Genomic DNA, 72,089 nt, shown 5'->3' with positions numbered 1-72,089 from the left:
TATCTGTCTCTCCCTCTCTCTCTCTGTCTCTCACTCTATCTGTCTCTCTCTCTCTCTCTCACTCTATCTGTCTCTCACTCTATCTGTCTCCCTCTCTCTCTGTCTCTCTTTCTCTCTCTCAATCTCATTTTCTGTTACTTTGTCTGTTTCTTCATATTCATCATTCTAGTATACGTCCATGGATCTATTGCAGAGGTATGTACTACTAATCAATACTAATAAATCATTGAACGATTTTTTCAATTTTTTTGCCCATTTTACATGTTTTCCTGATATTCAGGAATCATATTTGTTTCAACTCACCTGATGGAAACGCACCTAATTTGTATATCAATTTGAAAATTTTGTGTAAATATTTGCTTGACAATTAGATGGAAAATTAGGGTGTGTTTGCCTCTGACTGACTGTTATAATGTGACTGTATGGTTGATTGTTTATATGTCATCCTGTATCTTATAATATATATTTTTCTGGCCATATAAAGGAATTATCCAACCACACACTGTAAGACTTTGTTGTTAACTTACATCTTCCTCAGGTTCGCTCATCGATTGCACAATCACAGGTGTTTAAGAAGACTCAAATTACATGACTTGGATCCCCGTCACATGATCACACTGTCACTCACATAAGCCACAATTTAAACATTTTAACCATATAATAATTTTAACCATATCATATGTTTAAAATGTTCAAATCAATGCCGAACCTCAAGAAGCAACTGGCCAAACGCGTAGGATGATGATCTATCTGGTTTTGAATTATCACTTGCCTTTTGAAAATTGCGTCTGTTATTGAATTACCACAAAAGTAAACAAGGATACATGTTTAGGTTTGTTTATTTATAGGCTACTTAATTTATTTAGGCCTATATGTCATTATTTAAAGAGGTAGAGAGAGAGGGAGGGAGAGAGAGAGAAAGAGATAGAGGGAGAGGGGGGGGAGAGAGGTCCCCTAGGCTTTCCTAATTATTGCCCGATCACAAGTCACGACTCTTGCTGAGAAAACAAACAAATAAACGTGACCGCTTTGATATGAGGGAGTTTGTGAAGAAAGGGAGAAAGTGAAGAAGACGGAAGATATAAAGTTCATCCCTGATGTGGAAAAGTCCAGTGAGCTGTCAGCAGTGAAGAGATGAAGCTTCGGTGGCTGTTGGAGCTCCATGTCAGCAGCTTACAGCCTGTTTCCACGGGGGTTTCCTCCTCCTGTAGAGCAGGAGAGCAGCTGGCCGGCACAGAGAAATGCTCTTCCTGTGTGAACAACCCAACTGAGACTTGTGCACGAAATCGCGGTGAACAAGGCGTCATAAGTGGCGGTGCACGGGCGTCTTGACAACTAATTTCAATTGATATATTTTTCTGTGTCTCTCTCTATCCATCTCTCTCTTATACTATTATTCCCTCCGTCCCTCTTCCTTCTTCCCTTCCTCCCCTCCTGTCAGATAAAGTACAAATGACTCTCTCTCCCCCTCTCTCTCTCTCTCTCTCATGTTTATCCAGCTGTAAAATGCAGGCCGACTGGCTGGCTGGGCTTCGGATCAAATGCGAGCCGTGCAGCGTTAACCTGAATGTGTCAGGGCGTCTTCATCCTTGAACCATGAAGAAAACTGTAAACAGCGGAGAGACGTTAAAACACCGAGGAGCCGTGGGCTGGCTGTGAACCTTTCACACTCCGGAGAGAGAGAGGTGGAGGTCAAACCCTCCTACACTCCTGTTTACCCACCGGTTCATTTCAAAGTTTCATTCCTAAACTCTACACTTCTGTTTTGGAAAGATTCTGCCACCTGAAATCAGGCGATATGAGAAAGACTAGATTGTATTGTTTCAGTTAGCAGCAGAGCGCTAGGCTTCATAATATTAGCTTCCTCCTCTCTTACCTCTTGTCTTTTTCACTGGGCTTCAGTCTGATGTTACTAAGCCAGAAAAACTGTGCTTCTTTGGCTCCGCCCACTGAGGTTTAACTCAACTCACTGCAAAGTCTTGTTTAAATCAGTGGTTCTCAACCTTTTTGTTTTGTGACCTCTTAAAACGAAGCGATGCCTGCTCCCCCCCCCCCCGTCACAGGCTGCATGCAGAGCGGTGAACAGTTCAACCTAAGAATGATTTTTCCCTTTTCAGGTTGTTTCATTTAATTAATTAAAAGAGCATGCTAGAGGAAGAAACCTATACAGTATTTCACAACAAAAAAGCAAAAATTTGAGAAAAATCTGTTTTTTTTCTTATCCCATGAAGCATTTTGCAACCAAAAATTATCCCGCGACCCCCTGCAGGGTCCTGACCCCCACGTTGAGAACCACTGGTTTAAATGAACAACTGATTTGTGAATCACCCCATCACTAAATGACTCAGACTGAAGTCCAGCAGGAAATACAATAGGTAAGAGAGGAGGAGGCTCACATTATGAAGCCTGATGCTCTGCTGATCATCATAAGGATTTTCTCGATATCATCACAATATGGTTCATGTATGCAAAATCACGTTAAATAAACAAATTAATGTTCATCTCATTGAACTGAATGGTAATGTTAGGTGTGATGTCAAACAAATTAGAAATATTCAAATAATATTCCTACCATACCTCATTTTATCCGAGTTTTTAAGTAAAATTTGCTTGTCATCATCAATTTAGACAACAGAAATGTGTCACCATATTAAAATATCTTCATATCATCACGATATGATTCCACTGAAAGACGATAAACGATAATATTGAATTATCGCCCAGCCCTAACTTGTTCTACGAAAAAAAACTGTGGTTCTTTGGCTCCGCCCACTGAGGATCAACCAATGAGATTATTTCTGCCTCCAGAGCGGCTCTGCCTCTGAGAAATGTTTGTATAACTAAATCTCTGATGTGCTGACATTTGATTCTCTCAAGAAAGGAAGTACAAGCATGCGCGCGCACACACACACACACACACACACACACACACACACCATATTGGACTTGGAGAAGAGTGTTACTGCAGCCAAGCCCTTGGTATCAGGTGGGAATCTTATCTATGCATTAATCATCTTAGGAAGGCTGAATCCTGCTGTTTCTGGTCAATACACTACAGGTGGTTAGGAGAGGGAGAGAGAGGGAGAAAGAGAGAGAAAGAGAGAGAGAGGGAGAAAGAGAGAGAGAGAGAGAGAGAGAGAGAGAGAGGAGAGAAAAGGGCATACTGGTTAGGGAGGCCGTCCCGTCACTGAAAGGTCACGGGTTTGATCCCCGGAACAGCCTCATGTGTTTCCAAAGTGTCTTTTAATCAGAACGCTGAAGCACTGTTCTCACTGACTGTAATTCCCTCTGGATAAGTCAGCTAAACGCCTAAAAATGTATGACTGAATTTCCGAATATTACCATGGAAACTGTGCTAATGCACCCTGTGAAAACTAAATGTGAACGGGATACGAGGTGAACATGCCTGAGAATCTAGAATGATATCACTATAACCCAAGAACATCAGTGTCTCATTCAGATTTCTACTCTAAAAGTAAAGGTGCGGATTGGAATAGTTATAGAGAAGAAGGAGAATAGTTAAAAGAAGAAGGACATTTGAGATAGTTAAAAGAAGAAAGTTTGGAATAGCTAAAAGAAGAAAAAGAATTGGAATTGTTCAAAGAAGAATTAAAATAGTTGCAAGAAGATGTTTTGGAAGAAGAAGAAGGAGAATTGGAATAGTTAAACGAGGAAGGACTGTAATAAAGGAGTGTAAGAATTGGAATAGCTATAAAAGAAGAAGAAAAGAATAGATAAAAGAACTGGAATAGCTAAAAGAAGAAGAAGAAAATAAATTGTTAAAAGAAAATTGGAATAGTTTAAATAATAAGGAGAATTGGAATAGTTAAAAGAAACAGAAGGTTTAGTTAAAGTAAGGAGGAGGATGAGAACAGACAGAGCGCCGGTCTTGACAGCGGACCGCAGCAGTCGGAAAGTTCAAAAAGCTGAAAACATGAAAAACAGAATCAAAAAGTCCACATCTTGAACTGGATCCCAGTCCAACTAAACTGGTTGACAAACTGGGGCCAGGAGCCAAATATGGAACTAGAGACCTGCGCAAAATGCAGAGTGGAACAAACTCTTAGCGCTGCAGGCAGGAACGGGTCCAGGTCTGAGTCCGGGTCCGGGTCCGAGAACCAGCTGTGGGACGTCGAATCCTTCTTGAAAGTTTCAGCACCACGGACAGCCAGAGGTAGGAGTGAGTCACACATGTGCAAGTCACAAGCAAGTCTCAAGTCTTAACCTTCAAGTCCCAAGTTACTGTGGTGAGAATCAAACAACTCAAGTCGAGTCCCTGCTATAAGTCAAGTAAGACAAGTCAAGTCATTGCTCAGGTCAAGCAAGTCACAAGTCACAAGTACGTATTACCAAGTGCCGAGGAGAAGTGAAGGAGGGCCGGTTAAATGACTAATGAAACGCAGCTTTAACCTCTTCCTCCCTGCCGCCCCGCCACTGGGTCCATCGTTACAAACACAGGTCGCACGGCCAAGCTTTGTTCAAACCCACAGAACTTTTCTATCTGTTCTATCTGTTTAGACAGAGCTAGAACACGTCCAAAAACGCGCCTGCCGGATCCTTATTGGCAGGGCATCTTCCAGTTATCAGGACGCACTCCAAACCCTTTCACTACAGGACTTTAATTTTAATTATTTTCTATTCTTAGTCTTATTTACTTATTTTGTTTTTGTATTTTATGTCTAAAAACTGTCTTGAAAGTGTGTCTCTTACTGTGTCAGTATCTGCACTATGTTTTTATGTTGCACCAGAGAGACTGGCGAACAAGACTTTTTGTTATACTAGACTGGTATAATGACAATAAATTGAATTGAATTGAACTGAATTGAATTGAATTGAATACCCACTCTCCAACAGAAGAACTACACTGGGTAGGGACTTTGCACAGAGCATTCTGGACTCCTCCTTCAGGAACTGGCTCCGCCCACCAGAGCCCAAATATCCAACCGACAAACCAGACAAAGCACACAACTACTGATTCCCAAGACGCCCATCCCCTTTTTTAATAAGACTCTTAAATGAAAAACTATAAAATAAGGTTCAATTACCATGCTTTTATTTTGACGTCCTGCATTTCAGTTTTCTGGATGTAAAACTGCCATATGAGTGTTAAATAAAAACTTGAACTTGAACTTTATTTAAAATTCTAGTCTAACAACTTTTCCAACGACACCAAATATGTCATGCTGAATTACAGGCAAAATGTGTTTATAATGATGCACAAACATCTAGATTTTTTCCATTTGATGTGATGGTGCAGCCATAAAAACATGGCGTCTTGTATTTGAATATTTCATTGAATGTAAGCAGCTAGAGCTTCAAGAAAGAGTTGGAACGAGCCGATACAGAATATGGATGTGATGTTGTTGATGCAGTTTGAGTTTCTTTTTCTTTGTCTGTTCAGCCATCACCGCTCATGCCAACTACCCAGTTCTTCTTCTTCTGTTTATTCCAAACAAACCGGAAACATAAAACGCATCACTTCCTGTGCGGCAGAGGAAAGAGCTACCAGACACCGGCTGTTCAGAACAGACAGTGGAGGAGATTTCATCAACTGGATACAGGCTGGATCACTGTTGGGTTATATCAATCTGTGACACAGAGCAGCAGCATTTATTTATATGGAAATGTCAAGGATTATTGCATTAAAGGAAGGAACCGCGGGAGCAGTAGGAGGGAGAGGAAATGGATTTGTTGATGAGGTTCAGAGAGAGGAGGAGGAGAGAGAGGAGAAGAGACTCTAGAAAAGAAAGAGAGGTGAAGAGAGCAGGAGAGAGGGATGAGAGAGGATTGGAGGTGGGGAGGAGGAGAGACGAGCAGAGGGAAGGGAGGGAGAAGAGAGAGGAGGAGGAGGGGAAATTAGGTGAGATAGAGAGAGCGTGATAAAATACACAGAAGAAGAGAAGGACAGAAGGTCCAGCGTGTTTCACTTGTTGCAACGCCCTCATCCAAGATGGCGATCCTGAGCTCTACTGTTGTGGCTGTAAATAACCCAATTTATGTTTTAGCTCTAGAGAAGCGATAGCCCTGTTGAACAGTCATTTCTGTTGCTTTTATTACGTTTTTTTTTTAACCTGTTTTAAGCTTATAGTGTCTTTTAATATTTCCTGTTTTGATTATTTAATTGAGTTAGCATTAGCTTAATGTGAGCTAGTGTTAGGCTATGGTAGTGCTCTGAAACTGTACGGTAAGGTAGCTAATATATTTGTTGTTTTTGTGTTTTGGAACCAGCTCTTACGTTGATTTTGGGATTTCCAATAAATCTAAAATCATCAGTTCAAGTGTCAGACCATCTTTCGGTGGGATATGCTACAGTGGCTCTCCCCCCGCTTGTTATCATCAGGTATTCGATAGGGTCGGGTATTGAGAACCGCTTCCAATTTTAGTCCCGGTTCCAACTTTTCCAAATCCACCAGAATCGATAAGCGGCCGCACTAACGATTCCTCTGATCGGTCATGAAGCAGTTCAGACAGCTGGACGCCTCTACAGTAGCTGCCACAACAACCTTTTTGACCCTTTCGGCGTGCCGTCATTCGCAAACAATGACATAACCGGACGTGGCGAGTCACGTACACACATCATGTCTTTCGAAAACCAGCGTCGAAAAAACACCAGTGAAGTTTGTGAGTCCATTTAAGGGAATCGATAAAGAGTCGGATCGATGGGGAGAATCGCAAATGGCACCGGCATCGGTAAAATCCCAACGATACCCAACCAAATCCTTGAAACATTTTGGTTTCTTTTTGTCCCCCAAAAATCAGGCACGGGGCCAGGATTTTTTCTCTCCCGGTGCGAAGGGGGAGCTTGACCAAAACGTGAAAAAAGAAAATAGTCGATTTTCATGACTTCAGAGTTACTTTATAAGGAAGTTCTCGTTTTTTCAATAAAAGCAGATATGGCACACAGCACATTCGATATAAATGTAGTTTTTAATTGAATTTGGCCAAAGATAGAGAAACAAAATAGCAAAAAAGCCAAATACAAGTGACCACAAGGCAAAGACAAAAACGTCTTTCACGTGAAAAGGTGAAAGACTTCAGCACCGGACAGCGCCCATTGGGAACAGAAAGGCTGGTTATTAACTTTTACATATTTCTTGATTTAAAAATAAAAAAAATACTAAAATGCGTGAGGGGGCTTAACTGGGGCTACGCAGATTTGTGACGTGGCTGTAGCTCCCCCTCGCCCCGGTGTAGCGCCGTGCCTGCCCAAAATAAGGTAAGAATCGAAACCGGGATTCGATGAGAACCGGGATTCGATAAGCGGAATCGGAATCAATAAAATCCAAACGATACCCAACCCTAATATTCCATCAGCTGATATTATCACCTTCTTCTTAAAAGACCTTGAGGAGTGGTAGATTCACTGCGGTGCTTTCCACTTGTGTTGCTGCGCTTCCGAAATTTGTGAAGGCAAGCGAGAGATCCCATCGGATCCCACAAAACAAAATCCCACATGTCCTTTCTTGTTTTGGTGGAACATTTGCACGTGGGGAGGCGAGCCCTGGCATTAAAATGGCTAAATCCCTGCAAAAGAAAACGCCACATAAAACAGTAAAAGACGCATGCTGACTATGTGATATGACTTTTACTGATAAAAAAGACAAACATAACTTGATCATCGGTGCCCTATCTCGGTATTTTTAGGCTGAATGGCGATACACGATATATATCTCGGTATTTTCTACGAAGTGGGCTAAATGTTCAGTTGTAAGTAGGGCTGGGCGATATGGACAAAATCAAATATCACAATATTTTTGACCAAATACCTCGATATCGATATTGCGACAATATTGTAGGGATGACTATTGGTGCTTTGACAAAATATTTACACAATGAGATTTTTGATAAATAATCATCAGTAATGTGGATATAATGACTAAGTGGGTAAAGACAAATAATAGAACAGCTAGAACAGTCTGGTAAGTTCAGAAAATGACATCACTTTACTGTAATGCAGCCTTTAAAACCAGGAAAAGACACTTATGCCATATCACCATATTACGATATCCAAAATCTAAGACGATATCTAGTCTCATATCACGATATCGATATAATATCGATCAATATATTGCCCAGCCCTACCCTAGAGGTGAAGCCTGTCTATACTTTAGCAGCCTTATGGCCCGATCCAAATCTTCGTCAAAACTCGCCATTTTCAGCGTGTAGGTTGCTAGCTCGGAGGTTGTTGTTGTTGTTGTTGTTGTTGTTGTTGTTTCACGCAGCGACGGGGACTTTGAAAATGGGAACACGCCGATAGCGGAAGCGGAAGGGGAGGAGAATTGACAGGCTGATACCCACAGACTACTTCCGTTGAGTCAGACTACAGTGAGTCTGACAGCACATGAACGCGGCATGAGGTAGAGCTTTGTCTGGTGGGATGGAAGAGGGAGAGAAGAGTGATGGAAGAGGGAAGACGAGTAAAACATAAAAACAAAACAAGTGTCAGTCAATATGAGATCGGCTGCAGCCACGACTCACTTTGCTGTGAGTCTGTGTGTTTGATAGATTCATCTGCTGAATGAATAGTGAATGTCAGGAAGTCCAAAAATAATAATTACAATAATAACAACGATGCAAGCCAAGTTTAATCTTCCAATTTCCATATGAGTCCATCGCAGAGGATTGAAACTGGATAGATGCTGAAGACCTGAAGCAATAAAACCCGCAGCAGCTCGTGGGACCGGAACCGCATCGCCAAACCAATAAAGGCTGCTTCCACTAATTACCTGCGCTCCCCAGATCTTTGTTTACAAAGTGATTTATGAGTCAACAAATACCTTGAGTCCGCCTATGGGAGGGAGGGAGATGCTCATTATTGTCATGATGACACAGGAGCTTCTCACCTGTGTGTGTGTGTGTGTGTGTGTGTGTGTGTGTGTGCGTGTGTGCGTGTGTGTGTGTGTGTGTGAAATAATATTCATTTCGACATTGTAACTTAGCTTGGTTGCATTTTTTTCAGTGATATGCAAACAAGTGCAGACAAGTCGTGGTATTTCGTTTGCAACAACAGCACTTCACAGATACTGTACACACACACACACACACACACACACACACACACACTTCTTTCTATCAGCCATTAATACATATATACACAAACATACATGTATACACAGGCTACATACATACCCAAACTCAAGATGCATAACAGATCATGTCGCGCGCACACACGCACATGCAGAAACACACCCACCACACACACACACACACACACACACACACACACACACACACACACACTTCATTCAATCATTCACTCATACACACGTCATACCCAAACTCTGGCAAGATGCAAAATGGATCATTTCAATCCATCCACACACACACACACACACACACACACACACAAACACGCACGCACGCACGCGCCCACATACGGACACGCACACACACACACACACAATAATTTGCCTAAAAACAGAAAGGAGCCTCAAACGCGCTGTTTTGCATGCGCGGCAGCAGATAAAAGAAACGGGTTTTGGAGGCTGCAGATACTTTTCCACAGCAGATCCTCCACCGGCTCTGCGCCCTATGACTCATACCGCTGCCTGACTGACTGATGCCGGAGACGACAGATAACACGGAACCGCACCACGACTGCAAAAAAAAAAAAACAACAACAACCAAACAACCCACTGTTCCGCCACGACGCGAAAAGAAGAGTACATTTGATTCGCACTTACCTTAACGCTACGGAAACAAACTCAGATCTTCCTCTCAGGTGTCTGCTGCTGCCTGGCCAGTTCGTCTCCTCCTCCTCCTCCTCCGAGGCGTCGCATCTTCCTCTTGGTCTTTGATCGGGAGAAAAATCCGCACGGAGATGATGGAACCTGTCCGAGCAAAGGCTGCGGGTCACGGGAGTCGGTTCACTCGGTTCAAAGTGTTTCGAGGGTCACACGGCGAGAAAGGCTATAGTAATACCTCTGAGGATCTAATGAATCTGATGGATGTGGCTCTGCTTCCTTGAGGGGTGGAGGGTTGACAATCCTGATGCCTTCACGGGCTCCTCCTAAACTCGGATTTTCCCCACAAACCTGGTTTCTGACACTTGTCGGTGCATCCTGGTGCTTCTGGTTGGAAAGTGACCCTGTAACTGAAATAGTGTTTTTAGTCTTATTGTCTTATTTTACAGATCAAGCAGGATGGAGCTACACTGTGCCGCAACGGCGAAACGAAATGGAGAAAAATGTGCATCAGGCATGTAAATAGTTTTAATTACATATTGTTATATTGCACCTTTAGAAGGGCCCATTTAATCTTAAATTTATTCCCTCAGAGTGTCAGACTGAGTCAGTAGACTGGCTCTTGGACTTATTTCACCTCTGTCAGCAGTTTTATAACCTCATAATTTATAATTTAAATTTTAAACAGTGCAATACTGATTCGAATAATAATTTTGTGCAATAATTCAACTGTGCAATAATTATTTAATTATGATATTATTTACGCTGTTGTATATATTGTAGTATGATGCACATAATGCATATTTGACATATTTCTTATTTTCTTATTTATATTTTTCTTATAATTTCTCTATGCTTATATATATTTCTCTTCTAGAATGTGAGCAACTGCAGCGTAACCCAATTTCCCCTCGGGGATCAATAAAGTATTTCTGATTCTGATTCTGATTAATGTATAGGCTACAGCACCATTCATACATAGAATGTAACTCAAACTGCTTTACATAAAATGCATTGATTAAAGCAATAAATTAATTGAAAACAGTGAATAGGTTAAAACCATGACCTTGCATTAAAATAACATGAAAAAGACAACAGGAAAAAAAAAACAGAAAATGGTTCTCATTTCTAATTTAGGTGGAAGGCTGTAGCGGACATCTTTATACAGAGCAACTTACAGTGAGTGCAAGAGTAGACTAACCTTCACTTCCTATTTCACTAAAATTACAGGCAAACAAACAAAAACAACTTTCCTTAAGAGCCAAAGGGGAGAAATAGATGGATCTGAGTGAGGAAAGGTCTGATCCAACTTAGGCTAACTTATTAGAAGTTATTACAAGTGAATCAAAGAGTGGGAATAGAAACACACAATAATACCAATCACTTGCACAAAATGCTACACAATAGCATACAATAATAAAATACACATAAATCAGAACATTTCCACTATACTTTACTACTGTTGCTTCAACCTCTCCTTTTTGACATAGGCTATTGTTTCCTGTACCTTATTGTTTATTTGTTTATTTATTCTTGTATTCTTAATTAACCTTAATGATCTAGCATTATTTTTGTTGTTTTATCATTCTTTTATATTGTTATTATTCTTTATGTATTTGAGCCTAAATGTTCAGTGTTATGCTCTGTTCTCTGTATCTTCTATGGCAGCTGACGAAATGCAGCCCACTCTCTATACTTCAATATAATAAGTTAAAAAGGAGAAAGGGAGAGAGAGAGAGAGAGAGAGAGAGAGAGAGAGAGAGAGAGAGAATTCCCTCGTTCCCAGTATTCATCACTTTGTTCGGTCTTCAGTGTTGAATCGAAACACTCAGCCGTGATATTTCCTGCAGCCCCTGAAGGCAGCATCGTACGTGTATGGCTACACATTTATCCAACCGTGAATGCCGTGAATGGATGGAAGCCTTCTGGGTCCTAACGCCGACGTGTTCCTTCTTCTTTCACCGTCGCTTGGACATTCAACAGGTGGGAACCACAGACTGGGAACACACACGATGAAGCTGCGCTGCGCTGCGCCTGCGCACTGTTTTCACAATTAAAACGATTGGTTTTCTCAGAGTTTAATACTAGTAGAAAGTAAATATCTGGAATAAAAGAGAGAACAGAACAGAACAAAACAACGTTTCATAAGCAAGACAAGACTGATTCTGGCCAAGTCATGTGTGTGTATGTATGTGTGTGTGTGTGTGTGTGTGTGTGTGTGTGTGTGTGTGTGTGTGTGTGTGTGTGTGTGGGATGGAGGGATTTTTGACTTTGCAGCTTGGATACAAAGTGAAAACCCAGCAGAGTCCTAAACCTAAAAACATCTTATCTGAATACATTCTGCATTAGAACATGTTGTAATCTGAATACATTCTGTATTTCCACATGTGTAATCTGAATACATCATTCATGCATTACAACATGTTATTTTGGCTCCAACATGTATGTCCCAGTGTTGCTATTCAGCTCATGTCACTAATAGTAATATAATTCAGAGTGCTGGGGCTGTGGAGGAGGCCAGAGGAGGAGGTGGATGTGGACCAGTTCAGAGTCTAGACCAGTTGCATAAAGATAGACCTGGTCTTAGACTTAAATGTGACCTTTAGTCACTTATATTTACCTGTTCCTACTACTTCTTGGTTGTTGTAGATCTCTAATGGTTTGTTTCTGTCTCTAAAGACTCTCTCTCTTCTTCATTTACCAAAGATTTACCATCCTTTATAAACTAGCTACAGTATATAAACTTCCCACTCTGACAGTTAGGCCGACTGGGTCCTGTTGCCATAACAACAAAATTCTTAACTCAAGATTAGCCGGGGCGAAGGTGGCTAACTTTCCTACCTCAAAATAAGTCAGTCATAATATTTAAGTAACAGACAGTCTTAATTAGCCTAGTCCAACCTGAGAATCTAAGACCAGTCTACAACATAAACATAAAACAACCTTCATTCCTTCATTCCAACCTTCAGATTTGACTCCAATAATCAAGCCAAGTGCTGCTGTTCAAATATGTCCAATATCACGACTGACAATGCCCAAGATAGGAGGTCTGGTTTGAAAATGTATAGGCAATTACTTTCAAATAATAATAATAATAATAATAATAATATCTGGGAAAACAAAAATGTAACCTGAACCAATGTCCAGTATATTTTTGCATCTATATTTTAGATTTTTAGCTTTTCCAAGACATTAAAACAATGTGTATAAAAACTGAGCTTTATGGCCAATTCATTCTCTTTGGAATATTTGGAAAGATTTACATACAGGTTTGTTTTTTCTTCCTTCATCGAAAGCATTTTGTGTTTCTCCTCCAGCTGCTGCTTCTGCCTCCACAGTGAACTCCTGCTCAGCAGCTCTGAGGTGCGGACTGGATTCTGGATTTGGACAGCGGTGATTGTTCTTATGTATATTTTCACCGCGTCTTGTCTTATTATCTCATTTTGCGTTTTGTGTTTCTATGTTTCTCTGTTGTCTCACCACATTGAATTTCCCTGTGTGGGATAATAAAGTTTAATCTAATCTAATATAATAAAGCAGCCTCATGTGGACTATAATTTCTTACTTTTTTTTTTTGCACTGGCCCAACATTTCACTTCCTCTATATCTATTTGTCTATAACTGTGTCTGTGTTGTGTCCTGTTGTTATGCCCAAAATCAAATTGGCCTTCAGGGATTAATAAAGTTGTATTGTATTGTATTGGATGAAAATGTCAATCAAATTGAGGCTTATATGGGAACTCATCTGGCTCAGGCTCATATTCTGTCAAGATGAAAACACAGCGATAAAAAAAAAAAAAAGACAACAATAAAAATACAGAGAGCTCAAAACAAACAAAAGGAAGGAACAAATAAATGAACAAACACACAGCAACACTACATGTTGATAATGTCACATGTATACATTTTTTTTTAGCTTTATTATAGTGTTTTGTCATTTGTCATTTATTAGGTTTTGAGTGTGCTGCTGCTGTAACAATTGAACTTTCCTCTGAGATAAACATCTATCTATCTATCTATCTATCTATCTATCTATCTATCTATCTAACTATCTATCTATCTATCTATCTATCTATCTATCTATCTAACTATCTATCTATCTATCTATCTATCTATCTAACTAGCTATCTATTCTATCTATCTACACTGTCTAATTTAGCAGAAAAGTCTCCACTAAATCAAATAGCATATAACTATCATGATACCATTTTCTGTCATGAATGTAAAACACTTTCTAATTTTTAAACCAAACCTAGTTACTGGCTTCCAATTAAGCTTCCAATCAAATGTTATTGGCTGCGTCTTAGTTGTCATGGATACCAAGCGCCTCTGCAAACACGTGAGTAGCCAAAGCAAACGCTCTGCTCTGAATACACACACACACACACACACACACACACACTCACAGACATATACGCACTGCACATGCACATTCACACACAAGCACACATGTATGTAGTCGCTCTATACATAGACACACACACACACACACACACACACACACACACACAGGCTCACTCACTCACACACACACATACACCTTCTTTAGCAAGCTTATAATTACTAGTTGTGTGTGTCTGCACGTACAGTATGTGTGTGTGTGTGTGTGTGTGTGTGTGTGTGTGTGTGTGTGATCATGCATGCGTTGATGTCAGTTGTCAAGCAGTGTTCGGGATCAAAGTTTTACCGCCACAAGCTGTTGCCATGGAGACATGAGAATGGATTCAGCGTGGCCCCGTCATGTTTCTCTGGTCTAATTAGTCAGAAAACACAGAGGCTCTCATATCACGGCCTCACATGGAATATTTTAATGAAATCAGGAGCAGAATTACTTTAATTTCCAACTACACAAAACGTACAGGAATTAGACAGATAGATAGATAGACAGATAGATAGATAGATAGATAGATAGATAGATAGATAGATAGATAGATAAAGAAACAAAATGAATGCATGGATATAAAAATAAATAAATAAATCAGTCAATTAACAACTCAGGCAGCATAAGATTATTATATGACATTTTCTATAATTGTTTTTAAGTCTGTTAGGTTGTTTACATTTGCAAAGTAAACAGACCTGTGTTTTCGAAAAAATGTTTGATGTTAAAGTCAAACTCTTTCTCTCTTTTTAACAATCTTCAAGGCCAAATACCTTCTGAATCAGGGCCTGGATCAAGGTTTAAATCAGGTAATAATACAGACTCTTATCATGTGAGGTCCCACCAGAAACAAGCTGTGACACAGTTTGGGTTTAAGAAACACTGCTCAACATCATTTTTGTCTTTTAATTGAATAAATAAAGATATTCTATTTCTGAATCATTCATAAACAACAATATGATCTCAGTCAAAGGTACTATTATGCTAATACTACTACTGCTACTACTACTACTACTGCTATACTACTACTACTATTACTACTACTTCTACTATACTGCTACTACTATTACTACTACTACTATACTGCTACTACTACTACTACTACTACTACTACTACTGCTGCTGCTGCTGCTACTACTACGACTACTTCTACTGCTACTATACTGCTACTACTACTACTACTGCTACTACTACTAGTACTACTACTACTACTACTTCTACTACTACTATAACTACTATACTGCTGCTACTACTACTACTACTGCTACTACTACTACTACTATACTGCTACTACTACTACTACTACTACTACTGCTACTATACTGCTAATACTATTACTACTACTACTACTACTACTGTTACCACAGACACAATTTATAGACACAAGGATTTAACATCTATTTATTAATATTTATAACATTCAACCTTTGTAAATTTGTAAATGTGTAAATTTAATTGAACTAGTGCCTTTTATTTTTAAAGTCTTTCGTAACATTATGCTGCTATTACTGCTTTTACTACTGCTTTTATTTATTTGTTTTATTTTTAACTACACCGAGAGAAGCCAGGCGAAATTTCATTGTACCTGAGTATAATGACAATAAAGATCATTCTATTCTATTCTATTCTATTCTATACTACTACTGCTACAGCTGCTCCAGGGCCTACATCTTCAGTCTGCATCAGTTTGACGAGGCGTTCAGGGTCCCTGAAGCTCCTGTGTTTCTCCCTGCAGCAGCTGGTTGACATTATGGAGGAGGATGATCAATGTGAAGAGGAAAGGAGTGAGGAAAAAAAAATCCATTCTACCTCTCCTCCTCTCCTCAGCTTGTATTTTCTGTCACTTTTCTATATACATCTTCATTCTAGTCTATTGGATAGTCCACTCAGCTGAGGACCAAAAATCAAAACACAACTACATTTCTGTGCTGAAGGTAAAAGGGGAGAGCCTCATAGATCTATAGCATTACTTAAAGTTAAAGTCCACCCTCAGATGGTCTTATACTATTAGGTATCTTCACTTTATGATGCATTCCAGGAGTTATTTTATGATGAAGTGTAATTTACATTTTTGGTGAACCCACTTTCCCTCAACCTGCCTCATCTACTACACCACTTCATTTAAGTGATTTCCTACATTTCCCAGAATGCCTTTCAACAGCCCCCCGGGACAGGCTGGGTTCTCTGTGCTGAGCACTTGCAGCAACAGCAATAACGTGGTAAGTTTTTCCAGGCAAGAAAAAAGTGAGAGTGGAGAGGAGGAGAGGAGGAGATGAAAGGAGAGGAGAGGAGGAGAGGAGACAAGGAGGGGAGAGGAAAGGAGGAGAGGAGAGAGGAGAGGACAAGAGACAAGGAGAGGAGATGAGGAGAGGAGAGGAGAGGAGAGGACGAAAGGAGAGGAGAGGAGGAGAGGAGACAAGGAGAGGAAATGAGGAGAGGAGGAGAGGAGAGCAGGAGAGGAGACAAGGAGAGGAGAGGAGAAAGGAGACAAGAAGAGGAGAGGAGACAAGGAGAGGAGAAGAGGAGAGGAGAAGAGGAGAGGAAAGGAGAGGAGAGGAGGAGAGGAAAGGGGAGGAGAGGAGGAGAGGAAAGGATGAGAGGAAAGGGGAGGAGAGGAGGAGAAGATGAGAGGAGAGGAGAGGAGAGGAGGAGGAGAGGAGGAGGTTATAAATTCTAGTTTGTAGAAAGGAACCAAACCCCTAACCCTGGCAGTGTTAGTGACATGCAGGACCACCAAGACCACCAAGACAGGTTCTGGTTCACTGCTGTACTTGGTGACTTGTGTTTCTTTATTCCCTCTTACCAGCATGTTCCCCTCTGGTCTGCATGGGTCTGTTTGAACCAGCGAACCTCCAGTCACATGTCACATGTCAATTCTTTCTGCAATCAACACATTTTTCCTCCGGAAAGTAGCGGAAAGTATTTTGGCTTCTTCTGGACATGTTGTTGTTGTTGTTGTTGTGAATTTTCTCTGTTGCCATCAGGGCGTCGTTATGTTTTACCTGCTTGTAGAACGAACCACCATTCAAAATCGTTTATCCCCTCTGCAATGCGACTTTTAAATGCTCCGCAGGTTTTTTTTTGTGTGTGTTTTTTTTTATTTATCAACATTATTTATAGATTTTATTCCACATTTTTAGCCCCTTGGTGTATTGTTTGTTTATATGTTGTTGGATGTTACTGTGTTTTTCTGTGTACAACGAGCTGCTTGTAACTAATTGCCCCTAGTGGGATTAATAAAGTTGTTTTGAATTTGAATTTAATCCAGTGTCTGCAGGTCAGGGAGGATCCGCAGCCGGCTCAGCCAGGACCAGACTCACCTCCAGTGAAAGGTTCGTACATTCTGTCATATCACCAGTCATCGTTTACAGTAGTAGGCCTAATTCTATTGTGAAAGGCTGGTTGACTAAAATAGTGAAAGTGTCTGGTAGGTTGATCTTCTCTACAGGTTACCAAGCATCATGTGGAGGCTATTTACATTCTAAATATCTAATTGGCTGCTAACATAGAGAAAGTAGCAGGTGAAGTTTGGGCTACATTAGCCACTGGATCCTATGGACAAAACAGTCACTATATGAAATAACTTAACGTATAGCCTGTATAAACACACTAATGTAATAAAATCTGTCGAAACATACAGTAGTAGAAATTCAAACTGCAATATCACATTATTACCACCCATACAAACACTGTATCAATAATCCTATAGAGGCATTGCTGATAAATCCTATGAATACAATACAAACATTTCTCTAATACAATACTTTATGCCATCTGGTGGACACTTTTATGCAAAGCAACTTACATTATCAACAGAACATCTTTAGCACAAAATCCCCATAACCCTGGCAGTGTTAGTGTCTTGCTCAAGGGAATTGAACCGTCTAAAGTTTATGTATTTGGGGTCCATGACATAAAAAGCGTGGGAAACCCTGTTCTATATGATTTATGCTGATATGTTGTCTTGCCCCTATAACCTATGCTATAATCACACTATAGATGAAGATTGTCCTTCACAGCAACAAGTATTAGAATATGTGAGATGACAGGGGTTTAAAATGTCAAGTCCTATCAGGTCAGTACATTTTCCTCATGCTTTTCAAAACATTTTTTGCGCAATTTCCAACCTTATCAAGACCTGGGAATCATTTAATTAATTTCCATACATTTCCAGAGCAGTGCATTAATGCTGTATTAAGGGAACGGCCACATTCACCAGTCTGAAGCCTGTTGGGGCCGAAACCTTCAGCAGTGAGTAAAGCTGCATTACCCAAGAAAGCCACAAGAGGTCCCAGTTTCATAAAAAAATCTACCATCCATAGTAACTCTAACATAAGATAATGTGAATCTGGAGAAGTTGGGTGTTGTACTAACTCACTTCATGCGGCGTCCCAGGCTCTGCTCATGCCGGTGGAAGCTGTGTTCGTTGGTGACCGGGTTCAGCTCCGGTGTGCGGTGCCGTGACTGTATGGAGAACGGTTGCCAGTGGTTACGGACGACAGACCACCATGTTGGAAGAGTGACATCACCTCTCTTCCTCCCTGACAAAAACCTGACGGCTCACGATGCCTCGGCACTGATCGTGATCTTAAATGATCTTTAATTAGACTCTTACAGGACAATCTGAACGCCCGACAACTACACAAAAAAAGTCTTGTTGTCCTGAATGTTGCAGTTTTTAAATCATACCGTCAGCTCTTCAAAACATTTCATGGCGGGCTTTTATTTTTAAGAAAAAAAAAACAGCTATGAATAAAATATTTGGCTCCCAGTGTAACAAATTACCTCCATGTGAAGATGACACACATTAAATTTGCACATACAAGGAATTCGATTTGTCGATTTGCTCCCATAGGTCAGTGGTTCTCAACGTGGGGGTCCGGGGACCACCAGGGGTCCTTCAGGGGGTTCCAGGGGGTCCCCAGCAAATTGACGAATTGTTAAACTTCAGCATTATTTAATTTACAAGAAGTTAACACAATTAGAGAATGTAAAGGAATGACTATTTTGATCATAGTTTCTCTGTTATCTCTCTACCTACAATACAGACAGGCATGGGATTCTGGACAAAATCATACCGAACAATAAAAATATTCTCAGATTTGGGTCCGAGAGACAAAATCTCATCAAATGGGGGTCCGTGGCTCTAATGTGGACTAAATTAGGGGTCCTTGATATCAAAAAGGTTGAGAATCACTGCCATAGATGACAGTCAGATATAAAAAATTTAAAGTAGAAATTAGGGAATAGCTCTCTTTCTGAGGTACTACTGTATATAAAGAAAGTAATATTCAAGTAAAGGTAGTGTATAAAAAGAATAAGTAGTTTACATTTCAGAAACAGGTCTCTCATCGACATACGGCTCTGATGGAAAACAATGGAAGTCAGTAATGGAAAATGAGTGTAACAAGACTGTGATGCTCTTTTTAATTTTTAATGTTGCACATTCAAAGTTCCATTCAAACACTCAGCAGCAGAGTCATGACATCACTGCAGTGAATAAGAGTGACGACAATAAACTGCAGACTGAGCTTCAAGTGAGTCGGGCTGCCATGCCTCCTGCTGCCAATGAGAGAGGCTAACGGTGCTTTAAGGGATTTAATGGCACTGTAATTTCAATAAGGGGTGTGTGTGTGTGTGTGTGTGTGTGTGTGTGTGTGTGTGTGTGTGTGACTCCAAGTTGTACAACAAAACAGAGGGAACCAACAATTCTCCCCTCTGATGAAAATAAATGAAGAGAGCCACTGTGGGACTCTCTCCTAATCTTTCCTGTCCCATTTCTCTCTACAAACCAGTAATCCCTTAAAATACCCACATTACATTTACATTAATTCACCCCTTAGTTTATGCAAAAATCTCTTAAAATGAGTTAAGGGAGTTATTAAATGGAGGAGACCCCATCAAAACCTCCTTAAACACCCCTTAATGTTTGACTCCTTACTTTCTAATTTAATGTAAAATTCAGGGAGACAGGAACTTCCCATTAATAACTCATTAATAACCTGTAAACCTGCACAAAAAACATAAAGAAATCCCTTAATTTCTAGTGTCTCCATGAACCAACCCATGAATAAATCCCTTATAAACCCATGATACTATAACCTTACTTTTTCAAAGCTGTTATTTTTAATGGATAATTAATAGTTTATGCAATGGGAAAGTACAGACATTTCAGAGATACAATTAAGGGATTTTTCATGCCTTTTGTGCAGGTTTACAGGTTATTAATGTAAAGTTCCTCCTCAGTCTCCCCTGAACTTTACACTACATTAGAAAGTAGGGAGTCAAACATTAAGGGGAGTTTAAGGAGGTTTTGACAAGGTCTCCTCCATTAATAACTCTTATAAGGGGTGAATTACTGTAGAGCTGCAATGATTAATCGATTAGTTGTCAACTATTAAATTAATCGCCAACTATTTTGACAATCGATTAATCGGTTTGAGTAATTTTTTAAGAAAAATAAGTCAAAATTATCAGATTCCAGCTTCTTAAATGTGAATATTTCCTGGTTTCTTTACTCCTCTATGACAGTAAACTGAATATCTTTGGGTTGTGGACAAAACAAGACATTTGAGGACGTCATCTTGGGCTTTGGGAAACACTGATCCACATTTTTCACCATTTTCTGACATTTTATAGACCAAACAACTAATCGATTAATCGAGAATGAAAATAATCATTAGTTGCAGCCCTAGTTTACAGGTTATTCCTGTCTCCCTGAATTTTCACATTAAATTAGAAAGTAGATAGTCAAACATTAAGGGGAGTTTAAGGAGGTTTTGACGGGGTCTCCTCCATTAATAACTCTTTTAAGGGGTGAATTACTGGATTATTGGTGGGAAAAAAGCTCCAAAATAATAACAATCTTCTAAAAAATATATATATATATATAATCTCAAAAAAATGAAAGTCAGCCTCAGCCAGTGTCCCTCCTCTCCCCGGCCTCACATGGCGGCCAGCTCCCGCACCAGCCGCTCCTTCTCCCGCTGCAGCTCCGCCACGCTCTGCTTGTTCTGCTCCAGCCGGTCCTCCAGCCACTGCAGCAGCGGCCCGCTCACCGCCGACATCTGGCTGCACAGGTTCTTGGTGAACACCGAGCCGTTGTGGATCTTGGTGACCGGGTCCAGGTGGGTCAGGTTGTGGATCTTGCGGTAGGTGTCCTGCTCCTCCTGGCAGAGGATGCGCGGCAGCTCCACGGCCGACTCCAGGCACACCTTGCCGATGGCGTCGCGCGGCACGACGTGCACGGGGATCTCGACCCGCTCGTACTCGGAGCCTTTCTGCGCCTGCGTGGACTGGAAGCAGGTGTACAGCACCCGGCCCGTCTTGGTGTTCTTGTCCTCGATGAAGCAGGAGAAGATGAGGCCGACGAAGCCCTGGTCCAGCATCTGGTACATGGCCTGGGTGCGCACGTCGACGTGGGACGGCCACACGGTGATGTGCGGGTGGGAGTGGTACCAGCCGACGACCCGCATCGGCCGCCCGGTCATGTCGGCGAGCCGCTCCGCCTCGGTGGACGCCGCCGAAAGCTGCTCCGGGGAGATCTCGACCCGGTCCTTCCTCTTGTCCGAGCGGCGGAGGATGATGACGGAGTGGATGTGGACGATCCGGCTGGTTTCCACCTCGCCGATGCAGAGACCCATCACCTCCTCCTTCTCCGTGCTCAGAGCGTGATTCATGCACACCAGGAAGGCGTCCGACTCGAGGTGGACCGCGCTTACTGCCATGTTTCACAATGCGGTTTCGACGATGAGCAGTTCGGCCACAGACGGAAAGTAAAAACAAAATAAACAGCAGCAGCAGCGGTTCACTTCCGTGTTCCGCCGGGCTTGTGTTGCACCAAAAACATCCCGTGTTGCTGCAGCACCTCTCTTATATCCCCGAAGGTTCCGCTAACTTTTCACTTTTTTTTTTTTTTTTATTATTATCAGCATCAGCTATTACGGAAGAGGATTAGGGCCACCAAAAAAAAAAGTTGTCAGGTGAAAAAAAAAAAAAAAAAAAAGTTTTGTCAGGTGAAAAAAAAAAAAAAAAAAAAAAAAAAAGTTTTGTGGTGAAAAAAAAAGAAAAAAAAAAAGTCAGGTGAAAAAGAATTCTGAGTTTAAAGTCAGAATTTTGTTATTTTCATAGGATTTGTTGACGGTAAGCAATGCATTAAAAAACACCAGCCTTATCCTTTAAGTGGTCAGCTAGTTGCTTTAGTATAGATATGACAAATAACTCACTTGTAGATTAGAGTTTTAATGATTTATTAATTTATTTTTCATTTTTTTCATATCCAAAAATTAGAAAATTATCAATTATTATCAATCATCATTAGCAAGATATCAAGAAACCTGTTGTCCCTCCCTCACTCCCTGGAACAAAGTCTCAAAGCTTGTTATAAACATTTTGATAAGTGGCAGCTAAAGCTCATCCTCACAAGATGGAAGCGCACTGTCTTGTAATCTGTACTTTTTTCTGAACAATCTGTTTATTTTCATAGGATAGAGAAAAAACAGTTACAGCTGATATAATTGACAGATTCTATATGAGGAAAGAACACACCCAAACAATAAAGATAAAAAAACCCAAAAACAAACCATGGGAGACAGGGTCAGGCAGTGATATAAATACAGAAACACAGCATGTGTATTGTATGAGGAAGCACAACCCTAAAAATATGCCTGCTCTGTCCTGAGCCCTGCCGAGTGACCCCCCATGTTACTGCAAGGAGTGAATGAAGAATTTTGACAAAATCTGTTCATCTTAGGGCTGGACGATATGGTTGAAATCAATATCACGATAATCATAAGGATTTTTTTCGATATCGATATATATGATGATATGGCTCACGTAAGCAAAATCACGTTAAATAATCAAATTAATGTTCATCACATTGAACCGAATGATAATGTTTGGTGTGATGTCAAACTAAACTGAAATTTTCAGATAATATTCCTACCATACTTCATTTTGTCTGAGTTTCTAAATAAAATTAGCTTGTTCTCATCAGTTCAGACAGCAGAATTGTGCATCTCGATATCCCAAAATCACCATATCATCACAATATAACTCCACTGAAAGACGATAAACGATAATATTGAATTATCGTCCAGCCCTAGTTCATCTATTGATGTAATTAATCAAATTGTTAGCAGACCGTTATCGTCAATAGCCGGCATAGTCGCCAAGGCAGAATACACTGAACAAAACTTTCCTTTCCGAACCCAAACCATACCCGACTGATATCAGCTTTCTATGAGCTCAAATGCAATTCAAATAAAAATCCACCTTAAAAGCCATTTATCTAATAACAGCTATTAGTGATGTACGTTGCATTCCTGGGTCCATGTGGCTGTTTGGTGTATTTTACTTATTCCAGTGGGCAAGTGTCCAAATGCAGACGTGACGTCACACAGAAGAACTGGGTATGGGGCAGAAATATGTGTCACTAGAAACTGAAATTGAATTATTTATATTTGAGTTGCACAACTTGAATAACTGCATTAAGAGAAAAGAGAAACTCAAACTGCATCAACAGAAAATCCAAGCTCCGCCCACACTGTTTGATTGACAGGTGATTTGTGGGAAGTGCAGTGCAGAAACACCACAGAAATGAGCGTTTAAAACAGTGATTCCCAACCTTTTTCATATCAAGGACCCTTTTTTTAGTTCACATTAGAGCCACGGACCCCCATTTGATGAGATTTTGTCTCTCAGACCCAAATCTGAACGTCTATCTATTGTCAGATATGATTTTGTCTAGAATTCCATGACTATCTGTATTTTAGGTAGAGAGATGACAGTGAAACTATGATCAAAATAATCATTCTTCTACATTCTCAAATTGTGTTAAATAATGGTGAAGTTTAACAATTTATCAATTTGCTGGGGACCCCCTGGAACCCCCTCAAGGACCCCTGGTGGTCCCCGGACCCCACGTTGAGAACCACTGGTTTAGAACAAAGACAAAAAAAAAAACACAAGAACCTCACAGATTGCCACTTGAACAGAACCCAGATTATGAGTGATGAATAAACATGTTAGCAAAACAAATGGATGAAGTTTATTTTTTTTTAAAGTTCTTTCCTAACATCTGAGAATAGTGTATGGTGTGAATAGTGTGTGTGTGTGTGTGTGTGTGTGTGTGTGTGTGTGTGTTCCTGGCCTTAGCCCCCGTGTTATTTAGCTCCCTGGCTGCTGGCAGAGGGCTGCGCTTCACCCCGCTTCGAGAGACGCCTCAGCTTGTTGGCGTGTGTGCGGTGGGTGGCGGGGGTGGGCAGGGGGGGCAGGGGGGGCAGCGGGGCCTGACTGGGGGGCTCAACATGGCCGCTCTTACGGGACAGGACACCGATCTCTTTGTTGAGGGCGTCTGCTTGCTGAACTTGGGTTTTCACCAACTCCTGGAGCCTCTGGATCTCCTCCTCCTCCACCCGCCTCCTGTGACTCTGGAACTGGCTGCCCTGGAACCACAGCGGCGGAAGAAGTACTCAGAGCTTTTACTTAAGTAAAAGTAGAAATACCACAGTATAAAAATACTCTGTTACAAGTAAAAGTCCTGCATTCAAAATGGTACTTAAGTAAAAGTACAAAAGTATTAGTATCAAAATGTACTTACAGCAACAAAAGTACTCATTATGCAGAATGGCCCATTTCAGAATAATACAGTATATATTTTATTATTGAATTATAATTATTGATGCATTAATGTGTAAGCATCACTTTAATGTTGCAGCTGGAAAAGGTGGGGCTGATTTCCACTACTTTATATACTGCTGGGTAGCTTACAGTAATCTATAATAATACATCACAATTTATTAGTTGATTATATTTTGTATTAATAATCTGAATCTACAAAGTAACTAGACTAGTAACTTAAGTTATCAAATAAAGGTAGTGGAGTAAAAAGTACAATATTTCCCTCTGAAATGTAGTGGAGTAGAAGTATAAAGTAGCATAAAATGGTAATACTCAAGTAAAGTACAAGTACCTCAAAATTGTACTTAAGTACAGTATTCGAGTAAATGTACTTAGTTACTTTCCACCTCTGCACACACACACACACACACACACACACACACACAGACAGACAGACACACACACACACACACACACACACACACACACACTTTACCATTTTCCTCTGCCTGGCGTTGAGTTTATCCTCCAGTTCCTTCTTCTGGCAGAGGAGGCTGTTCATGCTGAGGAGACGCTCTGTGTTGCACCTCGTCACCTCCATCAGTGCCTGACGTGCCTCTGCTACCTTCGCCTGAATAACACACACACACACACACACACACACACACACACACACATGCACACACACACAAAAAGCTAATAAAGTTAATCTCATCTGGTCTTAGAAATACCATTTTATGTGAGATAATTATGATCAGAACAAAATAATGCAAAGTTAGAAATATCTCACACATGCACAAACACACACACATGCAGACACACACACACACACACGCACACACACACACACACACACGTCAGCGTACATCCCACTGTTTGATGTCCTTGGTGTAAGCAGCCTCTCGGACTTGTCTCTCCTGCTTCAGCTCCTCCAGCCTCCTGCTCCCTGACAGAGTCTGCAGAGCCTCCAGGTTCACCAGCCGCCCAAACTTCCTCATCATCAGCTGCTTACAGTGCTCCTCCAGCACTGCACACACACACACACACACACACACACACACACATCAATACATGTGATCTAATCGTAGAAAATCAGTACACCTGACCATTACAGCTGTGTAACTCTTGTTCATCTCCCTGCATTGTGTCTGTCTGTTGTTCATGGGAAACAACATACTGAACAACACACTGCTGCTAGCAAACACAATGTGCAGCACTGAACCATTGTTGTTAAGCAGTGTATTGTGACCATTCTTGTTACATTGTTGTAACCAACCAAAAAACGCACTCTGTAAGGCGGTTCCTGGCTAGTGATCTAGTTCTGGGCGGTCAGGTCAGACTGTAAACAGTAGAGTTGAGTAGAAGACGATCCGCTGAGTGGAAACGGTGCGGTGCTGCTGCTTCTTGAGGAAGCTTAGATCCTTTGATATTAGCAAGAAGCTTCTTCATGTTTTTTTTATCAGGGAATCTTAGCTAGTGTCCTCTTTTATGCTGTGCTGTGCTGGGGGGGCAGCATCACTGCGGATGATAAAAACAGGATCAATAAGATGATCAGAAAGCTGGCTCAGTGATTGGCCTCACCCCAGGCTCACTTGAGGTCACTGTAGAGAAGAGAACAAGGGCCAAACTAAAAACGGTTCTTTATTTTGAAGGCCATCCGTTACACAGTGTTTTAAACGGACGCAGAAGCTCATTCAGTGAGCGACTAGTGATGCCTCAGAGTTCTACTGAACGACTCAAAAGGTCTTTCAGTGAGCGACTAGTGATGCCTGTTCTACTGAACGACTCAGAAGATCTTTTGTTCCAGCAGCGGTCAGATTTTTTAATGAACACTTTTAGATGTGGTCTAGATCGATAGCACCTTTCAGCTGTTAATCGTGTCTCAAATGGCTTTTTATGGTGTTATTTGTTTGTTGTGTACTGTGAATGCAATGTCTATATTGTTTGTTGTCTGTATGAGTTGATTTGGTGGCAAATGAGTTTCCCCACTGGGGATTAATAAAGCTGTCTAATCTAATCTAATCTAATCTTTGCGGGCCGTGGAGAGAAATACGTCGGTCGCTCTCCATGTCGTTTTCACAGACTGGATGTTTTGGAGATATTTGGACATTTGGACTCATTGTTAGCAGCAAGAGGCAGCGGAGCTCGCTGCTTCAACAGACAGCTGACTCTGGAGACGATACTGACTGAGGGTATGGAAGAGACAGATTATGTTTATTATCACTGAATTTACCCTTTAAGGATTGGGTACTGTTTTGAAATGTTTCCATACCGATACCAGCTCCAAATCCAGTTCCAATAACCTGAATTAATTTCATGTCTACATCACTGTGAAAGAACATTTCATATGAATCAAATATGTTCTGTTTAACATCTGTAGATGCTATTTGTTTTACAAAATAACATCAAGCCATACACTCTTGACTTTATCAACAGGAATGCCCATAAGCTAGTAGAAAATATAAGATCATTTTCTAAAAGTCTGAAGCTTCTCAATACAATTTAGATGCATTAAAATCAACAATTATGTCAAAAATTGTCCTAAAACCCATTGTGTTTTTGTACCCAGTCCTGCTCTCCATTTGACTTTCTTTCATGCTTCCTACAGCGATAGCATCACTACTGAGGAGGCTCAGATGATTGGAGAATTTTCTGTCTGACTCTTCTTGTCGTTGATTCAAACCTGTCTGCAGTGTGTCCGGCGGTTACCCTGGCAACCGCTCAGCTGATGTCAAGGGAGAGAGAAAATGTCAACAGGTTGAAAATGTCAACGTTACAGCTGATTCGGTTTGTAGAAGACCATGGTGACTGTGTGGGCAGAACTTGAAAACACATTGCACTTTACAAGATGTAAAAAATCTTTTTAACAAGACAAAAATGAGTCGAACAGCCCGAGCCACCTCCTGGGAACTGGACTCTGGTCTCCCGAGAGTCCCGACTGAGAGTCTGCAGTCCAACTCCCTGCTGCACACTTTCACCCACGGGACCAAAAGTGCTGAACAGAGCGACCGACTGGCCGACCGACCAACAATTCGATCCACAATTCGATCCGGCCAGATCATGCTGATGTTCTACCGGGCAACCCCAGAGAGCATCATTAGATATGGAATTACAGCATGGTTTGGCAACCTGCAGGCTTGCCAGCATGCACAAAACGGCTGTGAAGGTAATGGGGAAGAAAGAACATGAGCCATACAGAGCCGGTACGAGCAGGCAGTCATGAAACAAGCAACAAAAATCATTGCGGACTCTTAACATCCTCTTCTCTGAATACGAACCTCTGCCATCAGGAGGAAGACTCCGTGTGCCAAAGTGCAAATCAAACCGCTTGAAGCTCTCGTTTGTTCCAGCCTCCATCAAGCTGCTGAACTATAATGCTACATCTAAGTGCAACAGAGCAATGTGCAATAAATACACAAGCACTTTAGCACTTTTGCACTTTAATTCCTACAGTTTCTTTTAAAGCCGTCGTGTTGTCAATGTCAAATGTAAAGTCAAATGTCTTTTTTATGTCTTTAAGATGTTTTTATGTGAAGCAACTGTCTAGCATCGTGTCAAACGCTTCTCATGTTTTGTGATGTTTTTGTTCTATGTGAAGCAACGGACTGTAGCACTATGCCCAAGACAAATTTCCCCTCGGGGACAATAAAGTTTACTCTACTCTACTCTACTCTATATAGAGCTCCTGTTGTCGCAGGGCTAAAAAGTAATAGACGATAAAACGACTGCAACACAGCTTGGGCATCAATATTGACCATCATATTGTAAATCCTGGGTGCTTAGCAACTTAATGACACTACTGTTGAGGAAGAAAAATCTGAACTGCCGAGATTTATGTTGTTGTTTACTCTAGTGTATAAAAGCTTATTAAATTAAATTAAATTAAATTAAAGCTAGTGTATTGAGCTTCACTTCTTTGTCACTTCTCTGTTACCCGTCTGGAACACTGAACTGAACCATGCATGTCTGAATAAAGAATCCACAGAAGACTCTTGAACCTTTGCTCATTCATTTTGACCCACAAGGGTGAAACTTATTTTTACCCTAAACCTTCCAGCCACAGCTGGGTGGGAGCTCGAGCTCTCCGGGCTAAAACTCTCCACTTGGCCCTGTGTGGCCCTCTGTGGGCCTGGAGGACCGGGGCTTACCCTGGATCTTGGCCTCCATGTCCCTGCGGTCGTGGGTGAGCTGGACGTGCCGCTGGCGGGCCTGGCAGTACCGGTCTCTCTGCTGGCTCTTCTCCACCTGCAGCTCCTTGATGCGCTCCTGGAGCCCGTCCAGCGCCGTCCGGTTCAGCACCAGGGCCGGGGCCAGGCTGGACGGCACCGCGCCGCTGGTTACAAACTCAATCTGGGGGTCCGGAGGAGAGCGAGGAGAGAGGAGGAGGAGAGAGGGATGGAGAAGGGGGATGAGGGAGAGAGTAAGTCGAGCTTTATGTGATTTTGTGTGTATTTTATCAGTTCTATTCATAAAGAAGTCAAGTCAAGTTTATATAGCACTTAAAAACCACAAAAACAGTGTGTACCTACGTGCTTTACAAAATAGGGGGGGTCAGAAAACAGGGAAAAGGGAGGCAGAGTAAGGAACACCAACAGTTAATGGGACATAAGGGAAATAAGAGTGTGATTAAAAGCACCAATAACATGTCAGACACAGTGAAAGGCCAATGATTAAAAATTAAAATTAAAAATTTTTTAATTTGGGATGAATTCAGCTGATCTGGTGCTTTGGGGAGGGCTATTCTTCTGTCTCAATGCCACCATCAGTCTGACTGTGGTGGGGACAGAAGCTAAGAAATATAGGATTTTAAAGTCAGTTCTGTAACGGACAGGGAGATGAGAGTCTGGCTGCAGCGGTCTGGACGGGCTGGAGAGAGGAGATAGATGACTGACTGATACCGGAGTACAGTGAGAAGGACAGAAATGTTTTTTTATGAATATCTCCTTAAGCCGCTTTTCCACCGCATGGTACCGGCTCAACTCGACTTGCCTTTTTTGGTTTTCCATTGGGCAAGTACCAGGTACCGGGTTCCATATTACCTGGTACCTGGTAGGCATTGAGGAGGTACTATCTGCAGTGGATAACCAAGTGGTACTACCAAAAGCGAGTAGAGTCGAGACAAGTAGAGCCGAGACAAGTCGAGTCGGTACCATGCGGTGGTGAAGTGGCTTTAGAGGCCTGGGCTGTGGCTGTTTACCTGGTGCAGCCTGAGAGGAACCACCACATCCAGCTCATTCAGTTTCTGTTGCTTCTCCCTGTTGAGCAACTCCAGGTCGCCCTCTGCTGCCTTCCGACTGCTCTGCACCACTTTCTCCTGCAGAGCCACACACACACACACACACACACACACACACACACACACACAACCCAGGACGTACGACGTGAATGAAGAGTACGGCTAACGCGACACATCCGATAAGTGGAAGAAGGGGAGATAGAGAGAGAGATGAAAAGAGAAAGAGTGTGACCTTCTTGACCAGAGCGTCACACTCCTTCTTCAGAGCGTCGGCACACTTCTTCTCCTCCGCCAGCAGCTCCTCCAGGTCCAGCCGACGCTCACGCAGCTGCACCGTCTTCTCAAACAGCTCCGGGTCACAGCCTGAGACACACACACACACACACACACACACACACACACACACACACACACACACACACACATACACACACACAGACAGACATAAACACACATACACCCAGTTTGGCACACAGGAAAAACAAAATCAGAATTGGGACACTTTCAGCTGCAGTGTGAACATTGTAGAATAGAATAGAATAGAATAGAATAGAGAATTGAAATAAACTAGAGAGTGTGCAGTACTGACCTGGAGGGCAAACACTGTCATCCAGCTGTGCCCCCCCGCTCTCTGAGCCACTGTCATCTTCATCATCATCCCAGTCCTCCTCCTCATCAGAGTCTTCATCGCTGTCCTCCTCTTCTTCTGCAAACAGACATATGGACAATTAAGGGCACGTGCACACATAAACACACACACACACACACACACACACACACATACGTACAGTGACACACACACATGCACACACACACACACACCTTCCTTCTGTTCCTTCTTGACACGTTTGATCTTCTTCTTGAAGACCTTGGTGAGAAAGTCAGCGAACTTGTTGTTTTCCCCCAGCGAGGCCTGGAAGGCGGCCATCATGGCCTTCTCTCTCTCCTGCAGCTTGGCTATGTCTCTCCGCTTCAGTTCCAGCTGTCCATTACTCTCCTCCAGCTTAGACTGTGGGGAGGAGGAGGGGGATGGATGCAGTGAAAAAGTAAACTCATCTCCCTTAAAGGTCCCATAAGGTGTAAAGCAGGACTCCCCTTGCCTCTGTGACTCTAAAGGAGTTGGATGGTCTATCTAAACATGGTGAAAGTATCAAAACTAAATCCACACAATCCATATTAGTGCAGCGAGCCTCTAAACGAGCCGTTTGGACTTCCGTAACTTTGTGGCGTCACAAAGGTTCGCTCATTATCATTTTTGTAAGAAATAACAGACTAACAAAGTGTTTTTTTCAAAGCGGTTGAGCGGTTGTCATTGTTTATTACCGGAGAGTTTTCCCTACCTGTAGCCGCCGGGCCGCGGCGTCTCACGTTTCACTCTTGAAACGGTTTAGCCAATCGGAACGGAGGGGTCGTTAATATTAATGAGCCTTAAAGACACGGTGACAGAAACGGCCTGTTCTTGGTAAGGCTCAGAGAGATGCTGGAAAATGAACGTGTAAAAATGGATTGAGAGTGTTTTTGGTACATGACACCACACACACAGCTTTGAATGGACCTCAAGACACAAAATGAAACACTGGAAAGGGGAGTACTGTGGTACTGTGCACAGTTATCAATCTTACAGCGTTGGCTAGACGATGTCAAACCATCTGTTTCAAGTTGGCTTTATAATGTTCTACAACTTCTCCCATTGGAAAGGCTCACACATGTTCTCCAAGGAGACATGAATGGGTTTTTCTCTGTTTGGAGCCCTGTTATAGATTTTATTGGAGAGGACTATGCTGAAATATTAAAAGGTTTTGCAACTTTGGGATCCAAGTGATCCCCAAAGGGTAAAGTCCACATGTTCATTAACATTTCATTGTTATTGTAGTTATAATATGGAGGATGATGATCTATGTTTGTGTTATTTTCTTGTCTTTTTTCGTCTGTTAGTCTGATTGTTTGTATGGTTAGCTGTTGTCTAGCTCTAGTATGTGTGTTATGTACCATTCTTTTTGAGGGTAACATTGAGTGTGTAATCTGTATAAACTGAAAATAAAATGTTTGAAAGAACAGAGGGGTCATTAATATTAATGACCCTTAAAGACATGGCGACAGAAACAGCCTGTTCTTGGTAAGGCTCAGAGAGATGCTGGAAAATGAACGTGTGAAAATGGATTGAGAGTGTTTTTGGTTCATGACACCACACACACAGCTTTGAATGGATCTCAAGACACAAAATGAAACACTGGAAAGTGGAGAATATGGACCTTTAACAGCAATATTTAAAGCAACCCCCCCCCAAAGAAGCACCCCCCTCATACCGTGATGTTGTTCTCCTCCTCTATGCCTGCGTTGAGCCTCTCCTGCAGGCCGTTCTCCCTCTTCTCAAACTCCTTGAGCAGCAGCAGCTCCTGGAAGAGGGTGACATGGCGGAGATCTGCCAGCTTCATCCAGCGGTCCAGGCTCAGCTTCTGGTGACGCAGCAGGAGAAGCTCCGAGTCAAACCGCCGCACCGAGGTCTGCATCTGCAGGTGAAAGGAGAAGTCCACCCTCACATCCTCTTACCCTGTTGTATATTATCGATTTGTGATGGTCGGTGCAACTGAGTAATTTGTCTTTCTGCCTCTTCCACAGTGGATTTCTCCCTGTATGGCTGTTGAATGTCTGTGCTTACTACATACACACTTTTCTGTGGTTTTAGACCCTCGTCATCTCACGTATTCTCATATTTGCTGCTTCATCTATAAAGTGATAGACAGACAGACAGACAGACAGACAGGCAGACAGACAGACAGACAGACAGACAGACAGACAGACAGACAGGCAGACAGACCTGCTCCAGCAGACAGTCCTGCTCATACAGCAGTCTGATCTCTTCCTCCTTCCTGACCTCCTCCTCCACCTCCGTCAACCCCGCTCCTTCCTCCACCTCTATCTCCACTTCTCTGGTCCTCTCCTCCTCTTCCTCCTCCTCTCTCTCCTCCTCTTCTTCCTCCTCTCCTTCCCTCTCTTTCTCCAGCTGTTCCAACAAAGTCGGGGCTCCTTCCTGCTCTTCCTGGCCGTCAGTGTGGCACCTGTTGAAAAAATATTTTTTTTAAAAACATTATCTCATAAAAAGTCGTGAAATGAGCACAAACTCTGGAGCGCAGATTTACCTGCTGTGGACAAGAATTATGTGAAAATTACATTTCTTCACCATGAACTGGATTCTGTGACAAAAACACGAATTGGACACAGCATTTTCAGCTAAAGGTTGAATAACACTTAAAGCTGCACTAAGCGATTTTATGACTAGAGGCTGACAGAAACCACAACACGTTTGGAAATAAACCACAGCAAAGCTGCTGGACTACAGAGACTACGGTTACGTCTCACTTTGACAGATGTTTCTCCTGCTGAAGGTCACATGTCCCACAATGACAAGTGAAGAAGCAGCAAGTTTACTGGTTTAACAAGTTTACTGGTTTAACAAGTTTACTAGTTTAACAAGTTTACTGGTTTAACAAGTTTACTAGTTTAACAAGTTTACTGGTTTAACAACTTTACTCGCTCGCTTCATCGATTCCATCATTACGAGAATTTTTTTCAGGGATGGGAGGGGGAGAGCGCCGCTTTTAAACAGCGAGGGAGGAGACAAGCTAGTTTTAAAAAATAAAAAGCTGAATGGAGTGGGAGGAGCTTTGAGTCGGTCCGGGTTTTGACAACAAGCTTTAGAAAAGAGGAGGATCATTATGTCTCAATGAAATCTCCACAGAGCACACATTAGCTTCAGGATTGGTTAGAAAGTCTGATATTGCTTATTGCAGGTTTAAGTTTAGGCAACTTAAACAACTTTTGTTGACTTGACTTTTTCTCGATTATTAAAAATCCTAAGCATTAATTAGCTGAAATTTGAAAGGTTTAGTCTAGAGCTCCTGCAGATAGATCTGCATCTCTGCTGGTCTTTAACAAACTCCTTAAGCACTATTTCTACATTTGGAAGCACATGCACACTGTTTGTTGCCTATTTTGGTCTTAGTCTTGAATAGGACTCCATCTGCTCCGGTCTCGGTCTTGACTCGGTGTTGACTCCCTTTGGACCTGGCCTTGACTCAAACTCGACTGGACCTGGTCTTTGATTCGACTAAGCTGGTATCTCTTCCTGTACCTCTCTGTCCTCAGAGCCCGGTAGCGCTCCAGGGTGGTGCGGCTGTAGCGCAGCCTCCTCTCGGGCGTTTCCTCGGGCAGCAGGGCGGGCGGGGCGGGCGGGGGGCGGTGGAGACGGGCCGCCAGGCGCCGCTGGACCCTCTGGAGCCGCCGGGCCTGAGAGTGCAGCCGAGACACGAGGCGAACCTTGGCGTCCCGCAGCGCCACGATACGGCCGTTCATCTCAGTCTTCTTCTCATGGATCTGGTAGGAATTTAATTTATTTGCTGAATTAAAATACAATCTACCAACAAAATTCAAAATACTGATAAACATACAGCATTATCAAGGTAGTTGATGCTGGGGCCGAACTAAGATGTGTGACTTGTGGAAGCTGTACATATTCAGTGTTTATTGGTATGTTTATAAGTGTCTGTGTGTGTGTGTGTGTGTGTGTGTGTGTGTGTGTGTGTGTGTGTGACCTTTTCCTCCAGGACCACCAGCTCTGCTCTCTTCTTCTCAGCGTTCATCCTCAGGTGTTCTGGCACTGTGAAGTCTTTGGCCGTCTTCAGTTTTAAGTCTCCCATGTTGTCCTTGGCTTCGCGGATGTCTCGTACATACTGTGGATCCTCGCAGTTCTCATTCGGCTTTTCTGCATAACTGAGATATCGATACTTTATCAATCTTTTGCATCAGAGTAAACACGATTGAAAGTGGGACATTCAGTCTACTGTGTCTTCTTTAAAGTGAGACAAAATAAACAGGAAATTTTATTTTTTATTTTTTGATCAACAATATGGATATTTTCCTATGTATATTGGACTGAATATGTATGTCTATGTAAGGTGAACTTGTATATAACCCATGTTTAGTTTTGTTTTGATATGTTTGTGTTATTTATGTTGGTTATTTTCAGTATTGTTATTATTATTATTTCAATTTGTTTTGATTTATTTGTATACATATTTTCATGTTGAATTGTTCGGATATATAAAACTCTACAAAAATTGTAACCCCTTGTAAAGGAAACCGTCAACCTATGTTGAAATATTTTTGATGTAAAAGGGAATGTGAGAAATAACCAAATAAAAAATAAGTTTAAAAAAAAAGAAAGAAAGTGGGACATTCATCCAGGGCTGCAGGAAACTAATCAGTTATCGCAGATACACCCAGGGACTGTTATGAAGAAAATCTTTTACCTTAGAGAACAAGGTAACATGAAATAGGTGTAACACTGGGCCGCGAGCCTCACAGTTTGGTCTGAAAAAGTAGAAAACTATGCCGTATGAGTATGTAAGGATTAAGAAAAAGCTGAAAGGCAAAAGTGGGGATCTTCCTTTCTTCATAATGCTGTCCTGGATCTCTGGTTTTATCAAACACAGGGAAACTGAATCAAACATTAATGACAGCGACCAAGATGGAGATGAGGTAAGTTAAGATGAATTGTTTCTCTTCCTGGCAGTTTGCAAAGGGCAGCTTCAGTTAGCAAACATTCTCCTGACAGTTTTCTGTATGTTATTAAACTCGCTAACAGTTAAAGCCACCGCTGGACGGGACTTCAGTGACATGACATCAGCACAGAAGTATAAAAAGTTAAATGTATGCACCACCACGTTCTTTACCTCCACGCTTTATATTACATTTATGCAACGTTCAACTATAAAATGCACTTTACTGAAGTCCAGATCTGACATCGTTTCATGCTGCCTGGTTAGTTTTGCACACAGTTTACAGTTATCCCGCAGTTTGACTTTTTTTCGCCATGCACACTTTCAAATTGATGATGGCCGCATAGTAAACCAATGGAGTTGGCTCACTTAGAGAAAAAAACAAAACAAGTAAACGCCTTATTAGGCTTGTTAGAGCCATTTCTAGCAAGCTCTTATAATTTCCTATTGTTTATCTTTATTGTTGTCTATTTCAATGTAAATAGTTTGGCAGCACCTAGGGGTAGTTTTTGGTGCTAAAGCGTACGGCATCACCTGACCTCACATCTCAGCAGCCCCTTAATTAAGGCAGGTGTGCTGAAATTGGAGGACTGTGGAAGACGCCACGGAGATACAGTCTTCAACCGCCGTGTGTTTTCTTGGTAATTTTGTTTGGTTTAATCTTAGTTTTGTTTGGTGAATTTGTTTATTCCCCACTGGTTTTGATTTATTTAAAAAAGGCCTGTTTATTTTGGGGAATGTTTGTTTGGGGTTTTGGTTTCGTTTATGACAATTCTCAGTACCCATTCAAACCCCTGGACCACCCGAACCATCGTGGATCATCAAACTGTGAGTAATTAACTAACAGTTAACCAAAATACAGCGCGTTGATCATGTCATGGCGTCTGTGGGCGGCTAAACATGTTCCCATCTAGCGTCCAAGCTGCAATAAGGCTACTGGTATATGAAATTTAATAAATGTAAATAGAATGGAGCTTCCACGGTCCATGACCTGACAGATGGACAGACGGACGGACACGGCCCGGGTCACAGCCCCCACCCTCCCCCCCCCGCGCCTGATTTCATCACAAGGGTAACAATCAGGAGAACATTTTTTTTAAATTACAGAATGTGATAAATGGATTCAAGGATCATAAAAATAAAACAACACGTAGAGTGCCGAGTAAATTTAATTTCAACTGAGTACAGAGACCCCGGGTGTTTTTGGACATTGTCACGGTCCAGCTGTCTGTCATAGCTGCCATGGAGAATGGGCTGTTACGATTGGCTGTCTAGGCTTAGGGGGCGGGCATAATTGGCAAGAAGGAAGTGATTTAAAGGGGAGGGCAGTTTTATATTTTGTATATTATATGATGATCTTGTATTATGTATACCAGAACCTTTTGAAAATTCAATAAAGAGATGTTTAAAAAAAAAAAAAAAGAAGGAAGGGATTTGAGGCTGCTCGCGGGAGAGCGGGGGGAGCCTTTGAACGCCACCAGATGATGAAGAAGAGAAGATGGCGTCCGACCTGTCTACAAGTTCAAAGCCAATTCTGAGAAAGACTGACTGATCGAGACCGTGGATCGACAACGGCCCTTTGAATGTTCGTTTTTGTTAAAGTTTAGTCTCTACATGTTACGTCCTTTCTGGCTCTGTGATTCCCCTAGGGGCCAGAGAACATCTTGACAGACGGTCGCTCATGCAAAGCGGGTCGGGTCGTGACAACATGAGACTCACAGCTGGGCCCATTCCTTCTTCCTGTTCTCCAGCCTGGCCCGGGCCTGCTCAGCCTTCTCCGCAGCCTTACGGAGCCGCTCGGCCTGCCGACCCGCCAGCTTCACGCCTCCTGAACGCACCGCCGCCGGGGTCAGCACCTCCTCCTCTGGAGAAGGACACACACACACACACACACACACACACACACACACACACACACACACAGGTGGGATGTAACAAAGTAAAAATACTTCATTACTCTACTTAAGTAGGATTTTCAAGTATCTGTACTTTACTCAAGTTTTTCTTTCACTGAAGACTTTTTACTTTTACTCACTACATTTCAAAAGAAAAATCTGTACTTTCTACTCACTACATTTTCAAAACAGACTCGTTACTCTCAGGAAATCATCAAATGATTTTCAATTTTTTTTAAATTTTCCGCATCAGACGGCTTCCATCCCGGAAGCAGCTGATCAAGAGCCAGATGTGATCGGCTGCTTGTTCAGCAAAGCGACACCAAAAAGGAAGGAAAGGGACAGAGAGAGAGAAGCAACACCAAGGAGAGAGAAGCAACAAGAGAGAGAGAATTAACGTTAGTGAATTCAGCTGCTAGAATTAACGTTTGTGATCTGAGCTGCAGACTCTTTCTCATCTGGGATTCAGAGGAACGCTCAACAGAAAACCAGTTTAGAACATTAGAAATTAATTTTGGAGAACGACTTTTACTTTTATACTTTAAGTAAATTTGAGACCATGTACTTTTATACTTTGACTTGAGTAAAGGATTTGAAAAGGTACTTCAACTTCTACCATATTTTTAGATGAGTATTTGCACTTTTACTTGAGAAAGAAATTTGTGTACTGCTACCACCTCTGCACACACACACACACACACACACACACACACACTCACACAATGTCCTGGCACTGAACTTCTTTAGCTTGAACGTGGGTTGTGTGTTTTGGCTGAGAACAAGCACGGACACACAGACAGGAAAACACACAGAGAAATGCATTTTTTTTTTAAAATTTTTTTACCTTCCATCTTGTCGTCTTTGGCCGGCTCGGCTCTGGACCTCCTGCGCTCCTGTGCGGCGTGGCCACCCGGCCCTCCGGCTCGGCCCTGCCGTCTGAGCTGGTGGAAATGCTCGGTGAACGCCAGCAGACGATAGCCGGTGACCCTGTGGGCGGTGCGGACGGCGACCACGGTGACCGGGTCTGACTCCAGAGAGTTCCTGAACCTGCAGGGAAACAGGTGAGTGGATTTTGACTCTGGCTGGAGGCTGGCTGTGTTCACTTCTGTTTCCGTCCCCAGGGCTGTAGTACTCGAGTCCGGTCTCGATTTTTTTGTCTCAAACTCGTAGTGAATATGACTCGGACCTGAATCGGTCTCGGATGAATTAACGTTACATAATATTATTGTTTTTGTAATTATAATCTCTTCTAAGAAAGTGACCAGCAGCGAATGATACAATTTTCACAGTTGATAAAGTTATGCGTCCACCGAAAGGTTTAGTGACTGCTGATTGGTGATATGCCAACTACCCAACCAATGACTTTGTTTTGATTAAAAAAAAAAAAAAAACCTCACCATGTCCATATGTAACGTTACTCCTGCTCTCACTCTGTCTCTCTCTGTCTTTTTTCCTTTGTCTTCGCCTTCTTAACTTACAGGTCAGAATATTTTCAGTCAGTCAGTGCTGAGAGCAGCATGTGGTTGTGGAGCAGTAAGAAAAAGTAGGTGAAATAGATGAATCCACTTCTAGTTAAGTAAAGGTGCAACTACTGTACGTTATGAACATAAACAAGCTGCCTACAATTAATTTTGTCCTCAAAACATGCTAATTTTGTTGAACTGTCTTTAGAAACCTCCCTTCTATTTTAGGCAATAAACAAAAAAATGCTATTTTAGTCAATAAATACAATGGTAGGCTTGGATAACACATTGCTGTGGTTTTGGTCTCGAATTGGACTCGTAGTTTTGCGGTCTTGGTCTCGACTCGGTCTCGACCCCCCTTGGTCTTGGTCTCGACTTGGTCTCGACCCCCCTCGGTCTTGGTCTTGAATCGGACTCGATTCACCAATGACTCGATCTGGACTTGGACTCGACCAAGGCGGTCTCGACTACAGCCCTATCCGTCCCTCTGAAGCCCCTTCCACACATGAAACCCTGTTAAAATGCCGTTTTATTTTTTCCAGTAAAGGCAGCACTTTCTGTTGTTCACACGAGACGCGCCTTTCCGCTTTTTTAATGTAATGCTACCATTCACACAATACTGGCAATACCGTTAAATTCCTGATTTACCGACATTTCGACACCGGTTCCTTTTCACACAGGAGCCCTGTATCATTAAAACGACGGAACAGGCTGCAAGTGTGAAAGGGGATTTAGTAAGTTTAGTTATGTAATTTCTCTCAAAAAGCACAGGATAAGCCCAGTTTTACAAGTACTAATTTTTATCATATATTTTCAAACTAAAACCAACTAAAAACCTGTACGAAAACTGGGACTAAACCAGGGAACCGTGTGTGTGTGTGTGTGTGTGTGTGTGTGTGTGCGTGTGTGCGTGTGTGTGTGTGTGTGTGCGTGTGTTTGTGTGTATGTGTGTGTGTGTGTGTGTGTGTGTGTGTGGTGAGACAGTCAGTACCGGTCCTGTAGTTTCTTCAGTCCGATGCGGTGGCGTTCCTCCTCCCAGGCCAGCTCCCTTCTGACCTCCCTCACCCGCTGGGCCGTCACCCTCTCTGCCTCCTCACCGAACCGCCGGTCCAGCTGCAGCTCCTACACACACACGCACACACACACACACACACACACACACACACACACCATCCCCCAGCCTACACATAACAATTACAGAAATAGGAGTTGTACATCTTTCTAAAGCTAAACAGGTCACTAATGGAATAAATGATAAAGTCACTTCAGGTAAAACAACTGCATGATTCGCAATGCACAGCAGATAAACACAACCTATAAGTGTGTGTGTGTGTGTGTGTGTGTGTGTGTGTACCGCAGGTTGCAGGCGAACATGCTCCGGCAGACTCTGGTTCTTGCTCAGCAGCTGTCTGAACTTCTTCTGGAGCTCGGCTAGCTTCTTACGCCTCCCCGCCTTCTTCAGCTCGGCCTCCCGACGCATACGGTCCGTCTCCAACTTCTGCTTAGCTGTCTCTATGCTGGAGAGAGAGAGAGAGAGAGAGAGAGAGAGAGAGAGAGAGAGAGGGAGAGGGAGAGGGAGAGAGGGAGAGAGGGAGAGAGGGAGAGAGGGAGAGAGAGTGTCAAATCATCACAGTCGAATCATACTCTACCTGAAGAAAGGCCAGGAAACCCCTGTTGAATATGAAGCAGCACTTGTCATGTGATTGACAGCATGCTGAACAAATTCCTAATTTTTAGTCATGAAGATATCAATTCAGCCCCCCACCAACTGAATGTTGTGCTTTATAAATTCAAACCTAAAAAAGGCAGTGGGCCAAAAAGAAAATAAATTGTCCAAAGAGGAATTGTTTGACAGTGACTGCATAACAGCCAGAAAACTCTTGAGGAAGCTGTCAGATGAAAAACTCTGGCACTGTGAAATTCAATACTGTCTGGCTCTCAAGAATTATAAAACAATGCTACTTATATGTCCAAGCAATTAATTAAAACTGAAAATGCAGTAAATCAAAATAGATTCTGGGACCTGTGGAAAAACATCAACAGTACAGGAAATAAAGAAAGTCCTGCCATTAAAAATGGCAACATATGGAAATCATATTTTGATTTTTCACGACAGATACTATACAGTCACTACAGTCCTCCACTCTACAAACTGAACTGTCAAAGTGAACTGGCAGATGAAAAGGTAGAGAAACAGACAGATACACATAGATACAGATACATGGAGAAAGTCAGAGCAAAAGAGTGAAAGAGAGAGAAAGAGGATGGAAAAGGGAAGAATGAGAGAAAAACAATAAATGAGTCTGGAGCTGTCTTGAATGTTGTCCACACGCACCTGTAGGCTGCTGGGTCCTCGATGTCCTGGGCCACGCCCTCCGTCTCAAAACCCTCCTGTCACAATGACACATGGTCGGGGTCAAAAACATTTGGCACAGTTCATCTCTCTCACTGGTGAGCAGAATCTTACGTAAACAACATGAATACATGGGTCCATGCAGGGTCCTGACAAATGCAAAACAAATTCAGTCCATATTTTCCTGTTAACACCTTTCTCTTATAACTTTATATGCGCTGCTTAATTTTGTTCAAAAAGTTCTTCCTTTTTAATTCAATTTGCATCTGGAAGAAAAGCTGAATACCACCCTAAACAGACTGAAAACTAGTCCAGGAAAACATGCAAAAAAACCAACGTTTTCACTCAAACAAAAACTGTCCAGCCAATCACAGACAAGCTTGACAAGTTAATCTTGCTAAATGCTTTTAAATCCAAAATGAAAGAATTGGAGGCTAATCCATTGGAATGTCACTGTTTTCTCACCTGTGTAGTGGAATATTCTGCTTTATTAGTTTACTAGTCCAAACCCGGGGATGCGCGCGCCACAACTCTGTACAGACTTGCCAAAAATGCGCATAAACAGCGTAAATTTGGGAAAATGGAAAAATCAGCTTCGTCAGTCCCTGCCTATGCCAATGCTCAATGCTCAGTTTCAGATTGATTGGCCAACCCACTGAGGAGCAAAATGGATGCAGACAGACAGACGGACAGAGTTTTCCTCATTTTATAGTAGGATGCTGTATTTTGCATCCATCGTCTGTGCTGCTGCCGACCTCGGCCAGGTCTCCCTTGAAAAAGAGGTTTTTCAAGAGTTTTTAGAGAGCTACATTGCTAACTCCCTTGTTCACTACTTGCCTTCAAGAACACTGCGATCATCTGCTGCTGGTTTATTGGAGGTTCCCACCAACAGCCGAAAGAAAATCAGGGATGCAGCTTTTGTCAATTACGCCCCAAAGCTCTGGAACACTCTGCCTATAGATATCAGGGAAGCAGCTCACTAAATATTTTTAAAAGAAAGCTAAAAACGTATCTCTTCACTTTAGCCTTTAACTAGCTACGACTTTCCTGATACAGGCCTTAAACTTTTATTTATTTTTTATTTTATTTATTTATTTTTTTACACTTTGCTCCGCACTTATGCACTGCTGCACTTCTTTTAAAATGTTGTATTTTACTTGATTTTAATCATTCTATGTACTCTATTCCTTAACTTTATTTTTATTATTATTCAGTGGGTTTTATTTTCCATCTTATGTTATGCTCATTCTATGTCTATTTTCATGCATGTAATTTCTTTGTTGTAAAGCACTTTGAACTGCATTTCTTGTATGAAAGGTGCTATACAAATAAAGTTTATGATTATTATTATTATTATTATTATTAATCTCAATGGGACATCCTGGTTAAATAAAGGTTAAATAAATTGCTGTTGCACCAGCCAGACGGGTTTGTCTGTGGTTGCCCATGGTAACCAGATGATAGTGTGAAGGTGGATGAAGGCTGACTGACCCTGGGTGACGGCACTTTGGCCTTCTTGCTCCTCAGCGCTCTCTGCAGCTCCTCTGGAGGGAGCAGGCTGAAGGAGAAGATGTTCCCGTCGTCTCCCGCCGTCAGCGCAAACTGGTCGTCATGGCTACAGCGTATGTGCCGCAGGTGTCCGTACTGGTTGTCGTGGACGCCGAGCGCCCAGTAGGCCCGCATGGAGGCCAAGCTGTGGTCCCCGGGCTGCAGAGGGTACAGCCTGATGGTGCCTGAGTGCATGCCGCACAGCATCAGCTGCCTGCTGGAGCTGAGGAGAGGAGAGGAGGAGAGGAGAGGAGAGGAGGAGAGAGGAGAGGAGAGGAGGAGAGAGGAGAGAGGAGGAGAGAGAGGAGAGGAGAGGAGAGGAGAGGAGAGAGGAGGAGAGAGGAGGAGAGAGAGGAGAGGAGAGGAGAGGAGAGGAGAGGAGAGGAGAGGAGAGGAGAGAGGAGGAGAGGAGAGGAGAGGAGAGGAGAGGAGAGGAGAGAGGAGGAGAGAGAGGAGAGGAGAGGAGAGGAGAGGAGAGGGAGAGGAGAGGAGAGGAGAGGAGAGGAGAGGAGAGGAGAGGAGAGGAGAGGTGATAAGAAATCCCTGAAGCAGCAGACTTCCAGACTCCTGGACTGCGTCCCACCCACTCTTCTTCAGATTGTGTCGAGTGACTCAGACAGTCTGTTTCCCTCATCAACTGCTTGTTCTCACGGAGAAACAATTGAGCCAATCAGCGCCTTTGTGGGCGGGACTAAAGTTTGAACCGTTTGAACAAAACAATACAAACAAATCAATAGGTGAAGTAATACTGTTAAATAAATAAATAGGGGAAAAAGTAGAAAACAAGTAAAACAATATTAAAAGAAACTGAAAAGGAAAAGCAGAGTAAAGGTAAATGTCTGTCTGTCTGCCTGACTGTCTGTAAAATAAAAATTTGAAACACTATGACAAAAAGTTGCAAAGATATTTTCTGAGTGTGCAATGAATGTGTGTAATGGGGAATGCAAAAGGCTTTCTTTGACGGGGAATCTAAAATTTGAAAAAAGTGGAAGTTGAAGATGACGCTAAGTTGTTAAATTGTTAGGCTTTTATATTGTATATTTTATATCAGGTACAGTGGTTTTCTTTTCCAATCTTTTACAGAATTCTTGCCATGTTGACTATTGACAGATTTACAGTTAAATTTACAGTTTACAGACAGTAGTAGCTCTAGTTTACTTCACAGTTAAAAAAATATATATATATACGGTATTTAGCAGCTCTGTGCGTGGGAAAGATGTTCGTATTCAGGGACACAACTGTGTGTGTGTGTGTGTGTGTGTGTGTGTGTTTGTACATGCATGTTCATAAAATGTCAGCCCACATTAGGTCAACACACAGCACAGCGGGGCCCGAGTCACACAGTCAGTGGGTCAGTGAGCTACCTGAAGCTGACGGAGCGTACGGGGTCGTCCTCTGTGTTGAGGACAGGCAGGAAGGCAAAGGGCTCGTCCCGCCGCTGGGCCGGATCCTCGTCCTGCTGCTCAGAGAACCGACAGTGGTACAAGAAACCTGAGTCGAAACCTCCCTGGAAGACAGACAGAAAGACAAGAGAGGAGAGAGAGGAGAGAGAGGAGAGAGAGGGAACAGGTTAGATTCTTACTTCAAGGGAAAATCCCCCTTGGATCCTCTCATGCTGTCACATCTCATCTTCTCTTCTCTGCTGCAATGCATTCTGGTCTCTCTCCTGCTCCTGTGGGTGGAGAAACTGGTCTCTCTCCTCTTCTCCGATGGATTTCTCCCTGTGTGATTGTTGAACGTCTCTCGGTGCAAAATGGCAGCTCTAGAAAGAAGCCCTCGCTCTTTGATTCTGAGGGACTGACGCCAAAACCTGACGTTTACCGCTGAGGTTTTACATCCTGAAACATTTTCTCATATCAAACTCCACTGGAGCTGCTGGAAACATCTGGAGGTGACGTCACCTCGTCTACGATTGGCCGGTTATCCACCAAGAAGAAAAACACTACAAACTACTAAATGGATCCAGGAAGGCAACGTACATCAACAATAACTTTTTTTTTTTTTTTCAAATGTTTTATGGGCGGGTTTTTCCTGTAATGCCTTTTTTTTTTTTTTTTTTTGGTTGAATCTTTAGGCTCAATTGCTGATCATGTATTTTCCATTCAAGCTCCCAGTTGTTATTGTTGTCTCCTAATTGTTATATTGTTGTGGTATGACTGCTTTGGGAAGGTAAGACGAATTTTATCAAGCTAGTAAAACTCATTTGAACTGAATCGTGTGTTTGTTTTAGAGAAAGAGACAGGGGAACAGACAGAGAGGAAGAAAGTGGACAAAGAATACTAGTAGAATATAAATACAGACAGAAGTAGAGACAAAAACAATGACACTTTAAAAAGAGACAAGCAAGAGATAGAGAGAAAGAGAAAACAGATGTACGTATGTGTGCATCTGCATGTGTGTGTGTGTGTGTGTGCGTGCGTGCACCATGGACAGCCAGAACAGGCCCGGTTGTGAGTAGAAGCCACAGTGGAGCGGACTTGGAGGGTCGGGGATGTAGATGGGGGGCAACTCTTCCTCCTCCTCCTCCTCCTCCTCCCCCTCCTCCTGCAGCTTCTCCATCTCCTCTTGTCCCTGCTCCTTCGCTTTCTTAAGCTGCTCTTCTCTCTCTTTCTTCTTCTTCTCCTTTTCGGCTTGACGGCGCACGATCTCCTCCTCCCTCTGAAGCACACAGGTGCAAAAATAAAAGACAAGCACATTAAAGAAGTAAATTGAAAAGCAAAATACAAACAGACTAACAGCTGGACCATTTTATACCCGTTTCTGATTTTAAAGCCCAGACGAAGATGAAGTTCTATTGTCTTTTATGTTTTATAAAAAATGGATGCTGAGTAAGTTAGTATAGTGAAACATCTTTTCTAGGACAGTTCTAAGTTTGGACTGGTTTCCGAACTTGTGTGTTTTTTTATTATTTTCATGATTGTATAATAATGATGTTTTTATTAGGTGTTTTAGTGTAAAAATGGGATATTAGTAGCATATACATGTCACTCCCTTTTCCTGCCTGCCTCCTAGCCTAGACCCCAGGACCGCAATGGAAATAAGTCATGTGACTTTACTGCGATATCCTGATGAATTTTAGTACTGTATGTACATTTGTATATTGTATTTTAATTTATCAAATAACGTCAATCAATCAATCAATAATTGTGAAACAATATATGATGCCTTCTTGGCCGATGCTCACTTGAAAAAGAGATGTATATGTCAATGTGACTTGCATGGTTTAATAAAGGATAAATAAAAACAAATAAAAAAGAACTGGAAAATTAAACCACGGAAGTAGTAGTGTTAAGCCCCCAATATCTTAACAATGTAAGTAAAATTCTGTAACAAGGATTTCTAATTATATATTTGGTTATTGTTGCAACATGGAGAAGTGAACAAGGCTGTTTTGACAATCATCAATCTTCATATCATCATTTACTGTCAAGGCAAACCTCAAGTCTCTGCACATGCTCTGTTGGGGACAAGACCTGGGAGACAGTGAGGACACGTCCTCCCAACATGAGGAAAAGGATGAACTGTTAACTATTAACATATTCTGTATTTTTACTCACTCTTAAGCACATTTTGTCATTGGCTTTCTCACAAGCACAAACATCTCTTCCCCTTTAAAACATGAATTGTGAATCTCCTTTTAATGCCTTTAAAGGCATTTCGACAACAAATTAGACTGCCATGTTTCATATTTTGATTAATGTTTGCCTTTCAGATCCGGTGTTCCAATAATTTTGCTCATACTCCTTCAGACTTTTCTCATACAAATTTCTGTCTTTTGTTTCAGTCTTGCTGATGAATTGAGGGACTAACAGAGTCCACTACAGTGTCCACAGCATGTCAGTGTGGTTTGCTGTCCAGATTGTTTGATCCAGAGTGTGGCAGCTGAAATGAAACCTACGCCCCTCGCACACGCTGACAGCATGTTTCCACCAAAAAGCAATCCAGACAGTCATCAAGACACCAGGAGATAAAAGCATGAAACATATTTGAATGAAACGAGGCTGAGGAGAATATCACATGGGAGAATATGAAGGAGATAGGCAGACAAGCAGACACACAGTCAGGCAGACAGACAGACACACAGACAGACAGACAGACAGACAGACAGGCAGACAGACAGGCAGACAGACAGACAGACCTTGATGCGGGATTTGATGCTCCTGAACCTGAAGGACCTGCTGGGCAGAGCAGACAGCCTGTAGGTCTTGTCTGGGTTCTGGTCCTCGGGGTCTGGAGCCGGCAGCTCCACCACATGGCCGCTCACACACAGGACCAGCAGCGTGCTTTTGCTCTGAGTGAAAATGTGAAAGAAATTTGACTAATTAAAGACCTTGTGAAATGAAAAATAACATTTTTTTTTTTACCTTGTTGCTGATGTTGTTGCTGGACTTGCAGGCCAAAAAAAAAAGACTGTAAAAAAGACTGAAAATGTTGATTTCTAGAAATTTTATATCAAAATGTAAACAGCACATTTCCATTGATGAGTCATCCTGCACTCGGGGGCGGAGACAAAAACTTCATCCAATGAAATTATTGATAACCGTCACCCCCCACTATTTTTTTCCAGCATGCAGCTCAGTACAGGAGAGTTTTCACCTGAAAGTCTTTTCCCAGACAGGGAATATTCCTCCACAACCACTTCCTCCATATCTCATTAATATTCAAATAAGCCCCTCCCACTGACGCTTCCCGCCCTAACTTTCTGTTTCAATCGGAAATACGTCAACAACACGTGGAAACAAATGACTCTCTCCATGCCACTTCAGGGCGTCTTTAAAGAATAACGTGCCGTCACAGAGATATCGGGGTGTGTGTGTGTGGATTGGCTGTATCAAGTCACACAGCAGCAGTGAGCAGAGATCAGACTTACGTGGGAGTGGGGGGACCACTCCAGACCCTGCACCGGGCCTGGGACAGTGACGAAGCCGATGGGGTCGTATTTCTCCCCGACAGTGAAGAAGAACACGGTGCAGTCTGAGCTCTGGAGAGGAAGGCGGTGGTTAGAAACAACAACTTTCACAAATGCAGAACGTCCTGAAGACAACTTTCATCTGTGGTTCCCCCTTTTACTTTGGCTTTTAGTTTTACTCCTTAATTGTTGAAGCAGCTTCCTGTTTGCTTGTACTTGTTTTAATGTACAGGTCATCCTATCTGTATTGCTCTCTGTGTTCCTTTTACCAGCTGTATTTTGGTCTGCCTCCTTATATTTTATAACTTTTTTTATTGCTGCTCTAATCTACATTGAAATACCTTTTAGCTGGCAGAGTACTGCATCATCTGAATTTTGCATGCTCTTGTATTTTACTTATATTGTTTGCTATAATGTGAAGCACTTTGTTACTTCTTGTCTGAAAAGTGCTATATAAATAAAGTTTTTCTTACTTCCCATGGAGATCAATAAGGTGCAGTCCTATCTTACTTGCTCCCTCTAACATGGGTGGAATAGTTGCACTACTGACTGATTTTTACTTGTAGGTTTTTTTTTTGTTTGCTTGTTTGGTTGCTACTTACAAACTGAACTGAATTTAACTTTGTTTACATTCACAAACTGAACTGAACTTAATTTTCTTTTTTTCTTTGGGCAACGGGATTTACCTGGACTAAAACAAACTGCGAAAGAAAACTTGTGGTGGAATTTTGATTATTTTTTGTTTTGTGGACTTCGGGACTGTGGGATTTTGGCCGTTTTTTGTGAAAGTCTTTTTTTGGTTATTTTGGTTCTGCACTAAGATTTTGTGTTTGTGTTGTTCTTGTTGGGTTGAGTATGGTCATTTGATGTGTAGGGTGTACATTTTGATTGGTGTGCATCCTTTTGTGAGGTTTGATTTAAACATAAAAAAAAACAGCTCTCACAGAGGTTTCCAGTGGCGCTGTGCAGTGTTTTTCTCAGAGTTTACTGTAAGCCCTCACCCCCGTAGCTAAGATCTCTCCATTGCGCTCATACGCAACGGCAGTCACAGGTGCATTGTGGGGTTTGAAGGCTTGTTTGAGGCGCAGTTCGGCGTCTCCTTTGCGGCGAAGCCCGGCGACCGCGTGCAGCCTCTGGGGGTTGTACAGCTCCAGCAGGCGGACGACCCCGTCCTCAAAGCCTGTCACCAGCAAACCTCCGCTCTGGTTCACCTGTACACACAGGCCAGGGCCAGGGCCGGGTCAGAGTTCTGTCCATACACTCTGTCTGTTAGCATGATGCATTCATATATAAACTACAGGGACATACCAGAGGTGGAGCCCAGCTGAGTGCAGTTCCACCCTGTTTGAAGCGGCTGGTTGTCAGCTGTGTTTTTGCCAGAAAGTCAAAAACTTTGACTGAACCTGGAGAAGGGGAGCATTGGGATTATTTTGTTAGTGTGTGTGTGTGTGTGTGCAAACATGTGTGTGTACCGTAAAACTTCAATTAAAAGCAGAGTCCCAGTTAAGCGCAGAGTTGAAAAGTACAACCTCTTGCTGCCATAAACTTTTTTCGACTTTCATCCTTTCTAAGGTAGGCTACCGGTATTTTGATACGTCTCTCTCTCTCTCTCTCTCTCTCTCTCTCTCTCAGTGCATGAGGTTGGCCTAGATGCGCTGTCTCTCGGAGCGAGATCAAATGAATGATTCGTAATTGATATGTTATTCGATAGCCTAATTTTTATACAAGTAATATTCATACTGGTTTAAATAAACAATTTTGCTGAGCAAGAGTTTTATGCGAAAGGAATTAAAGGCCTGTCCCATATAGACGCCTGTCCCAAATATAGGCCGGTTGAGTTCAGTGTTCGAAGCAAATAAAAGCCCGGGCTATTACTTGAAGTTTTACGGTTTACATACAGATGTATTTTACTTACCGTCCAGAGCAGTTGTGGCCATCAAATGGCTTATTCTGGATACGTCCATGCCCTGAATCGGCCCGGCATGGAAGGAGAACAGGCACTCTGGGTCCTGGGTCTGCACACACAGGATACACACTGTATATGGTTTTTCCACTGTGATGTACTCATACTGGCACAAAATCTTTTTTCCATTGTGTTTTATGCACAAAGTTTTATGTGTTTTGTTCAGTTCAGGTAAATATACAGCAGAAGCAGACGCAGAGCGCACCCAAACATATTTGGTAATGTTCTATGTCTATGTACGGTATCTGTCCCTACTCCAATAAACACTGAAAATGAAAAAATACAAATTAGTGACATGTTGACAGTGACAGCTGCACACCTGTTAAAGGTCCAGGCTATGAGAACTGCATTTCTCAATTTCATGGTATAATTTAACAAAGGGTCTGCTAATGTAAAGTTACCCAAATTATTATAACTGTCAGCACTGTAGAAGTGTGAAAAACTCTCCCTCTGGTTTCAACAGAATCAAACAGATTGAGATTTCCAATCTACTTCCTGGTGTAAATGATGTCACCTTCCCCCCATGTTTGAATGAACGCTGTGATTGGTCGACAGTATGCACACTTAATCAAGCATCCCATAGTCTGTCAGACAATATCCAGCCAGCTACTTGCCAAACCAGCCTCTGTCTCAGTCCTACAGGCTTTGTTCCATCTAACATCAAACACTGAACAAAATGATTCTCACTGTGTTAGAAATCAACATCAAACTTTTCCTGTCTGAGCTGAAATCATTGCATTGGATCTTCAAATATTCCAAAGGAAAACCACAGGGGTGTTGATACTGTACAAGTATGGATACAGCACTGTACTCGTGCATCACACACACTCCACATAAATAATGCATATCTAACACACACGTGAGGTCTACACAGCGTTAAAGGTGCAAGTGCAGGAAACTCACAATGTTGGAGAACGACAGATCCAGCTTCCAGATGCCTCCGTTGGAATCCTGCAAGGCGAGCGAGCGGAGAGACAAGGTTTGTATTTTTTATGGAGTTTTTGATGATGGTGTAAGTTCAGAGATCAGAGCTATGCATTAGTGTGTGTGTTAGTTAGTGTGACCTTTGCCCTCTGACCTGAGCGAACCAGATGAAGGAGTCAGGCAGGGAGCTCTTCACCATGGAGGACAGGTTGACGTTGCGTCCGATCACCATCTCGTTCATGGGCTCCATCTCGAACAAGCCGCTGTCGTCGCTGCAGTCCGCGGCGTCGATGCTCTCGAAGTCCCAGCCCTGTGGGGAAGGGGGGGGGGGGGGTCATCATGGTGGTTCAGTCCTGGGTTTGAATCCGACCCAGCACCTTTGTCCCATGTCATCCCCCTCTCTCTCTTTCCCGGTCTTTCCTGTCTCTCTCCACTTTCACCTCTCAAGTTTATTCAGCCGGCTCGATTCAAACCAAAACAGTACTATACGCAAGAGAGGAATGTAAGAAAAATTTGTTTTTTTCGCTTCAGTAAAACAATTTTTTTCTACATCGTTGAACATCAGGAACATCACTTTTATGTGCAGAAAACTAGAGCTGCAACGATTAATCGATTAATCGATTAGTTGTTAACTATTAAATTAATCGCCAACTATTTTGATAATCGATTAATCCGTTTGAGTAATTTTTTAAGAAAAATACGTCAAAATTCTCTGATTCCAGCTTCTTAAATGTGAATATTTTCTGGTTTCTTTCCTCCTCTATGACAGTAAACTGAATATCTTTATATCTTTATCTTTATCTTCTAAACAAGACATTTGAGGACGTCATCTTGGGCTTTGGGAAACACTGATCCACATTTTTCACCATTTTCTGACATTTTATAGACCAAACAACTAATCGATTAATCGAGAAAATAATCGACAGATTAATCAACAATGAAAATAATCGTTAGTTGCAGCCCTACAGAAAACATTTCATTTGGTCTTTGTGTGACTTTCTATAGGCGACTTTCTCTTTATTTTGTATTATTGGATCTGCTCCATCTATACAGTATCTGAAAGTGAAAAACAAATCATATATTCTAAAAGCTGAGTTTGTGCTGAAAAAAATGACACCAACATTTTTTAAGGTGGTAAAATAGAGCAAAATAAAATCTATAGCAAAACGTAAAAAAAAAATGGCTTAGACTTCTGAGGGTTAAGGCAAAAATGCCAAAAAAATAATCTTTATCTGGGAATGTAGAAAATTAAAACACTTTTGGAAAGCGGTACACGACCTGACTGTCAAGGATCTGGAAATTCTGTTGGACATTATACCTATAAGGTATCGCTTTGGTATAGATCTGGACAGGACACTAGACCCCATATCTGTTAAGAGGATTGGCATAATATCATATATATAGTGAAGAAATGCATCTTGCTCAACTGGAATCAACAAAGACCTCCAACATTTAATTTGCTCCAAAAAATTCTGAATTAAACATTATGACTGGAACAGCGCACTTATACTTTAAGAAATAAGGGGGATATCTTTCTGAGAACATGGGAACCCCTTATGGACCTCTGAGCATCCGCCTAGCCCGGTTAGATGTGCCTTGACTCACTATTATTTTATCCCACCTTTTTTTTTTTTTCTTCTTTTCCCCCTGAGTTCTATTTCTCTGTACTGTAAGAATGATGAAAATGAATAAATAAATAATTGAAAAAAAAAAAGAAATCTTTAAAAAAAAAAGGCAGATATCAATAACATGTAACAGTGCCTATAGGCTGTGGGGTCAGTCCCATCTCACCCGGATCGCTCCATCAGAACCGATGGTCATCATCTCTCCCTCGTCCAGGGCGAACGGCTGGACGCTCCCCGCGTGGCAGGTCCTGCCCCCCTTCCGACAGATCTCCACCTTGATCAGATCCCCGTCCCACAGCAGCATGTTGCCCCACTCCGAGCCCGACACCACCTGACGGGAAGAGACGGCGGGACAGGAGGGCTGAAGTCCCACCTGGGTCTCATGGAGGCTTTTTGAATCAAAACATATTCTGCACTTCACACAGTGTGAACAGGTTTCCTACACACATTTCAATTTCAAAATCCCATACTTTTTCCACACTGTAATTTTAATGAATAACATTTAGTCACATTACTGTAATTGAGTCGCTTTTTTGTGTACTTGTTCTTTTTCAGTATTTTTTACATTCAGTAATTTTACTTTTACTGAAGTACGTTCTTACTGAAGTATTGTACTCAGCTACATTTTAAATCTCATCCATTACAGAGGACACATTCTGTAGGCTCACCATAAGCATCAGAGTGGAGCCATCACAGGGAACGGTCAGTCAGCTGAGCACAGAAGCATCTGACTTTACTTTGTTTCTGCACTTTATTAGCACACCGTTTTATTGCACTATATATATATATATATATATATATATATATATAATATAATACTTTTTTAAAACCAAGTTAATAAATTGGAGGTAGAATCCGTTATTAAGCACAGGTGCATGTATTTTGCATAAACAGGTCTAAGTACAGACAGAGGAGAAAACCAAATTTTCTCCTATTTGTACTGCAAGTGGGGCTTCTGAAACGCATTCCTGAAGGCATCAATACAAAAGATTGTTGTTCTGTATGATTTATGCCGATAGTCACTTTGTGCCTAGTAACTTTGCTATATCACTCTATATGTGAAGATTTTTTTTCACAGCAACAAATATCAGAATATGTGAGATGATGGGGTCTAAAACCACAAAACACGTGTAGTCATATGTACTGTACTATATCAGCACAGTACAACCATATTTTTCCATACTTTTCAGCTGTGTTTGTGCCATTTCCAAACTTTTCAAGACCTGGAAATTACTAAACTCTTTTTCGACACATTTCCAGCCTTTCCAGAGCAGTGTAAGAATCCTGTATGACATAAAAGCAGCGGACAGACCTTTCCATCAGGGAGCTCCACATAGCCTTCAATATCAGTCGCGGCTGTCTTCCCAAACCGTCCCAGAAGCCCTTGCAATTTAAGACCGGTGAATGTGCTGGCCATTTTCCAGAACCTGTTGGAGAGAAGGTGAACATCATTTAAATACATTATCACCTTGTAAGAAAACATCAGTGTATTCCATCTAAATGTTCAGTGTTGTACTTTTTTGGTGAACCCACTTTCCCTCAACCTGCCTCAACCTACTTCTACTTGACTTAGTGATTTCCTATGTTTCTCAGAATGACTTTCACCCTTTACTCAAACTCAATGTCTCTCTGCTGCAATGCATTCTGGTCTCTCTCCTGCTCCTGTGGGTGGAGAAACTGGTCTCTCTCCTCTTCTACGATGGATTTCTCTCCCTGTATGATTGTTGAACGTCTCTTGGTGCAAAATGGCGGCTCTAGAAAGAAGCCCTCGCTCTTTGATTCTGAGGGACTGACACCAAAACCTGACGTTTACCGCTGAGGTTTTACATCCTGAAACATTTTCTCATATCAAACTCCACTGGAGCTGCTGGAAACATCTGGAGGTGACGTCACCTCGTCTACAATTGGCCAGTTATCCATTTAAATAACAAAAATAACAAACAACGAAGTGGGCCCAGAAATGCAAGGTGATGGTCATTAATAGGTAGATTAGGTAGAGGTAGAGAGATTAGGTAGAGAGATTAGGTAGATTGTCTTGCTAAAATCTGCTCTTGCCTACCTTGTGTTTTTCGTTATGCTTGTCCTATATAATTTTGTTCACCACTGATTGTGTGTAGTTAGATCTAGCTAGACACATTCTCTGTAAAGTCCTCTGAGACATGCTATATAAATAAACTTGACTTGATTAATATCATCAATAGCTGTTTTTTTCACAGTATTTAAGTGTTTGAGGGTGGATCTTTCCTTGAACGTTAGACACAGTACGCTCTTTTAGGGTTTAGGGTTTAATCCCAAATGCACCATGTGTGTGTCCTGCAGACTCGTTGCGGCTTACTTGATGTGTCCGGAGCCTGACGTCGTGAGCTGTCCCGGGTTGTCCGGGGAGAAGGAGACTCGGTAGACCTCCTGGGAGATGGCCTTGCAGCTCAGCATGACCTCCTCCTGCCTCCAGTCCCACAGAGTCAGCATGTAGTCCGGTGCGCTGCCCACGCTGGCCAGCAGGCTCCCGTCCCGGTTGAAATCCACAAAGCTGTACGCCCGCCCCGTGCCGCCTGCGGTGCGGACACACGCGGGTTCAAACACGCTCATAGATAAGGCTAAAGTAAGAATATTACGACTTACCACTTTACGACTTGCCACTGTGAGAGGAGACTGCTCCATACCATTTAGACAGAGCACATTCAGCCAAACAGCATTCTCAGTTAAAGCATCTCATGACTGGAATAAATTACCAGAAAACATAAGAAAGTGCACCACCTACAGATCATTTTCCAATCACTTGAAATCATGGCTCATCAGTAATCAACTATGCAGTCACTAATTCTAGTCAGACTGATTTTATTAACTGGATATTGATTTTGTGTTGATGTTCAGATCTCTGTTTACTTGACTTGTGTGTATATATATTTATTGACACTGATACTTCCAGTAACTACTGATGTTGCTCTTACTAAAATAGTTAGTAAGAGCAACATCAGTATCATCAGTAGTTAACTGATGATATTGATGAATTTACACAAACAATTTTAGTTGAACTGATCTTATCTTATCTATTGCTTGTCTACTGTTATACAGTTTATGTAACTCCCTCCTTCTATTAACCAATGTATGTCTATCTAATGTCTAATGTCCAATGCTTGTTCTTTATACTACCTGCCCAGGGATGAAAACTAATTCTGGCATATTTTTTAATGTGTACTGTCCCTGTCAAATAAACTAATAAATGAAATGAAAAAATGTAGAACTCAGTGCCGCTTTGTCTCCTTGTACCTCTGAGGATGCGGTACGGCCGTAGTGAAGGATATTCATACACAACGATGTAGGGCTGGTGTCCCTTCTCTGCTACAGCAAAGTACTTCTTGCTAGGGTGTGCCTTAACACACACACACACACACACACACACAGACACATGTGCGAACACACATGCACATCCAAACAAGAGGATACGAAGACAAAATATTTGAATAAGTCAGTGGGATATGTGAATTTAAACATGTCTCTCACAGGCTTGTGAATGAATTTAAAATTTAGTATTCATTAGTATTTCTGTTAGAAGCCTTATAGTCAACTCAGATGATTCACTGTCTCAGTTATTCTTGAGTCTTATAACAAAAGCATTTTATTTTCCTTTTGTGTCAGTAGAGACAAACAGAGAGCTATAGATTAGGGCTGAACAATTAATCGAAATTTTATTGAAATCGCAATATGGCCTCCTGCAATTTTCAAATCACAGGAAGTGCAATATTTGTTAAAGGTGAAATGTGTCAAAATACCATTTTAAATTAAATATTGTGGTGCTGCAGAGATGTCCTGGCCTACACATCATATTCTACAGACTTAAGAAAACTTTTTTTCAATGAAAATGAGAATAATTATGTAAAAATGATCATTCCCTCTAATATCGCAAATCATATCGCAATTGCAATATCAGTCAAAATAATTGCAATTACATATTTTTTCAAAATCGTTCAGCCCTAGTGTAAATGTAAATAAATCTGAGTCTGATCCTGATCTGCCTCTTCACTTGCTCTTTAATGTGTGTGTGTGTGTGTGTGTGTGTGTGTGTGTGTGATGCGTGTGCACTCTGAGCCTCCTCACCATGACGGAGCCGATGCCCCCCCCGCTGCAGGAGCGGAGGTAGCGCTGCTGCTTGGTGGGAAGGTCCAGCAGGACCAGCAGGTTGCCCGCTATAAAGGTCAGAGTTCTCTCATCCAGCAGCTGCAGGTTGGCCCGGCGCCCGCAGTCATACCCAAACGAGTGACTTCATGCAGGACGGGTTAAGGATCTACGTCACACTGAGATTCACAAAGCCTCACCGTACCTCAAGGTGTCTCTGACTGTCACACCAAGGTCTTCAAACTGTCCCTCCAACTAAGCTCCAATCAAACCAAAGAGAGACTGAGCATGTGCAGCTTTATGGACAGTTTACCATACAGTCAGAATGGCTTAATAAGTGGAAAACTCACCTGTATAGCATAGCCTTTGCACCCTTTAAACCTGTGTTTTATTGTATTTTACTGTATTGTTTTATTGTATTTCATTGTGTGTTTTATTGTATTTTATTGTATTGTTTTATATTATTGTCTATTTTAAATTGTTTATTTGTATTTCTTTCTATTCAGCATTTTGTAAACTCTTGTTTTTGAAAATCGCTTTACAAAGAAAATTACTAGTATTATTATGATTATTAGGTTATATTATATATTATATTATAAAGGAAAAGCATGCTATATAAGCAAAGTGGTCATTTTCTTTTTATGAAAGTCAAGCATGACAGATGTCCCATTACAACGGAATATAAAACTGTGTATATTTCTGTATATAACACGGTGTGAATGGGGTAATTTGTTGCACTTTGGCTATGTGATTCCATATGATGCTGTACATGATTTACTCTTTACCCTCCTGATGACATTATTGAGGACACAGAGAGGGGCGGGGATTTACCTATTCAAGAAAGCGGGATGACAACATCCACAGATTAGTCTGATGAAAGTCCAGTTGGACTGAAACACTTCAGGTGCTGCACTGCAAGCAGCAGAGTGCGGGATTTTTTCATCGTTGATCCTTAGTGTTAAAACATGAAAAGTCACAAGCAACTGACAGGCAAAAAAAAGCACAGACTGCCCTCACAACACAATATTAGTGAATTTGAGGTCAGTGGGCGTCAATCTGCTGCTACTGTACTGCAAGAAAGCCAGAAAACCTGAGTTGCGTGTCGGGTTAAAACCAACGAGAGGAACCGTAAGTTATATAATAGGTTATTCAGGGCTGCAACTAACGATTATTTGCATTGTCGATTAATCTGTCGATTATTTTCTCGATTAATCGATTAGTTGTTTGGTCTACAAAATGTCAGAAAATGGTGAAAAATGTGGATCAGTGTTTCCCAAAGCCCAAGATGACGTCCTCAAATGTCTTGTTTTGTCCACAACCCAAAGATATTCAGTTTACTGTCATAGAGGAGGAAAGAAACCAGAAAATATTCACATTTAAGAAGCTGGAATCAGAGAATTTTGACTTATTTTTCTTAAAAAATTACTCAAACCGATTAATCGATTATCAAAATAGTTGGCGATTAATTTAATAGTTGACAACTAATCGATTAATCGATTAATCGTTGCAGCTCTAAAGTTATTCATAAAAACGTGAATTCCCAAAGAAGGATACGAGAGGTGCAGCAGGTTCTCTGGGATGTCAGAGTCCGGTGTGATGGACGGTCTGGAGAACAGCTCCTCGTACTCGTAGTACATGTCTGCAGGGAGCGTGGAGCCTGATGTCCCGGCCTGCTGCTGCCGTCCTGCTGGCTGCTCGGTGTGAGACGCAGAGGCAGCTGAGGGGAGACACACACTCAGCTGTCAGTCAACACTCACATGGCCAGAGCATTTTTTACCCCATAAGAACAAGAAAAATATTATTTGTGTTTACTCTGGATTCATGTCTGAATGTGTACAAGAGAAAAACTTGTCAACTTTGTCTTTAATCCAAGGTGCATGCACTGGAAACAACTAGAAAGGGAAAATATTCAGCAACTCTTGGAGGCTGATGGCTGCTCTTCAAAAACACTTTAATGGATGCAGTATAAATGTGTGAACAGAGAATTAAGTTACAATAAAAGTTACAGTAGAAGGTTTTATTCCACATGAAACATCCACCAATATGAAAATGTGCATGATTGTTTGCTGGCTGACTGTAATCATCTGTAGTTTTGAAATAGAAAGTTATAAAATATATGTTGATTTTTTGCTGCCAAAGTGGATATAAAGTGTTTGGGAATAATTATCCTTTCCCACCGTCATGGCTCTCCTGCCCGGCTTGATTCTGTGTGTCCTCCTGTCCAGCTGGAGCAGCTGTGTTCTCCTCTGTAAAACACATTTGATTAGGGGAAAAAAAAACAATCACCACAGACATATCCCACAGACAAGAGCAGATCATACAAACAGGCTGCTACGGAACAGCAACCATTTTACACACATCCAGTACAGAATAGGAAAGCAGCAACCCTGCCTACAGCATCAGACTGTACAATACAGAACTGAATGGAACAAAAGATGGATAGCTGAAGTCTTTGGGGTCTGTTTTTGTTTTTCTTTGTTTTGTGTTGTATATTATTGTTTTTAAGGCATTTTAAAATGTATGCATGGTTGTATGTAAGTGTATGGTTGTATTTTGTAAATGCGTATGTATGCGTATGTATGTATGGGGGCATGTGTGTATATAGGTACAATCATGTATAGATATATTTCTATTTTTATTAATGTAAATTCTGCTTCTATTCAGTTGTTAACTGAGAGCATGAATACTAATAAACTCAAACTCAAACTCATATCGTTAACGCCATTGGAAAACGTCGACAGCATTTCCAACTGAACTAACTTAACGTCATCTTACTACTTCATCTGAACGGGCAACAGCTGACTGGGAGTTTTTGTGAAGATAAAACAAAACGTTAGCAGCAGAGTTTCAGTCGTGTGTATCTAGCTAAAACTTATCAAAACGTTATCTTTGACACATATTTTATGTACGCTACCTTGTGAATTGGCCTCCATTTTCGTTTGGACTCGTTGCTAGGCAACGTCGGAACTAAGTAACGTTATTGCAAAGGCTGCTGGAGATCAGGCACGAGCACAAGCTGCAGCTGCGCGAGCCGCCTGCAGCCGCTAGATGGCGGACCTGCACCTGCACTTTCATATATAATCCAATCCGGCAACAGTTAGCAAGTAATACGTGTCCAGAATGTGTAGAAAATAATCAACCTCTGTCTCAAACTGCTGTCAGAAAAACTTAACTGTTGAAACAAAGGTTACAAGTTTATTTAGAGGTGATCACATCACATTTCCACATCTCGATTCAAACCGGCGGACATTACAAAGTCTTGTATCGCTGTTATGAGATGATTCAGTCTCATTTTGATCTGGGTGACATGACTTCAGACTTGAGTAGGCTAAATATATGATTGGTGGATGGTGTTTGAGGATCAATCAAATCCATCTATAAGCCTAAGTGTTCAGATTTGAGCATACTTATTTTGACTATCTTTGACGTACGAATTAACTCCTATAAACAATCCATGAGAATAAATCAACTGCATATCAGAAAGATTTTTCAGTAGTTTGTGTATACGTGACCTTGATATTATGAGGTTCTATCTGACCTTTTTGTCAAAACTGAGTTAGTCGCATGAACCTATTCTGTGAGTGCCTGTTGACATGTGTGGTGTTATTTTTTGAAAATAATGATTTTTGAGTCTGCAATTTCTAAAACAAAAGGACCCATCTCCATTTAACTCAATGGATGCTGAAAACTTTGAAGCTCAATATCTCAGAACTATCCTGAAGGCAGATAGAACCTTATAATTTTAAACTCAAATAACCGAATTCACGTGCAGTGATTATATCACGAGTAGAACACAGGCAGTAACCATAGTAACCACAGTAACCACAGTAACAGGTCTGCCCCTTTAAATCCGACATGTAAACAAACATGGCCGCTGCACCGCACTTGCCGGTTTCTGCTAACTCCTGCGACCGTTAAACGATCAGATTACGTTATTTTCTGTACGGTACGGGATTACGTAACCGATCACAATCTTAAAGAAGCGACCGACAAGCTCTATGAGGTATTTTACTCCCCGCTGCTTTTCCTCCTTTCCTCCTTTCCTACCTGCTAGTCTCTGATTAGCTGCTGCTAGCCACTAGAGAGCGCTAACAGGGTGCTAAAGAGCTGTCGCAACGACCCAAATTTTACGGCAGCGAAGCCCCGGAATTCGATTGGTTGGCTTCTGCCGTAACTCGCATTGGCTGCAGAACGCATGGGACGGGGCAAGAGAAACGTGTGTGTATTTCTAACATGTAAGTCGCGTTAATAATATTGTTTAAAAGTGTGTTGTTGGAGGTTTTATCAGTAGAGTTAAACCCTAGAGCCACGTCGTGTCAGTCAATATCTAAATAACGTTTGTTAACACGCATTGTTTATGTTTATGTTGTGTATATAACGATAATTCTCTTTACAAACGTTAACAGCATTGTTATCTTAAGCCTTGTTAGTTAAAACTGGCAGAGAAACTGTTACCAGTAAGCAGGCTGTCAGACTGCCTGGTTAACGGTGTTTCTGCTAGTTTTTACACATCTGGAAAGTCTAGAAAAGAGTGGGAGATGAATTTGATTATTTTCACAACTTGTAACGTTTGAGAATTACACAACAAGTCTGAAAATGTGTTTTAAAATGTTCAGTTTCGATGTAAATGTATATTCTATATTTAGTATAGGTGTAGTATATTATTAATTTGCTGTTTAGTACTATGTATAGCCCTGCGGTGTAGACAGGTCAGGAAAAGTGTGGAAAATAAATTTGATAATTGCCAGATCTTGAAAACTTGAAAAAAAAAAAAGTCTGGAAAACTATGCAAAAAGAAACACGCGTTTTCTGTTGTTCAGCATCCACTGCAGTTTTACTCTTTGTGGTTTTTGTTGTGCACAGTAATCTGCTATAGAGTGATATTCAGCTTCATTTTTTACAGTCCATGTATGTATGGTAAAAGAATTTGGTAATTTCCAGGTCTCAAAGTCTGCAAATTGCTCAAAAAAAGTTGTGGAAAAGTAGAGATACAGATACAGTTTGTGGTTTTACACTCCTCTCCTCTCCTCTCCTCTCCTCTCCTCTCCTCTCCTCTCCTCATCTCACATACTCACATGATATTATCTGTAGAGTTTAGTGGGAGCAAGACAGACTGAACCCCAACCAGAAGCTTCAGATCAACACATTAAGGTCTGGGAAAAGTCTGGGATTTTGTAACTGAAACGGTGCGGGGACCCTGGCCGCTGTTGTCTAACACAGTGGTTCTCAACGTGGGGTCCGGGGACCACCAGGGGTCCTTGAGGGGGTTCCAGGGGGTCCCCAGCAAACTGATGAATCGTTAAACTTCGACATTATTTCATTTAAAAGTTAACACAATTAGAGAATGTAGAAGAATGACTGTTTTGATCATAGTTTCATCATTATCTCTCTACCTACAATACAGATATGGAATACAGGTCATGGAATTCTGGACAAAATCATATCTGACAATAAAAATATTCTCAGATTTGGGTCCGAGTGACAAAATCTGGGGGTCAAAATCTTCAGATCCAGTCACAAGATCAGGTCTGGGAAAGTGACGGATTTAGAAATGTAAAATGTGTGGGAACTCTGGTTTCTGACCGGCTGTCTGTCTTTCTGTTTTTCTGCCTGCTCTCCTCTCTGCTCTCCTCTCTCTCTCTCTCTAGAATGGAGGCTAAACCCAGAAAAACCTTTTCCCCAAAAGGTGGGAAGAAGCTCACACACAAAGGAAAAGGTAAGAGCCATGTGTAACATCAGAGGCCGCCAGTATCATGTGACATTGTGTCGTAGCATGACAGTGTGTGACAATACATTAGAGAGAAAACTATCCAGATCTTGTAGTATTTCTGTCAGCTCAGTTAATCTTCACGGTTCCTACATCTGTCTGGAAATGTATGGAAAAAAAGGATTTGGCAATTTTGTATGTTTTGTATATAAATGTGAATTAAAAAAAATAAAACTAACATTTATACAAGTGCCTAAACATCTGAGACAAGTATTGGTGCATTAGTATGCTCAAGTGTGAATTTAGACCATGAAATATGGCAAATTTGTAGAAAATACGCTTCAACTTCAGTGATTGGCACCAAGCAAAATTAAACATACACATGGTAAATTTTGCAAAACACTGATTTTGAATTTGAACTGAACAGAATTTTCAGTAGCCACTGTGTAATCAGAGAAAGGAAAAAAAATTCACATTTTGGCCCAAGATGGCTGAAATTAATCAAAATGCTACCCCACCCCCCTTAATTTTGAATAATGCCAAAAATGGATAAATATTTGTCTCTGTGAAGAATAATCTTCATGTACAGAGTGATGTGGCAGAGTTAGCAAAATCTGAAAGTTAAATCAAGAATTGAAGATGTGGAAAAAGTCTGTGAGTTTGAAATTAAAATTGTGCAGGAAGGAACCCTGACTCTCTGAACAGGAACAACCAGCCTTACTTCTAATAGGTTGGATATAGGGCTGAAAAAATTATAATCCTAAATATTTTGCTACATAATGTGATCAGGATTATCCGTCTCGATGGTTTTAGGAACCAAATTATTTTACTGCTCTTTTGACAATAAAATAAATCAGCATCTTGTCTGTTTTCAACCACAGCTCTCAATCTAAGAGAAACAAACAGATGTTAAATGTTTCCATGTGGCTGAATTCTATTGTTATTTATTGTGGAAGCTAAAATTGCAATTGCAAGGATTTTACATGATGAATTCTGCAGCTGTAGCTTTGTGTGGCAGCCTTTTTATATCAAAACTTTTCCAGTATTTTGATGAAATGCCGCTTCTTTGCTTGACTGACCCAGTGCCGTCTGTTATGTTCTCCTTGAATTCCCTGTAACAGCTCAGTGTCATTCTCTGCCCAGACTCCATAGGGACCAAACTCGGAGGAAAACCGGGTGGTAAACCGGGCGGTAAACTGGGCGGAAAGCTGGGCGGAAAGCCAGGTGGTAAACCGGGCGGTAAACCAGGCGGTAAGAAGCCATTCAAACCATACAACAATGCAGAGAAGAAGGGCAAACTGGGGAAGACCGGAGGCGGCGGCAAGAAAGAGCATAAATTCTCCAAAGCTGGACAGGGGCCGAAGAAGAGGAAACTGAAAGAGGAAGGAGGAGGAGAAGAAGAAGAAGGAGAAGGTAGGAACCGATCTGCCAGCGTTTCAAACATAGAACCTGTAAGATCGCCATGGTAACTGTTACAGCAGCACCTAGTTGTTTAGAGAGAGAGAGAGAGAGAGAGAGAGAGAGAGAGAGAGAGAGAGAGAGCTTATACTTCTATCCTTGTGAGAACCATTTTATTTAGTTTTGGACCTTCAGAATTCAGAGGACATGTTTAGTTGTGTCATCTCATCCTCACTTCAAGGATAAGACTTAAATGTTCAGCATGTTTTATTTTAGACTTTCCTAAGATTGTTAACTTCTCTGCCTGCTCTAGTATTTCCCCTGCTCACACTTGTAGCCAGTATCCTCCATGACATTTCAGTGTAGAAAGCGCTCCCACCTGACCGTCCCGGATGCGTGTGAGGGAAGACGTCGGTTGTTATTGCTGAAAAAAAATGGCGGCTGAGGGAGCTGCTGTGTTTCATATGAATCTGCTCTTCTTCGCTCAGACGGCCAGCAGCTCCTCATCTCTGCATCGTTTTCCAGACATTTTGAAAACAAAAACAAGGCTCACTTTGCTGGTTTCCAAATATTGAAAAACAGGGTACCTAAGTCTTGTCTTTTTATGCTGTTTTTGCCCGCCACTATTATGTGCTGCTGTGTTATACTTTACATATTGTTACTACCTGGTATTGTTGTGTGATGATGTGTGTAAGGTGTATTGTAAGTAAGTAAGTAAGTAAGGTGTTATTTATATAGCACTTTTTAAAACACACAGTTACAAAGTGCTTCACACACACACATGAAAAATATAAACGAATAAATAAATAAAGCAAAATGAATTGAAATATAAAACACAGCGCAATGAGAAACAGACCAAAGTAGAACGAACAAAAACATACGACACAGCACAATGAGAAATAGACCAAAATAAAACAAACCAAAAGAAATCGTTGTTTATTGTTGGTTCTCCTTGTGATGTGACTAACTAACTATATTAAGGGGGGAAATAGCTGGATCAACTTTTCCAGAATATCCACTCCGGCTCCCGTTCACACAAGAGCCGACAGAAATATTCAAGAAGATTTCTGTGTGAAGCTTTGTGTGTGAAACAGGCTTTTTTTTTTTTTAGCCAGAGATCTGAGCAGATTAAATTTAGCATTGTTGAACTTGGCTGAATTTTTCCATCAGTGTAGGTGAATAAATGATCCCAGTGTTTCCCAAGCTCTGACTATTATCCTTCCGTCTGATCATCGAGGCTTTGTTTCAAACTGTTTCTCACTGATCCTGGTTGTGTGTGTGTGTGTGTGTGTGTGTGTTTTATCAGGTTCAGAGGCTAAGAAGATGAAGCGGGGCGAGAAGGATGAAACGCAGAAGAACAGGCAGCAGAAGAAGAAGGATCTGAAGAAGAGCAGGCAGCAGGCAGAGAAGAAGGACATGTTCGACATCATCAACCAGTGCAAACATGTCTGGGGAGACCTCAGGAGGTACACACACACTCACACACTCACACACACACACACACACACACACACACACTTACGGTGCCATGAGAGCAGACATCATCTACCAGCCGCTTTGGTTCGTCACCTAATATTCAAGTTTTCAATCTTCTTTTCCTTCTAAAAATCTAGTTGGGTGGGAAGAAAAATCAGTTAATTTACTGTCAGCCTTTTCAATTACTTCAACTGCACTTTCATAGACCTGTTTTTGTTTTTCTCCACTTTTTAGTCTTTATTTTATTTTATTAACCACGTATTGTTTCATTGCCCCATTTTCATCTCCTTCCTACATATTTTACTATTCTTATTTTTATGCCCTCTTGTAAAACACTTTGTAAACTCTGGTTTCTGATAACTTCTGTGTAAAAAAAACAAACAATTATTACTATTATTATCGAAAGGGGAAAGCAGCAGCTGGATTTTTTTATTCAGTGGATGAAAGTCAGTTTCCTGCCTCTTCATATGCAGCATGTCACATTCAGTGAGGCTGTTTGTTGGCCTTTAGGAAATACTATGACCAAGAGAAGAAAACAGACACTTTACTGCTAGTTTATTGCTAGTCTGGTATGATGTTGTTGTAGATTTAGTCCTTTTTACTAGGGATGCCGCGATCGATCAGCCAGCAATCGGAATCAGACGATATTCAGTATAAATATGAGATCGGAGAATTCCCATAATGCTTTATAGTCGCCGATTGCAAAAAACGCTCGATGACGCAAAACACTTGTGGATACTTTTTAACCAGGACTCAATTTGATGGATGAAATGTATGTAAAATGGAAATTGTTAGACCAGCTGCCAGCTGCTATTACAAAACAAAAAAACTATCGGTGTGGCCGATCGGTATCGGCAGATATGGCTCATAGACAATCGGCGGCAAAAAACGTTATCGGGGCATTCTTACTTTTTACCCAGAAAACCAGTATGATGGTGTGTAAGAGAATAATAGAGAGACTGTGACTGTGAGGAGAAGAAAACAAGCGCTTACCTCTAGAGAGTCAAGTTGGGTCAGACTTAACGGTGATGGTGTTGTTCAACAGGAAAGACTGTGACAAAGAGAAGAAAAACAAACTGATGACGGACCTTCATGATCTGGTCCGAGGCAAGATCAAAGCAGTGAGTCTCACTCTGCTTTCTACTTTGATTTATCCAGTTATTGATTTGTTGTTTTGTTTGTTTGTTTGAATTCTCTACTTCATTTTTGTCTGTGTCACCACCAGTATTCAGGCTTTTCCTCACAAAAAGGCTAAATTAATTCCCATAGCCCGAGTTAAGATTTTTTTTGTGGGACTTTTTCAAAAAACAACTGCAAATCCCCAGAGTGACAAAAACCAGTGGTGGAATGTAACTAAGTGCATTTACTAAAGTACTGTACTTAAGTACAATTTAGAGGTACTTGTACTTTACTTGAGTATTTCCATTTCATGCTACTTTATACTTCTACTCCACTACATTTCAGAGGGAAATATTGTACTTTTTACTCCATTACCTTTATTTGACAGCTTTAGTTACTAGTTACTTTGCAGATTTAGATTATTAATACAAATTATAAATGAACTAATACATTATTATATATTTTTATAGGTTAAGCTACCCAGCAGTATATAAAGTAATTAAAATCAGCTCCACCTTTACCAGCTGCAACATTAAAGTGATGCTTACACATTAATGCATCAGTAATTATAGTCCAATAACATGATATATATGATTCTGAAATGGGCCATTCTGCATAATGACTACTTTTACTTTTGCTACTTTAAGTATATTTTGATGCTAATACTTTTGTACTTTTACTTAGGTAAGATTTTGAATGCAGGACTTTTACTTGTAACAAAGTATTTTTTACACTGTAGTATTGCTACTTTTACTTAAGTCAAAGATCTGAGTACTTCTTCCACAACTGACCAAAACTGACAGTCGACGAGTCATGACCTCATACTGAGGCGTCTGTGGTGACAGATGAAGTGTCTCTAACGTCTCTAACGTCTCTAACGTCTCTAACGTCTCTAACGTCTCTAACGTCCGGTTGTCTCTCCCGCTCCAGATGGCGTTCGCCCACGACACGGTGCGGGTGCTGCAGTGTTTCATCCAGTTCGGCAACAACGAGCAGAGACTGGAAGTGTTCGAGGAACTCAAAGGTGAGGGATCGGGTTTTCCTCCACGGGTCACCGATCCATTGATTATCACGATATCGACTGTAACCGTATCGCCCAGCCGCAGTAGTAGTGTCAAATTTTTAGATATTAAATTTAGTATTGGTATCAAAGTCACAATTCTGGTGTCATGACATCTCTTTTAGCCCATTGGCTAATCTTCCAAGAGTCCACATTAAAAACATTTAAGCATACAATAATTCATAATAATACAACACATAATTGTTAACACACACATATCCTATACATACATGCATACATACATACATATAACCTACATACATTGGCACATATCCTCTATGGACCTACATATATACACATATTCATCTACATGTGTTCACATATAATACCAATACTCTACAAACCTACTGACAGTACAATACAGTAGTGTGATGATAACTACATTTGAATCTTGAAATCTTGCAATCAACAATCCAATTGCCGTACTGTTCTTGAGTGAGTTATTGTAATGAATTCCATAATTTAACAGTTCTGAAAATATAAGTCCTTCCCATTTCAGTTTTTATTTTTGGTAGTACATAATGATTTTTATCTCTTATTCTCTATGTTAACTTGATGTTTATCACGTACTAATAACAGTCTGTCCTTAATAATAACTGGCTTTTTAAACTTTTGAATTTTGACTGTTGAGTAGAAACAAATACAATAAAATGCACGCTCAATTAATAAGAAAATCAAAACCATAAAATGTACGTATTATCAATAGAATGAATAAATCCAAAAGGCAATAACATCATGTCAGTGGGTCGCTGTCACATGACCAGCCAGACTTACGTAACAGAGAACAGGTGTGTTTGAAGTCTGCTGTACTCACAGTTTGTGGTTTGTTGTTTCCCACAGACGACATGGTGGGTCTGTGTAAGTCTCAGTACGGCAGACATGTGGTGAAGAAGCTCCTGATGTACGGGTGAGTTCCACGTTTCCACCGTCAACACTGATTACACATGATAAACTCTTGAGTGCCTGGCAATGTCTGGCCCACTTCATGTTAATTCTCTATCTGAGTGCTGAACAGTTTGACACATCTCCAGTAACTAAAAAGCGTCAAGTTACTTTTTACACACACTATTACAAGCACATGCGAGTTTGGAGTGAATTGTGGAAATTTAAGTTTCACTTTCGTTTTCACAATGGGAGACTCTGTGGGATTGAGTGCAAAGCTGCTGGTGTTTCTCACACAAGCGGATGGGGAAGAAAGGCTTTGTGTGATATATATCGAAATTCCACATATTGCAATACAAAAATATGTCAATGCGTATCACGAGGCAGAAAAATGAATCCATGTTATTCTGCTGTAGTAATCACTAATGAGACTCTTGACCATCACAGTTTCACAAGCTCTCCATCCAAATTATATTATTGTCACTTTGTAATGACATTTTTAAATTGTTTACATTCTAGCAGCCAATGGCATCGCTAGAATGATTTGAGTCTCAGAAATAAACAGAATTCTGCACAGTCAGACTTTGTTGTCACTGAACTTTTATTGATCACATCGTATCCTGTTTGTATTGAATCCTGAACCACATGTTGCTTTCGCCACAAATGATGTGTGTATGTGCCTGTCCACACGTTGGTTCGATGTGTGTTTCCTTCACAGTAACAAGGAGCTGGTGGCGGCTGTGATGCAGACCTTCAAAGGTCAGGTGCGTCAGATGCTTCGCCACGCCGCCGCCTCCTTCCTGATCGAATACGCCTACAACGACAAAGCTGTGCTGGCCCAGAGGCTCATGCTGACCGAGGAGCTGTACGGGAATACATTCATCGTCTGCAAGGTACACACACACACACACACACACACACACACACACATATGTTTTCATGCACGCTTACATGCTTTAGGGTTCGATAGCATCCCTGTTGTCAGGGGGGAAACCATGTATCTACAAAATCTTGGAAGGAACTAAGAAAAGCAGCCTTGTTTTTTGCATTTTTGGGTTTATCCAATTGGTTTTGAAAGGGTTTCATAAACCCAACAACTGGTAGAACTTCCTCAATCCATAGAGGAACCATATAATACGTCAATTAAAGTTGAAACATGGAAATCACCAAAATTGGAGTTACAAGGTTTTCACGGCAACAATAATCAATACCATTCTATTTGCTGTTGAAATGCCACATAATTCTTGCCATTTATGATGTTTTTTGTATGACAGTGCCTCTGGTAGTTCAGTCTGGAGGGATAATTATCACCTGCTCTGGCAGGTGGTAACTAACAGGGAAATGAAAAAGACGCTGCTGCAGCTGTTTGGCAGTTCTTCAGGTTCAAGTCAGATAATATCAGAAAGCCAGCTGATGTGGACCCAACTTAAGGCAAACTTTGAGCGAAAAATGTTTTTGTAAAGTTTGGAAATATGACGATCAAATGCTGTCAAGCCACAAAAAATACACTCGCAAATACATGATTGTCCTCCATATTGAACCTGGGGGGGAAGGATTATAGATGGTCCCCGGTCCGTTTGTCAGACTCAATATCTCGGACTCCACTGATTGGATTTTGACTGAACTTCTGGGAATGATGCGTGTCGTTGCTCCATTTCAGCATTTTCAGAGTTGCACTGATTGGCGCCACAACGTTCGTTTACTTGTTGGATTTTGACTTGGGGGAATGAAGCATCTCACCGCTGCATCGTCACATTTTCTAAATTACATTAGTCAAACTCAAATTTATTTGTATAGCACATTTCAGACAGAAAGCAACACAATGTGCTTCACAAGGCCAAGAGCAATACATGTATGATAAGATAAAATACGAACATACAAGTCATCATATGTAAAAACATACAGATGCACACATGTGGAGGACATAGACATTTTAAAGTGCAGATAAATTCAGGTGAAACAGGTGCAGACATTTGCTCTAAAAACTCATTACTCTGTCACAAAATCTCAGACACCGCTGATCTCATTTTCAGCTTTCCTTTTTTTTTTTTTTTTTTTTTAAGCAGTACATAGCAGAATGCAAACGTGAGAAATAAATTGTAAAATAGAATAAAAATAAATTAATAAAATAAAATGAATTAAATAACAGACACATATCATAACAAACAGAAATATATAAACAAACGAGTAAACAAATAAATAACAAAAATGTTATTTGTGAGGAAAGCATGTGCTGTTACGGAAATAACATGGTAATTAAAAAAAGTAAAGACCAAACATTAAAGCGCCAGTACAATTGTGTTAAATTTCATTTTCACACAACTACAGTTCAGACATTTTGGGCAATTTTACATTAACATACTGAAAAACACAATTTCCACTGCAGTGGATCTTTAAAGAAAAAAAGAAAAAACACAGCTATTAAAGTAAGAGCTGTATGTTAGAACAGCCTAGGAATATAGCTAATAGCATGACACCAGGTGGATAATGTCTCAGGTTTTGCACCATTAACCTTGGCTGTAGATTTTTCTAGAAGACAGATATCATAGAACAGTAGAGGCCAGACTCTATTCAGAACAATGCTCGGTTCAAACCAACTTTTAAGAATGGTCTTTTTTGCAGCTTGTTGAAGCAGCAAGGATTATTCGTTTCACTACATATGATAATATAGGGCTGGGCAATATAACAATATTATATCGATATCGTGATATGAGACTAGATATCGTCTTAGATTTTGGATATCGTAATATTGTGATATGGCATAAGTGTCTTTTCCTGGTTTTAAAGGCTGCATTACAGTAAAGTGATGTCATTTTCTGAACTTACCAGACTGTTCTAGCTGTTCTATTATTTGCCTTTACCCACTTAGTCATTATATCCACATTACTGATGATTATTTATCAAAAATCTCATTGTGTAAATATTTTGTGAAAGCACCAATAGTCATCCCTTCAATATTGTCGCAATATCGATATCGAGGTATTTGGTCAAAAATATTGTGATATTTGATTTTGTCCATATCACCCAGCCCTACTTACAACTGAACATTTAGCCCACTTTGTAGAAAATACCGAGATATATATCGTGTATCGTCATTCAGCCTAAAAATACCGAGATATGATTTTTGGTCCATATCGCCCAGCCCTATGATAATATAACATTTGGGTTATGACCAAAAAGCCAGAAGGCTGGGCAAAATGGAAGATGTTTATCAAGTAAATTTACTAATGTTTCAACAACACGTACCCAGAGAGATTTCACAGTGCATTCAGCTTTCATATTATCGGCCCAACGGGGAACTACAGTTACAGCTGAAAACAAGGAGACATGTTTGTCCCCGATTGGCTCAGACGGGGACTTCATCATTGGTGGAGGACGGCAGGTTTACTGTTGTTATACCTGCTGCTGTTAACTGATCTGTGATCTGTGAATGTCTGGTCTCCAGTCTCCGGTGTGTCCCACCATAGAGAAAGTTGTGGAGGCGAACCCAGGAAAACTGAACAACATCATCGACGAGATGAAGCAGATACTCACACCCATGGCACAGAAGTAAGAACACACACACACACACACACACACACACACATACACACACACACAGACACACACAAGGACAAGCAAGTGAACACACATACACACACACATAAAACAAGAACAGATGAGATGAGATGAAACTTTATTGATCCCTGTAGGGAAATTAGTTAGTTGCAGAGAAATACTAGGAGACAGCAGGGGGAAATAAAATAGAATATTAACACAGAAATAGAATATAAATAAGCAATAAAACAAGAAAAAACAAACAAACACAGTAAGAGAGTAATAAAATAGAATATAAACAACTGTGTGGTTACAAATTTAATTTAAGCACGTTAAGTAGAATGTAATGGTGGGAAATATGGGGAAAGATTTTGGATTATTTACATATGATATATGAATTAAGTTAGTTTCTCACAGATGTTACCATTTCCTATTGTCATGATTTCTTACTTAAATATGGATAAAAAAAAAATAAACATTTGCGATATATAAATATAAATATATATAAACATAATATAATATAAACGGTGAAGCCAGTATGAAAATATTAGCAGTATGTGCAGAATGTCACAATGAGAGGAAGTGATTTGTACAGAAGATGTCTTGGTGTGTAGACTAGCACTGTAAAAAAATAAA

General features: G+C 41.2%; 3 protein-coding genes across 3 annotated transcripts; 1 reads left to right on the top strand and 2 right to left on the bottom strand.

Moving 5' to 3' along the window:
- Positions 1 to 19,484: 19,484 nt before the first annotated feature.
- Positions 19,485 to 21,893, bottom strand: brcc3 (BRCA1/BRCA2-containing complex, subunit 3). The gene has a single exon (XM_071532863.1). The coding sequence runs from the start codon at positions 21,789 to 21,791 to the stop codon at positions 21,009 to 21,011; it is 783 nt and encodes a 260-aa protein (XP_071388964.1). The 5' UTR covers positions 21,792 to 21,893; the 3' UTR covers positions 19,485 to 21,008.
- A 2,334-nt stretch (positions 21,894 to 24,227) lies between these two features.
- On the bottom strand, positions 24,228 to 59,207 carry LOC139655450 (cilia- and flagella-associated protein 44). Its single transcript, XM_071532864.1, has 34 exons — positions 59,189 to 59,207; positions 57,829 to 57,991; positions 56,257 to 56,419; positions 55,429 to 55,531; positions 54,494 to 54,710; positions 53,471 to 53,585; positions 52,325 to 52,489; positions 50,688 to 50,843; positions 50,513 to 50,560; positions 49,562 to 49,661; positions 48,955 to 49,049; positions 48,648 to 48,857; positions 47,608 to 47,718; positions 46,876 to 47,028; positions 45,162 to 45,395; positions 44,102 to 44,244; positions 42,681 to 42,960; positions 41,172 to 41,227; positions 40,191 to 40,353; positions 39,828 to 39,958; positions 38,218 to 38,420; positions 37,198 to 37,342; positions 34,513 to 34,690; positions 34,053 to 34,294; positions 32,739 to 32,979; positions 32,227 to 32,430; positions 30,743 to 30,929; positions 30,510 to 30,626; positions 30,153 to 30,283; positions 29,882 to 29,998; positions 28,833 to 29,034; positions 25,551 to 25,711; positions 25,181 to 25,315; positions 24,228 to 24,509 (listed from the first exon to the last, which is right to left on the bottom strand). The coding sequence occupies exons 1-34, from the start codon at positions 59,205 to 59,207 to the stop codon at positions 24,228 to 24,230; spliced, it is 5,370 nt and encodes a 1,789-aa protein (XP_071388965.1).
- A 1,264-nt stretch (positions 59,208 to 60,471) lies between these two features.
- On the top strand, positions 60,472 to 71,465 carry LOC139655448 (pumilio homolog 3-like; the record flags this gene model as incomplete). Its single annotated transcript, XM_071532862.1, has 10 exons — positions 60,472 to 60,509; positions 61,366 to 61,425; positions 61,923 to 61,990; positions 63,125 to 63,394; positions 64,686 to 64,845; positions 65,901 to 65,976; positions 66,905 to 66,998; positions 67,875 to 67,941; positions 68,635 to 68,809; positions 71,362 to 71,465. Coding segments are annotated over exons 3-10 (1,013 nt in total), but the record flags the coding sequence as incomplete, so codon positions are not given.
- Positions 71,466 to 72,089: the final 624 nt, after the last annotated feature.

This window comes from Centroberyx affinis, unplaced genomic scaffold (genome assembly GCF_046629955.1).
Source record: "Centroberyx affinis isolate AG114_WGS23_722 - 3 ecotype Tasmania unplaced genomic scaffold, CSIRO-AGI_Caff_v1 ptg002262l_1, whole genome shotgun sequence".
NCBI classification, from domain to species: Eukaryota; Metazoa; Chordata; class Actinopteri; order Beryciformes; family Berycidae; genus Centroberyx; species Centroberyx affinis.
This window is presented reverse-complemented; position numbering and strand designations above follow the sequence as displayed.

Excerpts from the sequence above, each read along its gene's own strand:
- LOC139655450 (XM_071532864.1), bottom strand. Across the intron at positions 32,431-32,738 it reads AGGACTGTCTGCTGGAGCAG|ATGCAGACCTCGGTGCGGCG; the intron begins GTCTGTCTGCCT and ends TTTCACCTGCAG. Across the intron at positions 25,712-28,832 it reads CATGGAGGCCAAGATCCAGG|TGCTGGAGGAGCACTGTAAG; the intron begins GTAAGCCCCGGT and ends GTGTGTGTGCAG.
- brcc3 (XM_071532863.1), bottom strand. The coding sequence starts at position 21,791 with ATGGCAGTAAGCGCGGTCCACCTCGAGTCGGACGCCTTCCTGGTGTGC.